The 58,128-nt window shown below is 26.7% G+C and overlaps 1 protein-coding gene across 6 annotated transcripts; it reads right to left on the bottom strand.

Annotated features, from left to right (window-relative positions):
* Window positions 1-9,569: 9,569 nt before the first annotated feature.
* On the bottom strand, window positions 9,570-43,324 carry LOC135923837 (nucleolar pre-ribosomal-associated protein 1-like). Of its 6 annotated transcripts, none has more exons than XM_065458807.1 (18): window positions 43,128-43,324; window positions 43,041-43,081; window positions 34,713-34,875; window positions 34,509-34,642; window positions 34,101-34,430; window positions 32,078-32,174; window positions 31,647-31,933; window positions 30,524-30,678; window positions 29,809-30,022; window positions 29,312-29,650; window positions 27,442-28,447; window positions 26,729-27,188; window positions 24,609-24,889; window positions 15,225-15,441; window positions 14,659-14,824; window positions 14,244-14,488; window positions 12,142-12,324; window positions 9,570-10,065 (listed from the first exon to the last, which is right to left on the bottom strand). In XM_065458807.1, the coding sequence occupies exons 3-18, from the start codon at window positions 34,870-34,872 to the stop codon at window positions 9,669-9,671; spliced, it is 4,671 nt and encodes a 1,556-aa protein (XP_065314879.1). In that variant the 5' UTR covers window positions 34,873-34,875; window positions 43,041-43,081; window positions 43,128-43,324; the 3' UTR covers window positions 9,570-9,668. The 6 variants fall into 6 exon arrangements, with proteins under 6 accessions (XP_065314879.1, XP_065314878.1, XP_065314880.1 ...); XM_065458806.1 differs by having other exon boundaries at window positions 43,131-43,324; XM_065458808.1 differs by lacking the exons at window positions 29,809-30,022; window positions 30,524-30,678 and having other exon boundaries at window positions 43,131-43,324.
* Window positions 43,325-58,128: the final 14,804 nt, after the last annotated feature.

Raw genomic sequence — 58,128 nt, 5'->3', positions numbered from 1 at the left:
CCCGGAAGATCATAAAAAATTTATATTGGATTATGTTATAGGTTGTACAAGGTTAATTAGCTCCTAATACCAAGTGATTAAATTGATTTAATATAAATTAGAATTTTATATCAGTTCAGTTAAATTCTAAAAATGTAATATCATGGTATATTGATTGAGTCATATTTTTTATTTAAATCAGGGAATGCTTATTGGGCTAGACTGCATAATTTTTATTTTAACTCAAAATTAATGTTAATTGTATGCCTTAAAATTTTAAATGTTTTATTTTTATGCCAAAATTAAATGAATGCGAAAGTAACTTTATTTTTAAATAAAAATAACTTTATGTTATTATATTTTGTTATATAATAGGAGTTAATAAATAAAAATATTATATATTTGGTTTAAATAGTAATATGTTTAAATTTTATATTACGCATTCATTAAATTATCTTTATTTTAGTATTCTGATATTTAACTTATTTTACAGCTATTCAAATTTGACTTTTACTTTTCATTTTATTGTTAACCTTTTCTTATTAACTTATATTTATATTATAATTTTTGGTTTTGTAAAAAGATATATATAAGAGATAAAAAAAGTTAATAAACGAGATGAATTATTAATAAAATATTATCTTATCTTTTCATATTTAAAATTAAAATAATTATCTTTAGGAGTTTTTGTTTTGTTTGTGCTGCTTGTTATTTTCATTTTAGTTTATTCCCATAAAATATTTATATAGAACTATAATAATAATGTCCTAATTACTCAGTGGCGCATCCAGGATTTTCTTATAAGGGAGGGGGGGGTGTTTGGAAGAAGGGGGGGGCTTCGCCTTCAAACCTTCCTTATCTGGCCTTCGGCCAGCTTCCGGGTCTTATGTTTTAGCTATTCTATTAAATTATTCATATTTTAATAAAAATTATATTTCTATTTTTAACTATTATTTACTAATTCGTGCTTATGGATATTACAAGCTGTTACATTATAGTCTAATTTTTAACCTTACTTTTACTTTTGTTTTTTGCATTCAAACTTTTTATAATCTAATTTTTTTACTTTTTATTTTGTAACCTTACTTTTTATTTTTTGTAATCTTACTTTTTGTTTTTATATATATTCTAATTTATATTTTAGAAAATGTATATATACCTTAAGAAAAGAAAAAGAAACAGACATAATAAAGTTAATAATAATAAAAGATATTTTTACATACTGGCACGTTTATCATGATTCTTTTCATGGTGCTCCATAATAGGTATAAAAAACTCACCTTATGGAAATTAAATTTTTTTTGGTAAATATGAATTTATTATTTCTATATAAAGGAAGATAATAGAAGGTAAAATCATTGTGATATTTTTTTTATATCATGTTCGCTTTCAAATTAATCAATATTCCCCATGAAATTTCAATTTATGACATTTTATTTGACTTAACCTATAACTTTGACGTGATTATTCTAGAATAAGTGGAATGGAAGATGTTCTGTTTGAATTTATTAACTTAAGAGATATGATTAGTTGCTTTGAATTGTTGAACAGGAAGCATTATATATATAATGATAATGAGTTTATCGAATTAATTTGCATATTTATCAAAATATAAATTGCTAAAATATTAAATGTTATAATTTCTTACATATATGTCTTACTAATAAAAAATGGAAATAAAACAAGAGTTTATACATAAGATTCCTAAGTTAGTGGGACCACTTACTGAAATTTATTTAGACAGAATATTAAATTATTTTTCGACCAGCACATCATCGGACTCTATTAAAATAAATACTTTGCTTAATAATTTATCAGATGAAGTTTTTGACAATATTAAATCAATCTGTACTGATACCGATATTCTAGATCTTAAAATTGTGATTAAAAAGTTAACTTACCTTTTACCTGTGCAAAATAAAAACATTTTAATCAATAAGTTTAATCTGCTTTAACAAAACTCATCAGAGAGTTTTATGCTGTGGTACATAAGAGTATCGAAACTTCATAATAAATGTAATTTTTTGGACGACAGTAGATTAAAAGAAAAATTACGTACTTCTACTTTAAAATAAAATATAAATTCTCTAAAAACATTAACTTGACACTTAACGAGATGATCGAATTAGGGGTGAAACTAGACTGTATTAGCGTTAAGTCTGAGGATAATAATTTAAGCTATATAAATAATGATAAAAAGTTCGATAAAGATAAAAATTTTTACAATAAAAATAGAAACGACAACAATAATTATTTTAGACCTGATAATAATTTTAGAAATAATTTTAGAAATAATTACGATAATAGAAATAGAAATGGGAATTACAATAATAATTTTAGATACAATTACGGTAATAATAATTCGAGATACCACGATAATTATAATAATTATAACTACAACAACTATCGCTATAACAATAATAATCAATCTAATTATAGTAGAAATAATACATGGTATGATAACAATCAAAGAAAACAGATCCAATACAGTGACGGAAATCGTAATAATTACCAGTCTAATTACAACAATTCAAATAATTATAGAGGCAATGACAATAATCAGAGAAAACGACTACAATATAACAATAACTCAAATAATTATAGAGGTAGCGACAACAATAATAGAAAGCAAATACAATACAACAATGATTATAATATGAATATTGAAGAAATTATTGAAGAGAAAGTTGACTTTACAAAGAACAAAGATGATAATTTTAATGTTAACAACTTATCTGGTGACATGCTTAATGACAAAGATAACGCATTTATGACAACCTTAAACTGAACGATATTGTTACATGTATGCAAGTGGATACGGGCTCTAAACACACTATTATACCTCATGGTCTGGCTAAAAAACTTGGTATTAGAGATCTTAAGAAATCCGAGCTGAAACTCACCGCATATGACGGAAATTTAATCAAGATCAGCGGCACTACTCAAGTCAAAGTGACTTATGATGGTATCTCAAAATATCTACAAGCGGTAGTCGTCGAATCAAATAAAAATGCCTTGTTGGGACGTACATGGATCAATGCTTTCAAAAATATTTTAAATAAATTTATAGCTAATGTTGACACTAATTACGAAGATGAAATAAAAAAATTAATTAAAGAGTGTGAATCTAAATTGACTAATGGGCCAATCAACAAAGCAAGTGTCAAGTTACATTTAAGAAGAGATGCCCAACCTTAAATTATACCGCCTAGACGTATTCCTTATTCAAAGATTGATCTTGTTAGCAATGAACTTAAAAAATGGATACAAGATAAAATAATTGACCGCTGTCTACAAAGATGATGGAAGAATTAGGCTTTGTGCTGATTTTAAGGACACTGTAAACCCAGCTCTAAAAGATTTCAGATACCCTTTACCGCGAATAAATGATCTAATAGCTAAACTTTCAGAAGGAAAGAAATTTACGAAGATTGACTTTAAAAATGCTTTCCTACAGATACCAATTGATAAGAGTTGCAGAAATATTTTAACCATATCTACGCACAAGGGATATTACCAATTTACTAGACTTCCTTTTGGGCTTAAGACCTCATCTGCAATTTTTCAACAGATTATGGATCAAATTTTTGGTGACATGGATGATGTCATATTTTATATTGATGATTAAAAACGATGAAGCCCACCTTAACAACATAAAAAAAGTGTTTGATAGAATATCATCGTTTGGGCTAATACCTAACTTTAATAAAAGTGTGTTCTTTAAAAACAAAGTGAGGTTCCTGGGTCATGATATTGACGCTAAGGGGATTCATGCTAATCACGACAAAATTGAAGTAATAATTAATATGCCAGAACCAAAATCAGCTGCTGAATTATCAACATTTCTGGGAATGGCTGTCTACTATAGAAAATATTTGAACAATTTTGCAGAAATTGCCGATCCTCTATATAAGATTGTCAACAAAGAAAAATGGGCTTGGAACCTTGAACACTCTAAAAGTTTTTATGATCTTAAAAAGTTGATTAGTCTTCCACCTGCTTTGTCATATTTTAACCCTGAATTACCTATAGGGATAGCCGCTGACGCATCGAAATATGGTTTAGGTGCTTTACTATTTCATATTGAAAAAGATGGTAAAGAAAAACCTATGGCTTTCGCGTCGAGAACTTTATTAAAATCCGAAATGAACTATACCAATATTGAGCGTGAGGCTCTCGCCATTATGTTCGCTATAAAGAGGTTCCAGGAATATTTAATCGGCACAAAATTTACAATTATTACTGACCATAAGCCTCTAGTTCACATCTTTACCAAGGGTCTTAAGGATAATAGCACCATGTCCTTAAGACTCCAGAAGTGGAATATTACATTAGGAGGATATGATTTTAATATAAAATATAAAGCCGGTAAATATAACGTTGTTCCTGATTGTCTCTCGAGATTACCACAAGAATGTCATGATGAAACTATTGAAAATATTACTATAATAAATGAATATGGGGATTATATTAATTTTAATCAAATTCGAGATGAAACTTTGAAAGATATTGAATTAAAACAAGTTATAAATGATATTAATAACAACAGGCCTATAATCAATAACATTTATAAAAACATTGAATTGGAACTAAGTATAATTAAGGATTGTCTTTACAAAAGCAACAGAATCATAACTCCGTCTTCTATGAGAAAAAATATACTACAGTCATTACATGAAGGTCATTGGGAGCAGGAAAAATAAAATCCTTAGCCAAAGATTACATGTGGTGGCCTGGTATAAATAATGATATAGTAATGGAAGTGAAATGTTGTGACGATTGTAACATATATCACGATAATCCTATAAAGATACAAAAACCATGGGTTTCGGCAACCAAACCGTTTGAAAGGATACATATTGATTATGCGGGTCCGTTCTTCACAAAAAATTGGTTGATAATAGTCGATGCCTACAGCAAATTTCCAATTATTATTCCTGTTAAAAATATTACGACTGATGTGACTTTAAAAGAAATCTTTAAAACTATTTCGCTATATGGAATACCTGAAACTATAGTTACTGATAACGGCACTAAATTTACGAGTAACGATTTTGAAAAATTGTGCAACAATTTTGGTATTAAACATGTGCTCACGTCTGGGTATCACCAGCAATCCAATGGCCAGGTAGAACGCATGGTGAGAACGTTCAAAACACATATGAAAAGGAATATTAAAATTGACCTAGATATTGCACTTGGCAAATTATTTAATTACAGAAAGACGCGTAATGATACTACAGGTGTTACACCTTCTCAGAGAATGTTTAATTGTATTAGAATTAAATGGGACTTATTAAAACCGTTGGAGGAGAAGGAGAATAAGATAAACGTTACTTTACCACGTAATAGAACTTTTAATGTAGGAGATTTTGTTTGGTATAAAGTACAAGGTGATGATAAATGGTGCAAAGGCATGATCACACATAAAGAAAGTGACATGATGTTCCAAATTAAGACTGAGAAAGGTATTTTGAGGAGACATTTAGATCAAATAAGAATTAGAAACTGTTTTAACACAATTATTAACTATGACTCTAAGGATTCTTTTAAGGAGGGAAGTGTGGACAAAAATATAAAAATTACTGATAATAATGATATAACACCTATTTCTAGACCTGTGCGAATTAAACAAAAACCTGTTTATTTAAAAGACTACATAACTTAAAATATTAAATAAATATTAAATTGCATAAAGTAAATTAAATATTAAAACGCTTATAATAAAACGCAAAAAATTAAAACGCTGAAAATATTATATAACAATCTTGTTGATTTATCATTCGTCGTTTATTCTTATATCCAATATCATGAATTATTATTTCTTATTATTCGCAACTTACTGATGATAATAACAATTTTGAAAAATGATAATAATAACAACTGAGTACTACCAAGCAAGCTATGATTAATGTAGACAACTTACGATAAGGATATCAAGCTTGCGATTTAAACAAACCAACGTTCAAAATCGATTTAAACAAACCAACGATTGGGACAAGCCAACGTTATGATGATTTGTGATACAACTTGATTACTAAAACGATAAACTACTTGGACAACAAACTCACTATGACTTCTCAGATGAATTTATGGGAAGGCTTTCTGAAGAGGGAGAATGTTACATTATAGTCTAATTTTTAACCTTACTTTTACTTGTTTTTTTGCATACAAACTTTTTATAATCTAATTTTGTAACTTTACTTTTTATTTTTTTGTAACCTTACTTTTTATTTTTTGTAATCTTACTTTTTGTTTTTATATATATTCTAATTTATATTTTAGAAAATGTATATATACCTTAAGAAAAGAAAAAGAAACAGACATAATAAAGTTAATAATAATAAAAGATATTTTTACATACTGGCACGTTTATCATGATTCTTTTCACAAGCCTATTTTTTATTATTTTAAGTTAGGTATATTATATTTAATAAAGTTTTTTTAATTGTAAAGTTTAAATAAAGTTTAACATTTTTTTTTATAAAATTTGCTTTAAAAACTAGCCTCAGCTTAAATTCTCATACAATATAAATAGAATATAATTTTTTTATTGAAAATACTAATAGTAGTGTGTATAAAATAAAAATATTGACAAGAAAATAATTAAAACAAGTTTTTTTTAACTTCTCATCAAATACAATATTATACAAAATTTTTTATTAAATACTATAATTATAATGTGATTTTTAATTTTAGTGGGAATGTTGCGAATTCATCAAGAGTTTCGTTTGTTGTTGGAACTAAATCTCTGTGGATATTTAACTGAGCTAACCCATTTTAGCCGAGATTCGGAAGTAGTACTTCGTAAATATGTTTTCAACCTTCTCAAGTTGGAAAAAGTCCTTTCATTCGTACATGTTGTAATAGGCAAACATGCAAGAATATAAAACAACTTCAAAATATTAGGAAATTGAGCCAAGGTTTCTTTACACCGATTGAGCGCATAAATAGCATGCTCAGGTAAAATAGCTAAACGCAGTAAATATTTATACCTCAGTTCGAATTCACTGATTAAATTGTATCAATATCCTAGGAACAAAATTTTGCTAAATATTTAATTTTACCAATAGTGGCATTAGAAAACGAAGAAGGATCTTTGGTAATAAAACTTGAAGATTGCCAAAGACTTTTTTTAATCTAAAAACCGTACTTTTATTTGCGATAAAAAAGTATCTAAGAATGGGATTAAAATGGATATTTTATAAAATTCTTCAGTTGAGCCAATATTTATTTTAAATCTCAATAATTGCCTAGGTGCTAGACGAGGTTTAATTAGTATTATATCATAAAATTTAGCCTTCGATTCAACGTCTAGATAAATATTATGTAAATATTCATCTACATTCATTCTTATTGTATCTACCTGTTCATATATATTTTCCTAAAATCAATAACCTGAACCAAATCTAAATTTGGTTTTTGTAAATTTCTACAAAGTAGTGAGCTATAGGAAAATAATTTATTGATGCAACTAGCAGCAATGATAAACTCTGATTGATCAATTGAATTCAATAATGATATCGCTTCTGATACACATTACTCTTTTTCATGCTCAGCCTTATTCAACTTTTGTATTTCTATTTCTTCTGTTTTACAAAATGGAAGTAAAAATGAAAAATATTTAAAAAATTATAGATATTTATTAATAATTAAAATATTATTAAAAATACTTATTATTTCTAACTCACTAATAATTTTGAATTTAATATAATAATAAAATAAATTACCATTTGATTTCAATCTCTTTGACTAAAAAATTTTCCATTTTATTAATGAAAGGAAATTTTAATAAAATTTATTTATAAAAAATAAGTTTTATGTTGGGAAATTGATATTCAAATATTTGTAAAATTTTGATTGGGGGTGGGTAAAATTTTTATTAGCTTAAAATGATATTTATGAAAACAGTCAAATTTGCGATGGGGGGGATCCCCCCCCCATTGGTTACGCGCCTGTATTTACTATACATAAACAACATAAACAATAAATATGGCAATAAATAAATTAAATATTTACCTGAGGCTATTTATTTAAAGACAATAATACGTAGATCCAATGAAAATAAAGAAATGATTTATTTTTTGACTATTAGGGGGTTTACCTTTAAATCTAATTTTTATTTCCTTTATAGTAGCGCTTATTTACAATGCTAATAATTCCACCAGAAAATTATATTTATATTAAAAAATTTTTTGAATTTATAATATTTAAAAAATTTATTTTGTATAATTACAAATTAGATTTTATGCCTATTTTTTTAAAAAAAAAGTTTTTTCTCTTTCTTAAAGGCCCCCATTTGAAATCTCAAGGCCCCACAGGACTTTTTCCAACTAGGCTCACTGGCCAGTCCACCTCTGTACTAATATTAACCTTTTTAATGATATAAATTTTATTTTAAAGATTAATTTCTGATTGGAGGGAAACTTTTTATTTTAAATGTATGATTGTATGTAATATTTTATATATAATTAGGTCGATGTTCTAGAATCGATGTATACCAGAATAGGCCTATAATTCAATTATTAAATAAATTTTTATACCAATATATTTTGCTCTATTTTATTCAAAAATCTAATTTTTAAATCCCAATAAATTTTACCCTCCATTGGATGCCTACCCTCTTAAAAAAATTTGGAAGCAAACTGCTCCTACCCCCCCCCCCCCCCACCTATGTAGACACTGAATCTTTAAATAAAATCCCTCAAAAAGTTGTCCATAATCTTTTGCATAATTATCTTTTTATCAACGATGTTTTCCAATCTCAATAAATTGTTTTCACTCTGATTTTTGCAGATGCTTCATCCTTAGTAATGAAGTGCATTATTTGAATATATTTTTATTTTTGGGTGGTCCTAGATGCCATATGCCATGTGTTAACTGTAAAATAGAACCAATATTACAGAGTATTTTCATTGCTAGAATGTTAGCATGCAATTTTAAGAGTGCATTTAAATTTGGTTTAGTTAGACATAGATAATCATAACATCTATCCACTTAAAAGAAATAATTTTTATAATGCCGAGAGCTCCAGTCATCAAGAAAGGATGTAGTCAAATTTTAATCGCCTAATATTGAATTTTCGTCAGTCTGTGGCCTCATAAGCTGGCCCATAAAATAGTAGTTTTAAAAATCCGGAGAGTCGGGCTTAACATAAAAAATTATGAACCCGGACATAGATATTTTAAAAAATGGGCCCTGGTCAAATTTTTTTAGATAAATTTAAATTCTATCAAATAACCCAGTTGGAAAATCAAATAATGAATTATTATCATTTGCTTCTTAAATTTTCAATATCTCCATAAAATGATTTATAAAATTATTTAAAATAATCAGATTTAAAAGAGCTGAGTCTTAAAATGTTTAATATTAAATCCGGGTTATGTTCGGAATGGAAAATTTTTTCAAATCTATATCTAACATAAGAAATCGATTTCTGCAGTCTCTGATATTTGCTTTGAAAAATAAACCGAATACTATTTAACAAATGCATTGATAAAAATAAAACTTTACGCTCAGGTTAAATATATACAATATAAAATTTTGACAAGCTTTATTCGCTAATAAATTTTTGGAAAAATTTTGGGCATGGTAATGAAATATCTAATATTTGATAAAAACACATCAAATCATGAAGGAAGTAATAAAATTACTCTAATTATTTACAGTGGTATGATTTTCAAATGAATTTAATGATCAACTTGAATTAGTAAATCATAATATTTTTGTAAACATTCGAGGGATATCTCAAAAATTATTTGACGTTCCTGGGAAAAAAATGGAATTTCATCATTTTCGCCTAATTTAAACGAATTCGCAATAACATCTTTGTTCGACAATACCAAAAGGTGGGTAAGGTTTGAAATTAAAGGTTTTAGGTGTTCGTTTATATTACAATTATCATTATCAATCAAGATTTCTGTGTCATTGTCAAATTTAAACCCGTGGTAGGAATTTTGACACATATCCAATATATTTAATAATATATCAGTAATAAATTTGCTCGAATATTTATTCAAAACAGATACATATTTGGCGAATATAGCTAAGTTGATGCTAATCACTAATAAGCGGATATTTAATAATCTTGTAAAAATATAAAAATAAAATATTAAAAGGATAAATAATATGCCAAGAAAAACAATTATAAAATAGCTTGTGACAAATGTTACCTTAATCGATATATAACCAAAGTTATTTAAATATCTAGTTGGGTAAATGTTGTATCTAGATATATTTTAGGCTCTAATATACGAATTTTTGAAACGAGTTTGTTCTGCGGTTAATATATTAAAATATCTAATCCTATTTTTTGTATTAAATTTACTAAATATCAGTCTAATTTTATTTCTTTAAAATTAAAATAAATAATTAATTTCAAAATTATAAATCTTATCTCTGAAGATCAAATAAATATTTTTTTTGAAAATGTTCAAGCAGGATTTATGATAAAATCTTGCCCAAAATTCCATATCTCTTATGTAAAAAATTTTTAATAAGTAAATTTTTTTGTAATTTGCATAAAAAATCTTTTATAATGAAATCACATATTTTTTAAAAGAAATTTGAATTTTGCTGATCTTCAAAGATTTTCGGTCAAATTGTTAAACCCATTTTACAAAATAGATTTATTACTTTTGTAAAATATTATAAATTGTCTTAGATAACTAATATTGATAATATAGAGGAAGAAATAATCAAAGCAAAAAAGTTCAAGAAAAATATCTATTTAGTTTTTTCATTTTATAAAAATATTCTTTCGGTGAACTATGAAGGGTATATCGTCGTCGTAGGGATTTGGCAAATTCAGGGCTATCATTTACCCGATTTTTTGCTATTTTTTATAACTTAATCATTTATCGAATACGTTTCTTAATTATAAAACAGCTGATTTAATCAGAATCGTATTCCATCATGTTCGAACAATTTTATTTTCGTCATAAATTTTGGTATTTTTCAATATATCTAAAAATTAATATAAATTAGAGTAACTTAAAAGTTCAGGCAAACTAGTCTTATATTCGCAATGTATATAACTGCTCTATACATGCTCTCTAGAATACGATCCCGGGAAAACAAAATCTTGTGCGTTATAATATCTAGCTTGCATTAATCTGAGAATACACGTTGAGATAATATTTTATAATACAAATATTAGCAAGTATTTGCGATTCAATAATACATCCTATGAAGAATTATTAGCAATATAACAAAAAATAGTTCAGATTTATAAAAAGTAAAAATCTAAAAATCAGTCAAAAATATATGGCCATAGAAAATATATTTGGAAAAATTCCGATCTCAAATTCCTCATTATTTTTAAGTACATAGTAGGAGAAATGATTAAAATAGTGGCAACAGAAAACAAAACTAGTATCTTTAATAAACTAATTTTAATACTATCGTTTATAAATGATTTTTGTCTTTAGATCTTGGTAATTAAATAATTTTTGTATGACTAGAAAATTTTATAGCCAGATCATATACAACATAAATATAAACTTTTAACATTTTTCCAAAAATCTGGATTATAAATTGAAAGTTACTCTTCAAAGGCTTCGTAAAACAAGAATCGACGTTTGAATATTATATAAAAATCTTAAACCCAACAGATTTATTTAGAGGAAACGGTTTTATAAGATCATTTCATTATCTGATGTCCGAATTTACTGCATAGAAATGTACAATAGGTTAGGTTTATCATCAAAAAAATAAATCAGAGTAGAGCCCTGCAAATAAGGCCGAAGTCGGGTCCGGGTTTAAATTTTATTTAAAAAATCTAACTGGGCTTCAAAATATAAAATGATATTATCGCTTTTTTATTCAAATAAATGATAAAAATTTCTCTGGGATTAGGACAAAGATTAATTATTAAATTGGGCCATGGCTCAGATCTCACAATAAAAATTCGAGCCAAGCAGGGGCTTAATTCCAAGAATTTTGAACTGGGCTCTGAAAAATAAAATCTTAAGTTTTTTTTTCAATCATATATTTAAAAAAGTGTGGCTATTTGCAGACCAAGGTAACGTTTGGCATACAAGCTTGTCAATGCAAAACAGTTTTTAACAGCAGTAATCTAAGAATTATAAATTATTATAATATATATCATATAATCAAAAATATATTCTTTTATAAAATTAGAAAAAAAAGTAATCTTATAACCTGATATTTCGATGTATATGAAATAGTTGGGCCGCTATAACACAATTTTTAAAATAATTTAAGTTAATATCGGATATCTCGAGGTGTCGGAAAAATGGAAAATAATTATCGATTTGTGTGGGAAGAGTTAGTAACTTGTATAATAAGTCTAGCAAGCGTTCACCTTCTATCTTGCTTGCATCGCTAGATTGTAAAATAAATGAACACGTGAAAATCATTATTGACTCTTTGCGCATGGATATTAAATAATTTAATTTTAAAATTTACTTCTCATTAATAAATTTTCTTTTACCTCTTTTATTGCTTATTTAATATAGTATTATTTATATATATAATAAATATTTAATAAATTATCACAAAATTAATAACGGGTAAAGTTTATAAGATATGCAGAGTTGGGCAAAATACTTAAATACATTTCGTTAAGTTACAAAATACTTTCATAAAAATGTATTTCATTATATGCTCATAAGCTACATTTTAAAATCATTTGCAAATTATACAATGCGTTAAGCTAGAAGCTTAAGGCTACATATATAACAATTAGTAAATGATATAATAATTTCCTTATTCCAATATATATATCAATAGAATATTCACATTTAAAAATAATTTTAAAATATAATTTATCCCTTTAATAATGACCTTTTGAAAAAGTTAGATCCAACACCGTCTGTGAGGGGTAGTTAGCAATACCGTTATTAAAAAAAGGTATTTCCACTGCTGGAGAAGAAGATAATATTGTAATATATTCAAAACTATTTCCTTTATTATCGGATATTTATGAAGAATATGAACTCTGAATGATGAATTTCGAATATATTGAAATATTTGAAACTCAATATAATGGGAGTTTTTTTGTTATTTGATTTTGATGATCAACAAAAATAAAGATGTCAATTATTTATTTTGGTAAAAAAAAGAAGAGATTTTGTATTTAATGAGATGGCTTTTTAATTAAGAATTCTTGCTACTTTTAATTTTGTACAAAGATATGGTCATCTCAGTTTATATGGATGGGAAATAGTAGCCAAAAATGCTGCATTATCAGCATTAAGTAAACGTAAGAAATATTTCAGTGAGCCATTTTTAAGTAAAAGTTTTTACCGAACTGTAAATATTATTGAAATTCGGTCGCCATAATATCCTTCTTTCTACTTTTGTAATCTATCTTGTATTGTTTGAGGCGATAATATTTGAATATATTTTTCTATAAAATCAAATTCACCCTTTTTATACCTGCAAGAATTCAGTTTTTCAAAAAGGATGGGAAATTTAGTTTTTTGTTTCAGTATCATACCTATTATAGCTTTATTAGCTAAATAATTCCAAAAATAAAATAAACATGTATACCTTGTGTATCTTGAATTTCATGACTTTATTATAATTAATATATTATTTATAATGCTGATTGAGATCATTTATAATTCTGTTGCTTCCATTTCAATGACAAACAGGAAAAGGTCGTCATATTATTGTCATTTTATACTTTTTCTTAGTTTAACTACTAGGAAAGTAAACATTAGTTTTTATTTTTAAAGTGCTTAGGGTGACATCTCAAAAAAAATTGATATATATAATGTAATTATTATAATATCCACTTTAAAAGCAATGCCAGTCCTAAAGATTTTTGACTAACATAATAATATTTTATCATATAAATTTATACCTTTTTATTTTCATTTGTTTCTGAAGAGTATCCTATAGTCCATCTATTTATAAATGTATTATGTAACAATAGAGCCTTTTCATTCATATAACTCTTGTACATTATAAAATAGAGGCTCTTAAAGCAAATTAACTATATATTTTTTTTCTATTAATAATTTATTTAAAATTATGCAAATTTAAATTAGAAAATAAAATATGAAAAAAAGTGAACAATCTTTTTTTTATAACTATAATAGCTCAAAGCTACCTTTAAAATGCCTTAAAATACATGTGTTAAGCTACAAGCTTAGCTTAATGAAGTAGCTTTTGCAAAATGCATTTTGCTACTAACTCTGAATATCTATATAACTTTTAAAAAATTCCTCATTTTATAAGCTTCAAAATTTCTTAGACTTTTTTTAAAATGTTTTAATGATATATATTTAATGTACAAATCTGCAAATTTGTCCACCATCCAACTAAGAAATGATGCGTTTTTGAGCATAACGGGTTTATCAATCACGATGCATTTGGCCAATATCTTAAACACTATGATATTATGATAGCTATTGTAACTATGCATAGACATTAAAATCGATAAATAACATCTATCGGCACGAAACAATAGCTTTAAATCTTCATTATCTCGTAAACCGGATTCAAGTGTTTGAAGTAAAAATTGTCTCTCATGGTTTCGCTAAAATGTTCAAAATTTATGTATAAAATAAATAAAAAATTAATCATGGTTGTAAATTTGACCTAACTTTATGAGTAAAATGAAAATCATATAAGATCTTCAAAAAACTTTATTTTATAAATTTATAACTCAAATAATTTTTAAAAATCTAATCAAATTTCATTATAAACTTGTGGTAAACAACTATAATATAATTTATCGAATGAAGGTATATCACGAGTAATCAAATAAGGGCTTTGAAGCAAAATCCTCAAAATTGTCTTGAATAATATATGAGCAGGATTGAGCAATATGTTTAAGAATTCCATCCAAAATGAAACTATAAGATGAGGCACCCTAAAATTAAAAAAAATTAAATATAAATAGCATTTTAATTTTAAATTCATATTTTATACCTTTTAAAATGTATCAATATAAGAATAAGAATGCATATTTATAAATCATTTTAATTTCTTGTATCCAAAAGAATTAATAAGTTACGGCTGGGCTAAACAATTCAATTTATATTCTAATTCAAGGTTATTTTAATTCATTATCTTGTTCATTTATAATTTCTGTCAAATTGCTTTTGACGAATCTCGATTAAGATTGATATTTGTTTTTATTTTATTTTTTATATGCCTATCATACTATATAGTAGACCTTACGATGAAATTTTTAGCCGGATCTATTTATTAAAAACATATCTCAATAAATGTTCTTCTTTTATATTATTATTAAACAATGAATTAGTAACCTTTTCTCCCAATTAAGCGTATTTTTTAATAATTTAAGGAAAAACAATATTTGTTCTCTGGGTTTGAACGATGAGTCGTAAGTAAATAGTTGTTGATAAATATTGTCTAAGGTGGAGATGGACAATTTTCTAAAATTCTGATCGTAACTGGTTATACCACATAATACGTAGTTAAGACAGCCCATTGTAATAAATTTGCCGACATTTAGGATATTCCCTGATCGATAGATAAACATAAATAAATAATTAAGACAATAAAAATAATTGTTTCTTAGTTGAAAGGCATCTATAAAATATAATTTAAATAAAATTTCCAGAGTTGTTGTACGCTTTCTTTTTTGGTAGCGATAGCTAATAGCGTGCTATTTTTTTTTCCCAATTATCAATTTTTTTAGCGCGCTACTTCTACTTTTTTAAAATATTATGAATATATCTATAAACATGAAAATTTGAATCTGATATCATAATTAATGATAATTTTTATGGTTTATTATTTAATTTTGAAATTGAAATTTATATTTTCAATTTGTAATATAAACCTTAATCATCTAGTGTAAATTATTTAAAATGTCATTGCAAATGGATATCCAAAGATGTAAGTGAGTCAGACAATGATATTATTAATGAAATGGAAGGTATTCTGGAAGGAAATGTTCTTGATAACAATAATTCACATTTTTCATTTATAAAATTTGAAAAATATTTTCAAATTAATGTAAAACAAAAGGTGGCTACAATTTATTTGTTTAAGATGTAAAAAAAATATATTCCTCAAGTGTAGCTATAATTTCAAAAAACACCTAAAGGTAATTTTCATTTTTAAATTTCTAATATTTATTTTATAAGAATATTCATGCCAATAGTTTTAAGGAGATAGAAAAACATAGTAATAATTCTAGTATAAGGGAGACTTATATAAAAAGATCAATTCAATTCAAGCTAAATTGATTAATAATATTACACATGCCAATACTTCTCGGATACTAGCTGATAATCAATCATATACCATGATGATTAAAACTTATACCCTGGTACAACAATTTTATGTCATTAGACACTAATAAGATAGCAGATAACTTTGAAGTGATGAAAGATGCTCTAATAGCAGAGTTGACATAGATATCCTATATATGTACCACGGCAGATATTTCACATAATAGAAGGCAAAAATTATTTATATTTATAAATTGATCTGATATCAATGTTTTAGCTTATTTGGGAATCACAGGCCATTGGCTAGACCCTAAGACTTTATAAAGAAGAGCTTTAACATTAACCTTCAAAAGTAGTGTTGTTAATTTGCTTGGTTGTAAATTTTACGACCCAATTTGGGGCTCGGGCTTGCTCTGAGCACGAATCTCGAGCACAGACCCGGGGGTTCAGACCCATGGTTTAGACTTGGGGTTCAGATGGTAAACGGAAAATAATTCCCCGGGAAAAAATTACGCGGAAAAAAAATCCCAGGAAAAAATATCCCATGGAAAATAATTCCCCGGAAAAAAAATCCTAGGAAAATAATTACAGGAAAAATTCCCATAGAAAATTATTCCCCGTAAATAAATTCCCCATTTTTTTATTTTAAATTAAATATAGGGGAAAATAAATTACCCGAATAATTTTTTATTAAATTTCAAAAATAATCCTGCCGCTAAGATAAAGAAAATATTTCTAAAAAATTATATTCAGTATTTTATGAAAGTTGAGTTTCTCGATTTGAGGATTTTTTTGAGCCTTATTTCTGTTTTAATTCTAAGCGATATAGGGCAATCTTAAAATATTAGAATTGATAAATCGGTTGGTAGCTTTGATACTAATTTAGTAGATAGCATAAAAAGTATAGATTTGTGACATCTTGGAAATAAAACATGATAGATTTTTATAGAAATAGAAATTTTGGTTATAATTTAAAATTGAAAAAAAGTGAAAACAATTTTTTTCTAGAAAGAGGGAGATTATTTCCATCTAGATTTCAATAGATATTATGAAAACAAATCATTTAACCAATTTATATTTACCATAAGGGGGGGGGGTATTTCCAACCCACACGCCACTAAGGTTAAAAAGATATATATAATTAAATATGAATATTATAACACTATTCTGTTCGGTACGTTTATATCAGTCTAACCCAAACAAAAATAACAAAATGGAAATTTTCTATGTTAATAAAATACTATTGATTTTAAAATTTGTATCTGAATATAGATTTTCAAAAAAGTATTTATCCAAATCAATGATTACAAGGGCTTATTTTAAAATTGGTTGAAGACCTTAATCCAAAGACTACTTCAAAAAATATTCATATTTATTTTTATAAATATTATCATTTTTATATTTAATTCATCTTAAAAAAAACAGTAGGGACTATAATTGAAAAATTTCCAACTCAGGAAATGTTATTACATAATCCTAGTTTGTTCCTTGATATTATTATTATTTATAACGTTGAAACTAAAGTTATGTTCAAATAAATTTATATTTAGGTAGTATATATATTGTTTGTAATTTCGAATCAAACGATTTTCATTTTGTTATTTTAATACATTTTATAAAATTTACTTTTTACCATTTTAAATATTTTTGATAAATTTATTTTTTTATATTTGTTCTTCCGTTAAATAAGCACGCTAAAAATTTTCATGAAGACTATTCCTACAATTATTATAAAACTATTATAAATTTTAAAAGAAACAGTGTACATTAATAATGCTGAAAAATGCCCAGTTATTTTGAAATATTACAGTTGAAAATGATTATTCATTGGAAAATATACCTCATATTCATCTTATAAACCCACACGAATATAAAATTGAACATGAAACTAATTAAACCAAAAATAAAATACAAAAATTAAGAATAATATAAATTTATACCTACTAATATTTTAAATATATTTTTATCTTTTCTCTATTTATATAAAAAAAAAATATAAGATGCCAATTTCAGAAAATTCAAATGAGATTACAATATTAAAATATAATATTTTCTTACAAAATTAAATTACTATGTAAATTATTATTTCTTATTATATTTTAAAATATGTGTCGTAATTTTTAAAGGGATCGGAACTATCCGGGATCATCACGGGGTTTAAAGGGATAACTAAAAAATTAGGGTTTTAAGTTAAGGAATGATAATATGGTATTATCACATTTTGATCGTGATAAAGAGGAATATTATTTTAAAAAGCGTTTTACGTGCGTTTCGTTTTATTTCGTTTTATTTCTTTTTAATTTTATTGTTTATTAATTTTCAATGTTGTTTTTTTTGGCCTTATGAAATAAAATATGTCTAATATAGGGTATCAATCGATAGCTAATCAAAAAAATATATTCAACTGGAGGTCAATCTCTCCCCATTAATGGGCGAGTCTAGGTCTGGGGGGTCAGGAATATTTTTATCAAAACAAAATATCGATATGGGTATAAATAATAGCTAATTTTAATATCTTTTGACAAGTCTTCATTCTTGGTCTTGATGGGTATGACTTGGTCTGGGGTGGATAGAGGGGGAGGAGGGAAAAATAATATTTTTTTGATAATTAAAATATCTTTAGATTGAAATTATTCATTTTTTGTCTTGATAGGTATGACTTGATCTGGAGGGGGGAGGGGTGTAAAAAGTATTTTTTTTTTGATATAGGTATCAAATAAAAGGTATATTTTTTTTATTGTAATAATAATAATAATCCCTCATACCGAGGGGGGGGGGTCAGGAATATTTTTTTCAACACAAAATATCTATAAGGGTATCAAATAAAAGCTAGTTTAAAAATCTCTTGATTGTAATAATTATACTCTAAGTAGGCGAGAAATCTTAGGTGGTCAGCAGTGGCGTAGCTAAGGGAGTGGTTTTCGGGTTTGGGCCCCTCCCAGAGCAAAATTTATTTTTAGATTATACGTTCAAAAGACTTATAAGTGACTTTATATCAAATAAATACCATTAATATTTATATTTTTCTGGTTATGATGTTTGTGGAAGGATATTATATTACTATTGAAATTATTCTGGAAGAATAATCTACTAAATTATAATAACATATTATTGATGCATTTAAAAAATATATTTATTATATAATATCGAAGATATGGTTATGATTTATAAAATAAACCCGGCCGAAAACCGGGCAAAAGGGCCCAATGCCCGTATAAGGGGGATTGGGAAGCGAATCCTCCCAGGCTTTTATATATATGAACCTAAGGAAAATTCATAGCTACGCCATTGGTGGTCAGGAATATTTATATAAACACAAAATATTGATATAGGAATTAAATAAAAGGTATTCAGAAAATGAATACTTTCAATCAAAAGATATTTAAATTAGTTTTAATTTGATACCCTAATCGATATTTTGTGTTGACAAAAATATTCCTGACCCAAGACCTAGTGATTATTATTAAAAAAATATTTTAATTACCTTTTATTTGATACCCATATCAAAAAAAAAATTATTTAAAAAGTGTTGCTAAATCTTGATCCCCCCCAAGACCTAGATTATTTTTTCCATTATTGTTATCAAAATATGACTAATATATTACCAAAGTTCTACAGAATTATTTTAAAACCCAAAAATAGCGAATTCAAAAGCCAAAGACTTCACCGGCAGGCGACATCTTGATGTTTATAAACACAATATCCCGACACTATTACATGTTAAGGATTTGTCCCTGGAACCTATTCAAGAGTTTCGTGAACCTTGGCTTCAGCTGTCTTGTACACGTCATAACTTATCAGGCAAAATCAATTCTTCAATGCCATATCATCACTACCCTTGCTAATATTTTATATGGCAAATCTTACACCGCCATCACGTGGTACGATATAGGTACACTTCAAACGTTCGCTTATTTGGGGTACCAAAGCGTGGCACTTCATTTACCGCTCCGTTTCGGCAAAACTAAGTGTCAAAACCCCTGCCCGAAAAACTTAGATAATTTAGCCTAACTCGCTACCAAAAAGCCCTTGTCAACTTTCAAGTTCTCCAAACTCAACCTCTATAAGATGGCCATTTTCCCCAACTTATGAAACTTTTATTGAATTATCGCCAACAAGTTCTAATAACACTTCCAAGAAAAGCACTGTTTCTAAAGTTCAAGATGTCGTTCTGATACCATGAGCGGAAAGTATTTCTTGCCATACGTTATGAAGGAGATTGGTCCCAGTAAAAACGCGTCGACTCGGTATTCGGGCTAAATTTGATCAATTATCCTCACGCCAATCTCAATTTGACCTGCCCATCGCTCGACTACGATCGCAAAGGCTTCGTGTCTATAGCTGCGGTGCGAAGGACACAGACGATTTAGTTGATTACAAGAGTTTGATTGGAGCCAATTCGTGAGATATTTGGAGCAGATCCCAACGAGCGTGATAGCGCCTCTGGCCAACGCCGGTCACTCATGTTACAACGACCAAAAGGTTAAATGAAACCAAATTCTGTACAACTTTTTATTGGCACTCTACTAATCTTTGGGTGTGTATATAAAAGGGTACTAATCTTTGGGTGTTGTATATAAAAGGGTTAATAGTCAAATAACTCTGTTTTTTCATTCAAATCGATAAATTAGAGTTTGCGAAGTAGAAAATATTATATTTTTTTTTTAAAAAAAAGTATTTTTAGTTTATAATATAAATACATATAACCATGTTTCCCCCTATCAGCGGGCGACTCCAGCATTTTTTATTTTACACGCAGACATCTCACTCCCGCAAAACTACCGCAATTTTTTAATTTCTCCCGCAATTTTTTTTATAGCATTTTAACGTTTTTAATATATAAATAATAATTTTGAAACAGTAATTGAATATTTTTATATTTTTAAAATAAATTTTAAATATTTTTTTCGAAAAACATGTCTAGTTTGTAAATTTCTTTCTATCCTGTTTTATTTTTATCCAATAATAAATCAACATCATTCATTTCATTCATATTTTATTATTTTCAGTGTGTTTGTGTATACATCATAGGGCTTGGCGATTAATTATCACGTTCATGTTAAATTAAATACATAATAAAATAATATTACACTTATCTCAATGTTACTAATAATTATTTTATTTATTAAAGTTCAATCACATTATTAATAATACAGATGCAACTACAGTTACGGGCTATCTATCATCATAATGTGGGTCGAATCTTAATGAGCAATGATATCACAAATGTTTTAGGACCTGAATCTAAGAGGTCATTTCTAGGCGATTTTGAAAGTTTGACATCCATAATTAGCAGATGCATCCAATATGGGAAATATTAAAACTTTTCCCTAGATTCTTCGCTATTTCAACAAGAATAAGGCATTTCAATAAAACTGTTAAAAAAATTTTTCCTCGGATAGTGAAAAATACAACGATATAGCCAACCACATAATGTTAAATATAGCTGATCAGGGTAATGAGTTGCATATCAGCTTTCTGCGCTGATAATGCCTCTGTGAATTTTGGCAAAAATCAAAGTGTATTTACCGAATTGAGGCAGCACAATAATAACTTAATACCAATTGGCTGTATATGTCATATACTACATAATTCTTGCAAGAAGGCAATGAATGTATTATCTATGGATGTCGAAATAATTGTGATAAAATATTATAACGAATTTAGTTCATCAACTGAGTTAATGAATTAAAAGAGTTGGTGGAGTAGTCTGATTTGGAATGGTGTGAGTTGTTGCGACATGTCCCTATCAGATGGTTATCATTATTACCTGCCATCGATAGAATTTTAAAATTTTACGAACCTTTTAAAAAAATACCTAAAATTTTGAAAAAATTTTTCGAGGATGAAAAGGTAGAAGAATATTTAGGAATGGTTTCACATAGAAAATCCACTAGATGCTGTTAATATTCAATTGCAATCAGAATAATATTAATTAATGAAGATTTACAAAATTATGTTGCAGCTGTGTTCATCTTTACAGTTAAAAATTGATAATAAATTTTATGGCGCTATTGCTAAAAATATTATATTAATATGTTTAAATAATACTCTAATTAATGTATTTTTAATTAAGACAATTTTAGAATATTTGCAGTCAAAATTTGATTTTAATAACTCTATTTACAAATTTTTAGATATTATGGTTTTTGTAATTTAATAAATATATTAAAAATACTGATAGATATTGTTGTTTTGTTTGAGGAGATTGCAATTCTCTCTATTTTTTATGATTCGCTAGAATACTTAAAGTTAGATGGTATAAAAGCAGAGGAGAAATGGGTGGTCCGTAATTACGATAAATCCCCATGCTTGGGAAAAATATGCGAGTATGTTCTCTCCTTACCTCATTTTAATACCTCATCGGAGCGCATTTTTAGCCTGATGAGGACTGCCTGGAGAAAGGAGGGAAATTGGATTGCTCTAACAACATTAGAGGCTGAGTTTATGGTTAAACATAGGAATTTTATAAATATCTCAATAACGACGGTAAACGTTTATTTCCATTATTTAAATCTCAAATAAATATAATTAACATTATAACACTATTTAATTTTCCATATTTTTTTTAAATAAAATTTTATTTATCATTCGCAAAAAATAAATATATATTTTTTACATTGTAATTAAAATCGTTTTTTTTTATAAAATTTTATCTTGTTTACATTCTTATTTAAAAAAGATCATTGTTTTTTATATAAAATTAAAATATTTTAATAAATCAAGACAAGATGTTATTTTAATAATAAAGATAGTATTTAAAAATTTTTTGTCTCGTACTATAATTACCTATTTTGAAAAATAGTAACCTATTACCGACTTTGTATTATATAAAGTAATTATTAATAATAAGCGAAAAATATAACCCGCAAAAAATTTTTTTTTGTAATTTTTATATTTCTACCGCAATTTTCATATTTTTCCCGCAAAATACCAAATTTCTCCCGCAATTTAAAAATTTTGACTGGCAACCCTGACATACTATAACCGTACCGATGGCAAAAATGTAATTTAAAAAAATCTATGATTTAATATTTATATACAATTTAAAAAAAATGTATCCTAGTTAATTTTTTTATCAGGGATGAGAGAACCCAAACCCTGAACCCTCGATTTAGCTGAACCCAAATTAAAATTTAGGGTTCACAGGGCCCAAGAAAAAATTCATTTTTTTATTTTAAACTTTCATTTTATTTATTTTAAATTATATGTTAAAAATAATATATAAAAAACATGTAATTATATTTTTTTTATTATGGAATCATTTTTGTTATTCAAGAGTCGGCCATTTTTACAAATTTTTAAAATTTACCCAGCAGCAAAGCAGATTTTAAGTTTTTTTTTGTAAATGATGATTATTGTTGTTTGTGAATTATGAAATTGATAGTAAGAGAAAGAGAAGTACAAAATTACGAATATATTATAATTATGATGATAAATTATTTTTATGGCAAATCTAATTAAATTTTAAAAAGTCATTATTTTTCTGGTCTCCGAACCCTGAACCCGAACTAGGTTTAGAGATTTTTCACTGAACCCAAACCCGGGTTCACATCCCTGTTTTTTATAATACAATTTTATTAATGTGTTTTTTTAATATTCACCACCTTTTTTAAAATTAAACATTTTTTATATAATGAATTTGTCAAATTAATATGTATGAATAAAATCGCGATTTAAAAAAAATTAAAAAATATATGTAAAATCATAAATAATTTTTAGATTTCAAATAAAAAAATCCGTGGCGTAAAATAAAATTTGTCTGGTTTGTTTTTGCCAAGAAATAAACTCGGACATAATATCTAATAAATTTAATTCAAAAAGACCAAACGGTGTCACATTTTAAATAATTAAAATAATGAATTTATTTTACTCGCAGATTGATAATATTAAACAATGTATTTTATTTAATGGTAATGTAATTAAAATAATGGGAGAAAAATAAATTTATAAAAAATCGAAAATATATAAATCTACTAAAAATACTGAAAAATATTTGAAATTTTTAAATAATAAGGTAATGGTATATTATCTATACTGGTAAAATTAATAAAATACTAAGGACTTTGATATTATACTGATAAAATAATTTTAAAAATACTGGCAATTTCAAATAAAATACTGGAGAAAAAACATCTAATATAAAATAATTATGAAGAAGATATTTTATAATTGTGGCCAATTGAAATTTCATTGTCATACTGTTACAATTTGATTACAGTGATATTGATATGATTTTTCAAAACATGTTATTTTACAATAAAATTATATAAAAGGTAAATTTATGTCAAAAAAATAACCAATTTTTTCCAAAATCATTTTAAGGTTTATATTTTAAAAAAATAAAATTTTTAATAAAATTCATTTTATTACTATCCTTCATTGTATAATATACCAATAAATTCGATAATAGACAATATATAATAGTTTTTAAAAATGCACTTGACAAACCTGAAGAGGTAACATGATAAAAGAGGGGCAAAAGATATCTGGGATCGTAAATAGAATGCGAACTGATATCCAGCTCATTTTCAAAAATAATAGATTCGTAAGTTAGAGGAATTTTGGAGGGGAAATTAAGGGTTGAGCATTTTAACCAGTCAGAGCGTAGAATTTCGAATATCTGCTCGTGAATCTCCTTGTGCTCCCACAAGGAATGCGCGTCGGGCTGTTTATTTAAGAGAGATGAAAGTATGATTTTAGCTCCTTTGTGGCTCCAGAGATATGGGGGTCTTGATTTTAATTAAATATTATAATAATTAATATTTGTCGAGATAAACTGATACCATTTTTATTGTCAATGCACCTTAAGGATTTTTTGGCCAAAACCCCAGATACTTATAATAAATAAACAATTTTTATTGAGAAAAAACACAAGATTAGTATAAATGTGCTTGCATAGTGTATATCTTTCCATTCGGGTTTAGGTTCGAATCCAGCTTGTTTCAAAATATTTAAACGTTTAATCAAATATTTAATATAAATATTTTACTATAATAAATAATATAATGTCTTATGAAATTCTTTTGCATGAATTAGCAATCTTATTTTTTCTTTTATTTCACGGATTGTGAAAGGGGCCAGCTAGAAGGATTATAAAAATATTTTTTTCCTATTATGATCAGAGACCTTCATAAGTTTTAATTTTTTGATCAATCCCGGAGCAGGCTCGAAGTCAAAATTTTTTTTAGGCCCGGTCCATAATTAATAGTTTAAAAATTCCCTAGCCCGGCCCAAGCCCATAATAAGTTTCAAAAAAATTTCCCAAGTGTATTTTAGGTTTCCCATACAATATAATATTAGGCGCAGGCCCATGGGCTGCGAACAGACCCATTAAGCCATCTGAATATGAAATGACTGATATAATATAATAAATTAAAAGAATTACTAAGATATATTTCTAAATAACAATTGAAAAAAAATCGTTTAATATTGGGAAAAATTAAAGATATCGGGTAATACCGAATGATACCAGCTGATACCAATAACATCTCTGATTTTTATGATCACTTTATTTTAAAAGATATAGATTTGTTTTCCTCCTAAGAACCTTGGATTAACAAAAAAAGTAATGCCCATAGGTTGAAGTACTTAATTATCTGACTGTCCCTTATTCTTTTCTCTGCTTAATGGTTCAGGCCATGAGTTTCTCGACGCTATTCAGTCTGTTAATCTGCAATTACAACTGAATAAAAACGAGCTTACTCACGCGATTGGTATTCGATTAAATTGTCTTATTACTTAAACCCACATATGTTCAGGTTGCGGTTCTGCAATTTTGGGCAATGGTAGACATAGTCTTCATTGTCGCTCATGTAAAGGTCGAATTGTAAGACATAATCTATGCAATTCTATCATCCTTAGAGTTATTAGATCCGCTCAAATCCCCTCCACTCTTGAACCTTCTGGTCTTTTCAGATCTGATGGGAAACGGCCTGACTAAATTTCGCAAATTCCTTGGAAGCGCGGTCAATTCCTGGTCTGGGACTACTCTTGCATTGATCCACTCGCTCCATCAAATCAAACAGTTAATATACTTGAGAAAAAGGAGTCACTCAAAATAGCGAAATATTCTGAAATCTCTCAAGAATATATTTTCATCTCCATCATTTCCACTACCCTTACTACTTTTGGGAAATATGCCTTATCCTTTTTCAAGAAACTCGGCTCCCACATCCGTCAACTAACCGGTGAACCCCGCGAGGGCTTCTTCTTAAGGCAAAGGCTCGCCATCGCAATACACAAGGCTAATTATATTAGCTTCATAGGCAGTCTCATTCCACAAGATGATCATTCCTAACCTCAATACTTTTTATAACACCGTCACAAACATATTCTCCAATATTTTATTATATATTTCCTTTTTTTTAAAATTATTATACTACTAGATGTATAATCTTTTTAATGTTTTATTAAATGTATTTTATATAAAATTTATATATATTTTTTTTTTCATATAATGTATATTATTATTTTTTTAAATATATTTTATTTTGATATTTTTATTCTAATTATAAAAATTAAAATTATAAATATTTTTCATAAAGTAATCAATTATTTAAAGTAATTACTTAAAAATAACATTTCGAGACTCATTGCTTGGACATAAATTGTAAATTAGGCCCAAAATTTCACTATTATCGAGAGTGAGAACAGGGCTATAAAAACAGATAAGCTGTGCTAACAGATGGGCCCTTGATATGTAAGATTGGTTAGTTAGCATCCTTCCCATTTGTCGCCATTTTATAATTTGAAGAGCTTTTTTAGAACCTCCGATTTCGTCCTTTGAGACTATTATTTTGGTTAATTTATTTTCGATAAAATGTAATATATCTGGTAACCGCACATTTGATGGGGGTAAGTGGCTGATAAGATGAGAAGCTAAAGTGTAGGCCATTTGAAGAGTGTCATGATGGAGCTTGACGGCTGATAAATTGTTTGGGTGTTTTTTCCTAAGAGTTATAGTTTGATCTAATAAGGTGTCGTTAATAATGACGGACTTAATAGATAATTGGTCCGAAACGGTCTCGTCTTGATTTAATAAAAAAAAACAAATAAAGTTTGCATCTTAGAATATCTAAATTTAGCTAGAAGTTTAATTATAATAATTAAAAAAAATATTAAGTGAAAGATGATTTTGTGATACACGAGTATGATATAGTATGTTGTTAAAATGGTTTTATATACATAATAATTAAAAATTGTATATAACCCATTTAAAACACATGCTAATGATATCGTGCATTAAAATCATATCCCAATGAATATTTTCACATTCCAATACTGGGCTTATCAATGCATTCAACATCCATTAAAGCATCCATCAAAAATTTAGCCGGTTTATTGTAGAATCTTCGCAAATTTTGTTGCAAAAAGTTATATTCAAAATTGTCCTTCAAGGGAATTTTTGCCAAAAAATCACCAAGTGATATTTCTGAATTGGCTTCAGGTCTCATTATAGTATCAACACAATAACTAGTCACTGCAGGTACGAGATAATGATCAATGATTTTGTCAACGTCGAAATTCGTTTCATTATTCTTCATCGCCTTTAAAACATATTTCCTTTCTTCTAACTCAGTTTTTTCAGTGTGAAATAAGGCAGTAAAAAAGGTTTCAAGAATCCACAAGGATTTGTAATGAGACATATCTTCAAATGCTTGAGACATAATTTTCTGTGTGTTTAACTTTTTGTTAATATAATCAAAAAATTTAATATTTTTAGTCTTAAAGATTTGATAACATGTTGATAGAATAATCCTTACTAATTCATGAACTGGAGTTTTGATCATATTCTTATGACTTTTACAAGTTGTTAAAGTGTTTTTCTTACTATTTCTAGATTCTAGACTATCGTTTATATTATGATCATTTTCATCGACAGAATTATTAGCATCAAGAAATAGATTAGGAAATTTAAATATGGAATATGATAAAACACCAACAAAGTAATGGCACTTTTCGAGAACTTCTACGGTTATACTTATCCAATCCAACAATAATGTAAGTTCTCCAATCTTAAGATCCTTTTTATCCACACTAATTGGGTTGTAAAAATTGGCTAGAGTGCCTAGCTGTTTAACGCAATAATCCAAAAATTTGACAAAGGTCCGTCTAATAACGCGACTTTTCACTGCGATATCTGCATTGAATAGATAACATAAGGCTCGACTGGCCGAAACAAATATACGCAAAAGTAAAGCTATAAGAGGTGACCAGGTGGATTTCTGAGATAGAGATGGGGTTATGAAGTTGAAGAGATTTAAGAGGATGCTTAGATCTGGGAATATCTGATAATTTTAAGGTTTAAGGTTAAATAATTAAAAATTTATATACAATTCAATAAATGAACATTATTTAACCGAGTTATTAAATTTTAATTGTAATTACTTTAAAAATATATAACAAATTGGTAGTGATAATTAACTTGTTATACATTTTTTTGGAAAAATAAATGTAACTAGTTACAATTGAAAAGATGATGTAACTAGTATATTTCTTGAAATGTAACTACCAAAATAACTAGTTAATTCTTAAAAATGTTAAATATATATCTCTTACATCTTCATATGACGATTTCCCATATTCGAAATTACTTTTAGTTAAATATAAAGCCTCAACTCAACTACATAAAGCGCTTCTGTAAAACTTTTATTTAGTCTAAAGCTTATATTTAGAGTAGGCCTACTTAAAAACGAATCAACTATTCGATTGAATACTCAATTGGTTATATCTTAAGCTATGTTAAAATTATTTTAAATATTTGCATATAACAAAATTTTAGAGAATATTACATAATAGATTTTATTTATTACATAATAGATTTTATTTATTATATAAAAATACTTTAGCATAAATAACATTCCTTTATTTAATGATGTATTTATTTTTATTATTTAAAATAAATTTCTAAATGGAGATATTTTATACAGATCATAATATTAAAAATTTTATTGTATAAAAACTCTATTTTTAAAAAATGTAATTTAACAATTACATAAAATATAAGTGATTCTTATGCATATAATGGTATTTAAAATAAAATTTGATAACACTACAAATTTGGCATTATAACACAAAAAAATAGGCATATGATAATAATTAAAAGGAAAACAAATAAAGATTCGGAATATTGTAACGTATATATAATTAACCTGGCACAATCTCTGAACGTATAAATTTCCCAAAGGCACACTTTCCTCCCTGATATTTTCACCTGTTCCTTCTTCCTTATGTCCCTTCGTTTCGTATTCATCTTTAAACTCACTAAGTTCTAGATTTTCTAAAACTTTCAAAGCCCTAATCAAACTGGAATCTAGAAATGCTAACAAGGGCTTAACCACTAGGGCCTCTGGGTCATGTGATAAAGAGGTAGGAGTTAAAAAGTTAAGCACGTGACATTTTATGATATCTGGTATAGAGTAATCCACAAGGGCTGAAAGTGAATTTTGTGTATATTTATAGGGTTTTGGATCAGGTAGACTGTCGTAGAGCTAATATTTGGTAAATATGTATGAAAATTGTAAGAAAGTCATATGAAATTAATTAATTTTCATTTTTATTAAACATTAAAAGAAAATGTATGGAAATAGAAAAGATTCAATATCATATTCCCTTCAAAAAAATTCATTCATAATGTATAGTAACTAACCAATTGTATAAAGTTGAAACAACGATTCCATCTGAGGTTAATCTTGGGTTCTAAATCTTTCTGTAAATTTTGCAAATATATGGGAAATTGTTCGGGACACGCTCTAATTATTCCAACTATTAGATCGGTAGATCGTTTCAAAATATGAATGTTAGTAAACCAAAAAGGAGGTGGAAAATGTCGTAAAAACAGTGTCATATAATGGTTAGAATTTCTATAAAAGAAAGAAATGCAATATTTTGTAAAGATTAAAATTATTTTAATTTTTTTGTAAAGATAAAATAATTATACAATAAATAATAAGCATTGTTATTGAACTATCTTGTGATATTATCGATCTTTATAGATTGTTTTTTTTAAACTAATTTTAGTTTAAAATCTACTAAAGATCTAAATAGAGCCCTACTAGTTGGTCCGAGACCTAGGCTAAATTTTTTTTAAAATATTTCGAGTCAAACCAGGCTCAGGTATAAAAATTTTAAAAGCGAATCGGGCTCTGGCTTGAAAAATATATACAAAATGGTAAAAAAAATAACTTGTTTTATCAAAGTAAAATGACAACTATAATTTATCAGAATTTGTCGCCAAGTCTGGCTCGGATCTAAAATAAAAATATAAGAGAGACTCGGGCCGAAAATTTGTGCAGGACTGGATTAAAAAATATCAAAATTTAATTTTTATCAACATATAATAATAGTTTTTATATTAATCTTGCCTAGTATAAATATTTGATGAATGTTTTCGCTTAAATATGATTCCATATTTGTGCGAAGTAAGCAAGTCTATCATAAATGAATGAACGCAATCTCGGACATTTTTAGTAAGCTCGGGTTCGATAATCTCCTCAGATTGAACTATCGTTTCTTCATTCTGAAATATTAAAGTTTATTTTAGATTTTAATAATTTATAAAATTCGTAGAATAAGAAGTATACAAAAAAAATTTGATTTTTAATAGTGCTGTCAAGGTTAATTTTGAGATCACAATACATTTTCAAAAACTCCATAAATTTATAATATAATAAAGTAAATAATCTATACCCACAAATCTCTTCAACATAATATTTAATTAAACAAAACAAAATACAATCCTAAATAATTGATATTTATCAAATAATTTTAAATGAAAATATTAATAAAACAATATTATAATATAAATAGTGCAATTAATTTTTTCATAAAATTTGGATCTTTATTTGTAATCAACATTTAAAATAGGTGCTAGTTTTTATCAGAAAATAAGTTTCCTTATACAAAATATAATCTTTATATTGAAGCACTTGATGGAGGTGAGATATTATATAATAAATAATAGTTTTCGATGGATCATCATACAAAGCGTGGTTTGTCTCGAACTCGATTTAGCTATATCATGGTTAGGCAGAGGTAACAGATAGTTATTTTTTAATTAAAATATTTTAGAACATTTTTTTCTTGCCTCATTTAGGGCCGGGGATATTTTAAATAAAGAATGAATTATGGGTACAAAAGTTATGTAGTTTTATCATCTTGGAATCTAATAAATCTCAAAGCTTGTCCAAGATACTTTTGGACCCGATTGAGATGTTATTTTTGGAAAAGTATTTATGTCTTACTCTTCATCCTGATTTTGAGCCGTCTATGTCATCATTAATTGAGATATAGAGTTCAAAATTAAATTTGATAGTTAATTTAAAATTATATGAACTATAAAGGCAAATAATAATTCCTTAAATAACATTAAATAAATTCAATTATGATATAATAAAGATTTTTAGTAGTAATATTATGATAAAAATGTAAACTATTAAAAAGTTTTGTAAAACGAAAAAAAGGTATTTTATAATATCAAAAATTTACCATTTTGGGGTAGCCCTCGTGAGTATAAACAATCTTATCCCAGTCACCGTCTTCTTTCCAGAAATAAAGCATTCCTAGGTGGAGTAAAGTCGAAACGTTAAAAATATTCACTTTGACAGTTTTGCTAACACCGTTAAAATTTTCCTTATTAACATTTTCTTCTAATGTGTCGTTGCCAATTTTGTAAGAATTGAAAGTGATGAGCTTTTGATGTAGGACGGATATGAGCATTATTATATTTTGAGCCGTGTCTTTGTAAAGTTCCGGGAAAAAGGATTGAATAAATCCTATTGATTTAGAAATATGCAAATATAGACCATTTTAAATATCATAGTCAACATTTATTTCATTAATCAATGAAAAATTATAATTTCATATAAATATTAAAACCATTAAAAAAGTTAATAATTTATAAAAATATTTGAATGTACTGTGTTTAGTGGAAATTTCTTTGATGATTTCAAAATCGCCAACCAGATAAAAGGATGCGAAAAACCGTATTAAGCAACTCCTGATTTCTAAATTGGACTAGAGAAAAAATAGAACTAAAATGTTTAAACTAAAAAGTATGAACATCGCCAGAATAAAGACTGGTAAGATACTATATTTGCCAATGATCAGATGATTCTTGTGCAAATAATGATTTTTAACTTATTTGTGATGATTATACCTTAAGTTTTTGTTAAATATTTGTTATCTTTAATAAAACAATAAAATCTGGTAAGTATATTTTTTTAGCATTTCCTTATGTCTATTATCTTCACAATGTTCCATGGACCTTCTTCTTGTTCCAATTCGCCCTGGACCTATTTAAAATCGAATATTGGATAATTTGTATTCGATTTGCATTGTCCATAAATTATATTAATATTTAAATTAAATAATTTTGAACTAAAAGAGTTTTATAAAAATATAGTAAAACTATTCTAATAAATTTCTTTTAATTTTTTTAAATATATATAAATTTCGATAGCTAATAATTTGGACCAAAATATATTTTTAAATATGAATTACGATTTCATTTATATTTCTAGGGTATAAAATATTGATTCAGAATAAGAGATAAACATCCTAAAATGTGCATAAAGATAAAATTCAAAAAATGTGAAAAATCGTTTTTACAATTGCGTAAGGAAAAATAATCAATGATAAAATATATGTAATAATTTTTTATAATATTTAACCTATTTAACATTTCAAAACTAATTATATTAACAATTTCAAACCAATAATTTAATTTAGTATTCGTATTTGTTACTATTCAATTCATTTTAAAATAGGCCTAATTTGTCTATTCTCTTTCTTATTCGTGTTGAAAATGTAAAATTAAAAAAATTAGATGAGTTAGAGCTATAGTTTTCGAGATTAGTTTTTAGAAAAAAAAGATAATAATTATGTAATTTATTGAAAGCAAAGACCTGCTCCAGTTAGGAGTGACCTGGGTCGCAATAAATTAGTAGTGCGTTCAGCCTTGATCTCATTATGTTTAAAATTATATTTATTCTGTTCGCATCAGGTTAAAAAAAAATCCAGCCCACTCTATCCAGAAAATTGTTAATTAGCCAGTTATTACAAATTAAAAAACGTCATTAATTCACCGATTTCATCTAGGGATTATTTTAAAATATATACAATATATGATGGTTTTGTACAATTATTTTTTTCAGGCAGTACGGTCCAGTCCGCGAATCTAATATATATCTTAAACAATTATTCATTTTTAAAATTTTTGTCTGTTTAAGTTTAAAAAATGAGTATGATTTCTCCACCAATGATAAATATCCTTGACCAACTAATTAGACCGAAATATCTAGGGAAATATAATAATTAATATTTTGGTCTTAGGACAGGGCTAATATTTAAACCATGATGCTACGGCCAGGCTTGAGCCATGGGTTAGCCTTTCAGGAATTTAGACATTTAAATATTAACGATAATTTTCTAAAATGTTAAACAATACTTAGCTATTTAATATAACATAAAAGTTAGGGGCATATTTTCATACATAATTATCCCAAAAAATTCCCCCAACAACAATTTTATATGTAAATAACTTGCTTTACCTTTTAATTATCTCCAAATATATTTTAATAAAATATTCTAAAAGTTCTATTGATTAATTCTCAATTGTATTTAACCAGTAATTGCAAGATTGGTTAACATAATTTTTACACGATCGGGTAATTTTTCTTATTTTCCCTGGTTTTGCATATTATATTCAAAGCAAAATTTTGCCTTGCTTGATAAAAGAAAATAATTATTTTTGTGAACATCAAAATTATTTAATCAGTGTTGTCCAAAATATTGATTTAGACCCTTTTATAAATCAAGATTTTAGCCAAAAAATAATCACCTAAGCTTCTAAATTTCGCATTTAGACGGCAGAGGCTTGTACCCCTTTTGACCAAATCGAAAGGCTTATGTAATATTTTCTTCATAAAATAAACTTTTAACTTTTTGATAACTAGCGTATAGCAAATTGTTAAAGTTATTGTTCTGAAAATTTATTTGTATCAGGGCTTCCTTCGCTATAAATTTGTTTTGAGTCACGATTGAAACCAGCAATTTTAAGGCAGAAGATAAATTATCAATTTGAGATGGTGTATGCCCACTATCAGTTTTCAACATTATGTCAAATATGGTTGATTTGTGATTCCTTAACAAATTTTTGGACAAGACATTTCCATAAGACTTAACTCTGTGATAAGCATCTAGGTCTGATTGGTCATTAAATGAAGCTACGTGTAACAATAACTTTTCCATAACTGTGAAGACAAGATAAATCTTTAAAAAATAAAATATTTATTTCTAATTGAGTGGAAAATGAATGAAATCTATTTTAAATAATTTTTTATATAAAACTTCTCTCTTTTTTCTATGTTTAGCATCAAGTAACAAATTAAGCAAATAAGACTCATTTCTAGTCTCTAATATATAATCTTGAGCAAATTGAGATATATCAAATTTTTGTGAATATAGAATCATTTTTTCCAGTCCTATACATATAAAAATTGAAAATATATATATTGATATTAAAATAACAATATTCCTACAATTATTAATAACCTTGAAAAGTAAGTTGAGGATCTTTAAGATAATAATTAAAAAGTTCAACATTGAAGGTGGCATCTATTTCTTTGATATCATCATCTTTATGAATTTGTTCATCTAAATCAGAATATTTAACCCTTTTTGAAGAACGTATCCCTAGCTTCTTTGTTGTCATAACCTATAATAATATTAAAAATCTATATGTTAATTAAATATTATTTTTTTTAAAAAAATACATGTTACAGGTCAAACTAAACACAAATTATTGGAACAGGGGGGTGGGGGCAGTGGCCCCTATAACGGGAGGGGGTCTGAAGCAACTGCTTCAGTAAATTTGAGTGGGGGTACTTTTTTTAAAATTTAAATTTTCTTTATTATTTAATTCTTTTACTGTTTTGTTACATCCATCATGATTAAGTGATTTCTGGTTTATAAATGTAATAATAAGACCGCCCCCCCCCAACTTAATATTTAATTTAATATATATTGACGAAACTTTTTCTACTTATTTTTTTAAGCATAATATGAATAGATAGTAGTATTCATATTTATATTTAAATATCTTATCTTCCCTCCCTCCCTTTTCTTAAAAATCAAATGATCCCATCAATATTGTTGGAAAAAGAATTGACAAATTTATAATTGATAAAAATCTAGAATTAGGAGCTCTTCAACCTACACATTATTTATTCCCCTAAGATAATAATAATAAAAACAGATCCTTTAATGAAAGCTTTTATGAAAAAACTAATATTGACAATAGCAAAATTGCTAGAAATTGGATTACTTATCGTATTAAAATGAATAAAGTTTTTACTTAACATGTCTCTTATTTGGAGGTCCACACACAAATTCAAAATGGACATGTGAAGGTCTAGATAAATGGCAGAATATTAATAGTGATATTATTCTGCATGAATCTTTAACCGTTCTATCATAAGAATTATAATAAGATGTTTAGATTATTTAATATCTCGTAACCAAGCTTTCTGGGGGAATAGGCAACAAGAATACAATATGATGGCCCTTATTAAGCTTATTGCAGATTCTGAACCTGTAGTAAAAATGTATACAACAAAATGAAGAAAGAAAAAGGGATAAAAACGAAATTATATTCAAATCTATTAGCATTTAATAACATAAATATTCTCATTGAAACCATGAAAAATATGGTTATAAAAAAAATTCTGATACGCTGAAGCCTGTTGAAAGTCTGATTGACATATATTGTACGGGAAATACCACAGATCTCGATATTAAGCATAATAAAATATCCAAAATTGGCTCGATGAATTTACCCCTTGAATTTCTAGTTGGGCAAAGTTATGATGACGCCTCAAACATGCGTGGAAGAATCCATGGTGTGCAGGTCTTGACTAGAGCAGAGGCGCCAAAGGCAGCTTTTATTTGGTGTTATTGTCATCGATTAAATTTAATTATTGTTCAATTATGCCAATCAATTAAAGAACTTCGAAATGTTCTAGGAATACTAGATGAGATTTATATCTATTTTAATGGTGTAAAAAGATATGAGGTACTCAAAAAATGTCAGTGTAATGATCTGAAAAAATCGCAACAATTTCTACGCATCTAATCTACCACTCGGAAATAGTACCTAATTTATTTAGATTTAAAATGTTTTTTCATTTAGAAGCTGGATATCGTCATATAAAGCTATTGTATATTTTTTTCTACTTTATGATGCCTTGAGAGCAGTTTTAACAAATTTAAAGGATTCTGAAGATCCTGCCACTTCCACTATGGCTAGTGCTATAGTCTTTAGAATAGAAAAATTTGATTTTATCTTATCACTTTGTGTTTTGAATAAATATTGTTGATAACAAGTTTGGCTTGTACAAAATTGCAAACCATTTTGAAGGATATAGGGTTTGCAATAAATCAAATTCAATTAGCAAATGATTGCTTAATTAATTTGAGAAGTATATTATAAATTATTGTCTTAATTATTTTTTAATTTAATAGATAATAACACTGAATTTTTGGATCTTTTTTCAAAGGCACAAGATTTTACGAAGGAGAGAAATATCTACCTTTTGATTTTGAAAGTTCTAGACTTCAAACATTACAATCCAAAAAGCAGAGGTATATATACTTTCATCATTTAATATAGAAATTTTTTTAGCTTTAAAATAGGTGTGTTTTATGCTGCATTTCCTACAACCTGTACTGCCGAAAGTGTCAGTAAAATTAAATTAATTAAAACAAGACTTCGTAGTACCATGAAAGATTCATTTCTCAAGCATTTAACCATATTATCAATGGAAAAAAATTTATTTAAACAATCATAAAATAATTATCATTTTTTCGAGGGGGGGGGGAATACTTTTTTTTGGGGGGGGGGGGTTATTCTGCTTAATTCACTCAGAAAGTGTAGGAGCCACTGGGTGGGGGTGCAAACTTTTTAAAAAATGGTCTAAAAAATCAAAAAATTTTACCTATCTTATACTAGAAGAAAATAAAGAGTCAGTTTTCTGTTTTAATTGATTTAAATCAACACAAGATATAATATATATAGTAGCATTATTTTAAATATTTTAGAATAAAATATAAAAATTACATAATGTAAAAAATGATTTAGAGTCTTAGCAAAATTAAAGCGAATTTTAAAAATCGTTGCATTTTCTTTTTTATAGAAGAATGATTTAAACAAGGGGCGTAAAATTTTTTTACAAAGAGAGAAATAAAAAATATATTAGACTCCCCTCCTATAGTTAGGTCACTGTATTATCACATGTCTAATTAATAATGCTAAATATATTTCGAGCTTCAAGTAAAAAAATTGCAGCCTGATATTATAACACTTAGAAATTTACTATCTAAAACAAGGAAAACAAGTGAAAAATGTCCGGGTTGTATTTATTTATTTTTCACCTAAATTTTAAACCATTTGACGATTTTAAATTTGATTTAACCAGAAATGTGTTCGAAAATGTTTAGAGTACTCGCATTTTGGATTTCAGAGAATTTTGATAAGAACTTTTGAACTAGTCTCAATTTATACTTTCACTCATATTTGTCCGTATCTTGGCATTTTTAATAAGATACTTATCTTTATATTACCGGCCCGGATTTCTTTAAAAAATATTTCTCGGCCCAGCCTAGGTTTTATATTTTCAGGCCCGCCCAGGATTTTTCAAAAATATATTCTATTTATTTTTAATTTTTATAGCTAATAATGACGATTTAAGATATTCTGTTTTAAAATATAAGGCATGGTCCGTATTTTTTTTAAAAAAAATCTTAAGACCAACCTAGGTATTTAATTTTTTTTTTTTAATATTTAACAAATTAAAATACAGCCCAGTCCAGGCCTGCAGATCTCTGATTTTAATCAATATATAAATTTATATAAGATGAAAAAAAAACTAAAATTTTACCATTCATAGTAATAAGCAATCATATATTCACTAAAACAAATTTCCGCTCCAATATTTCAGGTGAACTTATATTATCAAAAACTATTACTAATTTATAAACTTCAAATTGAGTTAATACAAATAGTATACTCCACTCATGAGACTAGTGTTTTTAAACGGCTCGATTTAGCAGATTTTAAATTAAGATTTCTGCAAAAATAATATTATGCAAGCTTCCTAATTTCATTAATAGATTACCAAGCCTTTCCGTAATCTATGAGAAGAGAAAAATATCAAGGCTTGCGTTCATTTTTTGGCTAAACTAATTTGGCTAAAAATTGGTTTAGCCGAGCTGTTTAACAACACTAAATGATATAATATGTAAAGCAAATCAATTATATTATATATAATAAATTTAAATATTATATTTTTTTGAGGAATCATTATCCATATGCACGTAATAATCTATATACATATACTATAAAAAAGATAAGACAAAAGGTCAGTAAATATTGTAGATAAAATAAAATATTTTAATAAGGCTGGTTAATCGATCCTTTTAAAAGGATCGAATCCCGATCATGATCTTTTCAAAAAAAGGATAGAAATATAGGATGGAATTTTTTAAAAAGGGATCATGATAATTTTCAAATTGCAGTAGAAATTTGGTATTTTGCAGGTGAAATATAAAAATTGCGGTAGAAATATAAAAATTGCGGTAGAGATATAAAAATTTCTAAAAAAAGTTCTTATAATTACTTTATATAAATATTAAAAAAGTCGGTAACGTTTTATAATTTCAAAATAAGTAACATTTTTCAAAATAACTTCTTCATGGCGGTATAATTCACCTACAATTGATGACGTGGTTATGATATTTACAAATGTAAATAGAGATCCTCCCTTTAAACGAAATATAAAAGTGTATCCTAGATCTAATGGGAATAATTTCGTAATCCTTAACGCGTTAAGTCTTAATTTAAATTCACTATTTCCTTATGGAGATCCTTGTTGGGATTCTAATATGATTGCTGAAGGGTTTGAAAATTCTGAACGTTCAAAAATATTTAAGTTACAATTTAAAATTGCCCATTTCGCGGTTAGGCAAAATCTTTTTAACTTTCTTCTTAATGCTGGGAGACTAACTCACAATATATTGTAAAGACGGGACATCATACTTTTCTCCCTTGAATCAGAAATTAAGCATATCTTATAAGGTGTGATCCACAAATTTATCTTTTTTCCGAAATTTATTATTATAAAATATATTAATGAAGTATATATTTAATACCGTCAACCCCGTCATTTTTGATGGGTTATCAGCTAGTCTATTTATAATCAAAACGAGCATTTAGTAATAAAAAAATTTCTAAATTATTATATTCAAATATCCACGTTCTTTTAATAAGAACACTTTTAGCTTTACTAAACAAGTGCTTCGCAAGAGCGCTTAATGGCAAAGGTTTTATATTCAATAAATTTTATTTTAATTTACATAAGTATTACAATAATTAATCGAATCATTATTTGAATAAAAAAATTTATTAAGAAAAAACGCATTTTGTGAAGAATTTTCTAATGAAAGTACTAATTTCATCTATGCAATCATTTGAATTAGCATCTGCATATGGTTCCTACAGGTTTTCCAAATGGGTAATTAACATTTCTTTTACAACAGAGCATCCACATTAATAGATACGATCAATATAACTTTAAACGAAATTGGAATCTCTCCTATTAAGAAAAAAAAACTGCAAAAAATTATCCAAAAGCAAAAATATCAAAAGCGATTTCAGATATAATAATTAACAATCCAAAATCGGATACAAAAGACAATAATGATATACTCAATAATATGAAATTACAATATCCTAATTTATATAAAAATAAAAAATATCTATTGCTGACCATGCCTCCTAATTGGAGCGCAAATAAAATAAAACGGAAATTCAACGCTACATGTCATATGGCATATAATTCCAAAATCATTTTAGAATAAAAGTGGATTCTTTCAACAAATCGAAAGCCTGCAAAATATCTCAATCAAAAAAGAGTGGATAATGTTTAAAATTTTTTTTGCAGTGATGAAGTTAATAGAAGGGTATTACCAGAAAAAAAAGATTGCAGATCTATCATTGAAAAGGAGGAACGAGTGAACGCTCAAAAAAGGTTATTTAAAAGAAATATATAATCATTTTAAGGAGAGTAATTCGAACATAACAATTGGATTTTCGAAATTTGCTAGCTTAAGACAAAAAAATTGTATATTAACAGGGGTTAGCGGAACACATACGTGTATGCGTTTGTAGCATATACCAGAATATTAATCTTATGATTTTAGAATGTGAATTAGCAACTTTGATTAAAAATGGTGAGGATATATTAACAACTCATAGAGATGTTATAAGCAGAATGATTTGCAATCCCTCGTTACCCATCTATTATTTTTGATGACTGCAACGAGTTTACTGGCTCGGGACTTTTAAAAGAACTCATCGAAAATTATTTTAAAAAAGTGATATAGCACTTGTTACGTTTAAACAGTGAGCTACGGGATAAAAAACTCTGGAGACTATTTCTCAATCTTTAGACGAATTTATTTTTTCGATAAAATGAATATCCTCATACGCCATTTATTTATTTGTGAAGAACAAAATTCATCACAATAACCTCAAAAATAGTTTAGAAAATAATCACTATCTAATTATTTGTAACTTTTCGAAAAATTATTCCTTTATTGTCCAAAACGTAGTTCAGGGTTATCATTGGACAACTTCGCAAATTACGTTGCACCCATTTTCAATTTATAGGAGATCAAATAAACAACCTAAGTTTTGTGGTAATATCGGAATCCTTAGTTCATAAGACTATTTCATTTATTCCAACCGCATTTGATTCATTTTTTTAAAAAAATTCGACACCACCAAAAAAAATTCACTACTCTGATGGTTCAACAACACAATATAAAAATAGGAAAAACTTGATCAATGTTTGTTACAATGAAATCGATTTTGGTGTTCAGGCAGAATGACATTTTTTCCTACGGCACATGATAAAAGTGCCTGCGACGGCATAGGCGGCACAGTAAAAAAGTTAGTTGCCAAGGCAAGCTTACAAAGACCTTATATTAATCAAATAAATACACCTTAACAATTTTATAAATATGCGAAAGAGCATATAAAAGGTATAAATTTTTCTTATACCACCATATCAGAGCCTGAGGAAGAAGAGATAAGGCTAAGTGAGAGATTTAGCAAATCTATCTCAATTCCTGGGACACAAAAAACTCACGCAGTGTTTCCGATTGGTTTAACTAAGCTCAACACTAAAATATATTCTAATTCGCAGACATTTATTGTTGAGAATATAGTATATCCATGTGAGGATCTTTTGATTGAGGATCTGTTAATAGATGCGATTAGAGGATATGTAACCTGTGTGTATGAAAACGATTGGTGGTTAGGATTTGTATAAGAAGTGAATGTAATTTGAGATGAAATAAAAATTAATTTTCTTCACCCTAAAATGACCAGCAAATTTTTTGTTTATCCAGCAGCATATGATACCCTCATACCAAAATTTAATATTTAAACAATAATTAGCCCATCAACGGTTATGTACATATAATTTAAACAAAATTATCGTGGCGTCAAAAAAACTAAGATAATATCAATCTTTCATGAATTTTAATTCATCTATTATATTTACAAGATTATAATAAAATAATTTTAAGAAAATTAAAATTTTTTACAAGAAAAAAATGATTATGAGCGCAGCTAAATAATCTCATTTCATGATTTTAATGCTGAAAATCTTATTTTTATTTTTAAAAATGGGAAAAAGTTTTAAAAAATAATAATCTTAGCAAAACGCGTTATATTATAAAGAAGCGCCATCTATTTTTGAAAAAAATAGTTATTTTTTAATTTTTTAAATCGTAATAACTAAAAACCTATGGCTGTCCCAAGTTTAAATTTTTTTATGAATAGATATATTAGTGAATAAGAAAATATTAAACTTAAAAAAAATTGGAAAGCGAAACACCTAGAGTTTTAATGTTTAGAATTTATAATGTAAATAAAAACCGCAACAATATTATTTAAAAAAAATTAAGGCCAGTTACAAAATAACATATCATTTTTATTTTTAGCATCATTATTTTTTAACTTATCTCAAATTTTAAAAAATTGTATTTTTTAAAAAATGGTCATTTTTGGCACTTTTGACCATGAGTACTAGGAGGCTAAAATTTTAGATTTGATGCTTTTTAATGATATCCTCTTAGTATGCAAAATTTTATCAAAATTAAAAAGGTTGGTCCAGAGAGTTATCGATTTGGTATGTAATTACCCAACTCTGTATTAGATAATATAAAAACTTTTATGATTTGCTACAAAATATTTATATTTATATAAATAAAAATAAACATTAGAAATTGAAAAAGTAATTTAGCAATTCTCTGTTAATAATATTCATCAAAATTTGCTTATTTTTATCTACCAATAATATTTAATGGCAGTTTAAAATAACATTGCTACTTGAACATTGTAATCATAATTTTCACTGAAAGCACCAAATAAATGAATAAATGGATACTCCATCATCTCAAAAGAGAATACCAGTTTGGTAAATTCTTGACCACTATTTGAGAGTAATTTATTATTCTGTTAGGGCCAATTTAATTGTAGAGGATTGTGGTACCTCTGTAAAAATTAATAGTTTATTGAGAAGGCAGAAATAGATATAGTGGCAATTAGTTTAAACAAATATTGGCAAGAAGTTCTTTTTAAAAATATTATAAATTACATGAGTAAATATACTATCAACAATTTGGAGAGGAAATAAATTATTATATATAATTGATGAGTGAGTGTTAATTACTAAAATAAATAAACAGAGGGAAATAGCAATCATGTTATCTAAATATAATAAATTATAAATAAATTGTGATATTATATAGCTATACTTTAATGTGTTTAAAGTTCGAGCGATTGATGAATGATAATTCTAGTGAAAGATATTGAGATGCAAATTAAAGTATATAAATACAAACTACTTGTAAGAGAATGATTTCCAAATATGAAGCTGGTATTATTAATATATTGTTTATTTTAAATTTTAATATAATAAATGTGTTATATGTATAATATTGCAAAGCTATTTTGTATAGTTGATTTTATTTTAGTCTATGGCTGTTAACGAATATATATTAAAACTGTGTGAAATTCATGTGAAATTATGTGATTTAAATATCCAACCGCACCCAATGAGGCAATACCATGTCATAAATATGTGAAATATTATCTGTCACCCGCTACATGTTTTTGACGGATTTACAACATGTATATCAAAAGATATGTTAGAATGTCAGCTATAATATGTTTTCGCTTGAATAAAATAGCATGTGGAATGGTAGAAGATTTGTGAGCGTAAGAAAGTTCTTGTGCCAATAACTTAAAGATCTAAACAGTGCTAAAAATAAAAGGCATACTCATATATCCTCATATATCAATTAATATAGTTTAAAGCAGCGTCTACATGAGTGGGGGTGGGAGGTGTTAGGGGGTAGGAACCATTTGCTTCTTCCTATTATTTGAAGAAGGTAGGTGTAATAAATTGTATTTATTATCTAAATGTAATAAATATATACAGTCAAAACCGCTTAAGTGCAAATACTTTCGAATAAATGCGCCATTTCCTTAAAATCTACAATGGTATAATGTTAAAATATATTTTTAAATGTTAATGAGTTCATTGCGAAAAATCGGTTAATTGCTAAAAATTTTAAGTCCTGTTTATATGTCAACAACGTCTTTTATCGGATAAGTGCGAAGCGACGATTTTTAAATTGGAGATTAGGGCTAAATATTTAAAAAATTATTATTGAATTACAATTGGTATCATAGGCGTAGCCAGGATTTTCCTAAATGGGGGATGGGATTTAAACGTCCACCCCAAAATAGGCGGGCCTTCGGCAGGGATACCTTAATCTATATATAGTAAAATATTTTAATAAAAAATAAGCCTGGAACAAATATGAAATATATTTTTATTAGTTTATATATAATATAATAAATTATTTGTATATAGATTAATATAAAAGCATGGCATTAATTTATTCCAAACAAGTATAAGAAATTTATTTATAAAAAGTAAGTAGTCATATAGTTGATATTCCTCTATTATATGGAATTGGTCACAAAATACTAGGTAAAATTCCCCTTTTACAGACATATTTGACGTTAGAGAATATATCAAAGTTAATATTTTAACAAATTTTACTAATCAATGCTCTTGATAATAAATATAGCAACAATTTGCATTCAATTATTAACGCCATCTATTAAAAGCTGATTGATATTAAAAATTAATCTTTATATTATTCATACAATGTCTTTAAAAGATATTTTATGTTTTCTATAAAATATATAATTCGTTATATTGGTAAAAATTATTTGATTGTCATATGATAATTGATAAAATTAGGTATACTGTAAATCTACGACATATAATATTCCACTGTTTGTATTGTATTTTAATTTTTTTATTTAATTTATGATTTAATTTTATCAATAGTTTTATTATTATATTTTACTTTTATTGGGATAAATTGATTAAAATTACTCACTTTATAAAAAATTATATTTTATATATTATATTATTTAGTAATTTTATGGATCTATTAGAATAATTATAATACATTTCACTTTTGTCTTAAGACTTATCTTTGGCTTATATTCCATTTCTTTAAAAACATTTTTGGTTTACTTTTTTTTATATATAAATGATTTTTTCCAAAATTGTATAAATTATGATGAATAATTTTAGTTTAAAAAAATATCAACTTTTACATTCTTTCTTTCAAATTATTGTTTAAGATATATGCATACATTTTTGGGAGTCAGGGAGTGGGGAAAGGACTAAGGGGGTTATCTTTTATTAGCTTAAAATGATATTCGCAAAAAGTCATAAATTTCTGAGGGGGGGGTGGGGGGGGGGGAATTTCCCCATGCCCCCCCCTGGCTACGCCTATGATTGGTATGGTAATTAATTATATTTTAAGCTTAAATTGTTATATTTTTTGAATAAATTTAAAACATTGACACTTAAACAAAAGCAGAAGTTATTGATAAATTAGATATATCTAGGAAGCCTTTTCCTAATAAAATTTGCTTGGGGGTAGGTCACAAGTACAATTATAAAAATGTTTTATTCAAGCCAATTTCCTTGGCAAAACAATGCCATTTGATTCAAATCAGAGGATGAAGTATGTGAATCTGGTGATGAAGAAGAGGATGATAGATTCCATGTTTCTATCTTATGCCTTACATGATGATAATGCAAGTTGCCATGGCATATTAGATGATCAGGATATTTGTAATCAAATTAAATTAGAATTGGAAGGTTTATTGTCTTTTATAAATTATAGAATTTACCTTATTTTTTAGAAGGGTATGATAGTGCAAAAAGTGATAACATGAATGATGTTATAGAAGAGATACCTGAACCTGATTATTTACTTAATAAAGGTCAAGAATTAATAATCAAAATATCATCGGTAAATTATAATTATTTTTCTTGGCTATTTATATATTTTTTGATAGCCATTAAAAATCATAATTATTTGCAAATTAAGATAATAATTTTTCGAAGAAATAAACACATAAAATAAAAATCCATAATTTAAATTAATTTTATTCCATAAACTATAAAAAAATGTAAAATTTATTTTGCATATAACAAGTATAAGTACAACTATCTTTTAACTAAATTTATTTGCATAATACAACATCTCCCCCCTTTAATTCTCCCTTAACTCCATCGTGTTCGCCGATGCTACCATTTCCTCCCTGGTACACTCGAATTACTATTTGTGGTCAACTCCATACTTGGACAAAACCGTAGTTTGTGTTCACCCCCGCACGCTCAGCATTCCACTCTCCTTCTTGTGCCATACGGTGCTGTTCTGCGACCCCCTCTTGAGCCAATCCCCGTATCTTTGTCTCGCCTCGTTTCTTGCTGCTTCTACCCATCTGTTCGATTCTTCCGAACCATCTATGTCTCTTATTTCTATCCTTATTATTTTGTTACCAACTCTAATATACGAGGCCATCTAAATAAAATACTTTATAAACATATATATATATTCTTCTAACTCCTATTTCTCTATACTACATTTTAATTTCTTCTTAACTCTTTATAAAATATAAATCTCATAATTAAGTCTATCATCCCTTTTATTTCCTACAACGTATGATTCTCCTACTATGTCTATCATCAATTTGTTCCTTTCTAAATTATGATTCTCCTACTATGTCTATCATCAATTTATTCTTTTCTAAATTATGATTCTCCTACTATGTCTATCATCAATTTATTCCTTTCTAAATTATGATTCTCCTACTATGTCTATCATCAATTTATTCTTTTCTAAATTATGATTCTCCTACTGTGTCTATCATCAATTTATTCCTTTTTAAATTATGATTATCTTAATTATGACTCATCAGCAAATCTGATTCTCATAATTATGTCTTTCATCAATTTATTACTTCTAATTCTTCGTATATTTCTCATTTCTCTCTAAGGCCCTAAGCTTCTACACCTTACTTGCTTCAGGTGCCTTGTAAAAGTTCCTTCTTGTCCTTCAATCTTTACTTCTACTTTTTTCTTTCCTATATTTTTGCTTATTACACCCTTCCCCCATTTAATAGGCCCATCAAACAACAATACCCAAACCAAACTTCCTACTGGAAATCTTTCAATCTCTACTTGTTTTTCCCTTATCACTTTTTCCTTTAAAAAATCTAATTCTGATCTCGTCTTTCTTCCTAAAAATATTTCAGCTGGTGACTTTCCTTTTGCTGTTTCCGTACTGTTGGATGCTAACAATGATAACCACCATTGGCCTTCTCCATATTTTTCCTTTTTTAACCAACTCTTTACTAACGCTACCATTCGCTCAGCTTGTCCATTGCTTCTTGGGTAATAAGGTGGTGATAATAAATGTCTAATATTCCACCTATCACAAAATTTATCAAATGCTCTACCTTTAAAAGCTTGACCTCCATCTGATACTATCGTCTTCATTAATCCATATTTGCCTACAAAATCCTTTATCTTGTCTAAAGCTACCCTTGTTGATAAACCTGAAACTTGTTGACAATCTATCCATTTTGAACCTGCATCTACCATGATAAAATATCTTTTCTTCTCATATTCTAAAAAATCTACATGTATTCTTTCGCATGGAATGTCTGTCTTTGGCCATTTATCTTCCTTATTCTTTGCTGGAACATTAGCCCACATGTTACAGGTTTCACAGCTCCTCGCTAACTCTTCTATTTCCTTATTCATCTTAGGCCACCACATATATTCTCTTGCTTTATTCTTCATTCTTTCTATGCCTTAATGACCTGAATGTATTGCATTTAAGGTTTCCTTTCTTAATTTATTCGGTATCACTAATCTATATCCTCTCAATAAACAATTGTTTTCTATATTTAATTCACTCTTAATTTTTTAAACGCTTTATCTTCATTTTTCCATTCTATATCTCCTTTTAAACAAGCTATAATTCTTATTAATTCTTCATCTTGCTGGGATATCTTTTCTACTCTTTCAAATGTTATAGGATTTTCTTTTGTATCTATTCTCACAGCTCTTATAATATTACCATTTACATTTTCTTCTTCTTCTATATATTCTAAACTATTGATTACTGGCTCTTTGTCTTCAATATCTTTATTAAACAATCTTGATAAAATGTCCGGTAAGCAATTTTGTTTACCTTCTCTGAATTTTATCTCAAAATCGAAATTACCCACTAAAATTAGCCATTTTTGCAGCCTAGGTGAAATCATAAGTTCCTTATTCTCTTTCTTAAATAAATCTACCAACGGCTTATGGTCCGTATACAATAAAAACCTTTTTCCTATCAGATATTCCTTACATTTCGTAAGCCCGAATTTCACTGCTAGAGCCTCTCTTTCTATCGTTGAGTAATTTTTCTCAGTGCTATTAAATCGTCTCGATAAAAATAAAATAGGGTTCTCCACATTATCTATCATCTGCAACAAAACTCCTCCTATACCTTCATTAGATGCATCAACCCATAGGCGTAGCCAGGGGGGGGCAAGGGGAAATTCCCCCCCCCTTCAGAAATTTATCACTTTTTGTAAATATCATTTATAGCTAATAAAAAATATCCCCCTTAGTCCTCTCCCCACTCCCTGACCCTCATATATGTATGCATATATCTTAAATAATAATTTAAAAGAAAGAATGTAAAAGTTGATATTTTTTTATAAAACTATTCATCATAATTTATAGATTTTTGAGAAAATAAATTTATAAATATATAAAATGAACCAAAAATGTTTTTTAATAAATGGAATATAGGCCAAGGATAAGTCTTAAGACAGAAGTGAAATGTATTATAATTATTAATAATAGATCTATAAAATTACTAAATAATATAATATATCAAATAATTTTTTATAAAGTGAGTAATTTTAATTTATTTATCTCAATAAAAGTAAAATATAATTATAAAACTATTGATAAAATTAAATCATAAATTAAAAAAATATTAAAGCACAATATAAACAGTGGAATATTATATGTCGTCGATTTACAATATATCTAATTATCAAATGACAATCAAGTATTTTTACCAATATAGCGAATTATATATTTTACAGAAAACTATAAAATATTGATAAGGACATCAGAAAATATCTTTTAAAGACATTGTGGGATGAATAATATGAAGATTAAATTTATATATACTTAAATAAAATAGATGGCGTTAAATAATTGTATGCATATTGTTGCTATATTTAATATTAAGAGCATTGATTAGTAAATTTTGTCAGATTATTAACTGTAATATATTCTCTAACTGTCAAATATGTCTGTAAAATTGGAATTTTACCTAGTATTTTATAACTAATTCTATATAATAGGGTAAAATCAACTATATGTCTACTTACTTATAAATAAATTTCTTATAATTGTTTGGAATAAATTATTACCATGCTTTTATATTAAGGTATATACAATACAAGTAATTTATTATATTTTTATTTTATATAAATAAAAATATATTTCATATTTGTTCCAGGCTTATTTTTTTTATTAAAATTTGTAAAAATATTTTATGACTATATATAGGTTAAAGTAACCCGGCCGAAGGCCGGGAAAAGCGGGCCGAAGGCCCGCTTAAAAGGGGGTCTGGGGGCAAAGCCCCCAGTACTTTTTTGATTTCCCCCTCCTTATGAAAATCCTGGCTACGCCTATGCATCAACAGCTAATATAATATCCAATTTCTCATTAAAACAATTTAAAATCGGTTTCTCTACCATCTTAATCTTCAATGTTTCGAAACTTTTCTCCTGTGTTTCTCCCCATTCAAACTTTTTATTTTTCTTTAATAAATCATACAACGGTGAGGCGATTTCTGCAAAATCTTTAACAAACCGATGATAATAATTCGTTGCTCCTAAAAACGCCTGTACTTCAGTTTTATTATTTGGGGCTCTCATACTCATTATCTTATCTATATTCTTTACAATTGGAGTAATTTCATTTCCATTTATAATATGTCCTAAATATTTTATTTTTCTTGCTCCAAAAACACTCTTCTTCATATTAGCTTTTAAACTATTTTCTAATATAATATTTAACACTTTAATTAACCTAGCATTGTGCTCTTCTTCTGTTCTACCAGATATCAAAACATCGTCTAAATAATACATTATTCCCTTTATTCCCTGAAATAACTCCGCCATTGTTCTTTGAAATATTGGAGCCGATACTTTCAAACCAAATGGTAAACGACAAAAAGCAAATAATCCTCTATGCGTTGTGATCGTTAATATCTTACTTGTTCTCTCACTCACCTTTATTTGCAAGTAAGCATTCGAAAAATCTATCTTTGAAAAAATTGTTGCTCCTCTTAAATTAGCCAGCAATTGTTCTATTCTAGGTAATGGATATCTTTCGTTTATTACCCACGGGTTAAATGATACTCTATAGTCTATACACAGTCTTAAACTGTTGTCTGGTTTTCTTATGGGAACTAATGGTGTTGCCCATACACTATGCACTATTGGTTTTACATTTCCTTCTTTTAACCATTTGTCTAATTCCTTATTTATATCTTCTATCCACGAAAACGGCAATCTTCTTGTGCTGCAATATTTAGGTCGATAACCTTGTTCTAATCGTATATCTACTTCAAAATCTCTAAGAGTCCCTAATTCTTCTTTAAAAACCTCCAAGTACTGATCCAAAATCATACTTATTTCATGGCTATATTTATTTTCGATAATCTCTTCCCGTTCTACTGTCTTCTTAATTATCTGTTTGTTGCTTTCGACTGGTGTTACCTCTAAAGAATTTATATCTCTTGACATCTTATTCTCTTTGACTCTATATTTAATCAAAAATTCTGGTGTTCGATTTCTAAGTTTATCGAGAACTAATTCTTGTTTATCCTCTATAATAGGTAACTTAAATCTATCGAAATCACTCCTTATTATTTCACTATTATCAATAAATTCTGTTGTTCGATTTCTAAGTTTATCGAGAACTAATTCTTGTTTATCCTCTATAATAGGTAACTTTAATCTATCGAAATCTATCATTTCACTATTTTCATCATTACTTACAGGGATAGTATCGAAAAATTTCCACCAATTATAAACTGGACCTAACTATCTTATATCATACCATCCTAAAATCGGTTCAATCTTCAACGTAGTTATCCACAAATTTATACTTTTATTAACTCCTGGTAACCATACCCTATAATACCCTAAAATTTTCACTATGCTACCATCCAATTGTTTGGCTCTTATCTTTTTTGTAACAAATTCTTTCTCTGGCCAAAATCTCATAAAATCCTTTATACTTATCAAACTAATTTCTGCTCCTGTATCTAATAAAAAACAAATTTCTGCTTCATCCATGTTTATCTTTACTCTAGGGCATCTATTTTTCATTAAAAAATTCTCTAATTCCATCTTTAGTACGTCTACACTAGTTGCCTTTTTAATTCTATATATTTCAAAATCTCTACTTTTTATTTTTATATCACTTCTATTAATATCGCTTGAATTATAATTATCAACGTTAAAACACTTTTTATCATCGCAAAATTTATCGTTCTTATTACAATAATTATTCTTACTTGCACTAGCATTATCAACATTATCCAAATTATCATTATTAAAATTAAAATACTTATTTTTACTACAATTATTAACATTAAAAAAATTATTATAATTATCTAATCTATCATTAAAATTAAAATGCTTAATTTTACCTGAACTAAAATTAGAAAAACTATTATTACCAAATTCATTATTAAAATTAAAATATTTATTCTTATTTTCTACTAAATTATCAACATTAAAAAAATTATTAAATTCATTATCAAAATATTTCTTTCTTAGTCATTTGTTACATTTTTCTTGAGTGTGTCCATCCTGGCCACAAATATTACATCTCACAATTATATTGTTTAATCTACATCTTTTAGCTAAATGGCCATTCCTGCCACATCTCGCTCATTTCAAATCTTTTGTTAAATCACAATCACGCGACATATGGCCTGGCTGACCACAGCTATAGCAACTTATCTGTCTGTAATTATCCGTTCGTATGAAGTTGTTTATGTTTCTTTTCTTATCTTCCTCTCTTAATATATTCTTAATATTTTCTAACTCTTTAATCTCTATCTTAACGTAAGTCGTATTTCTTCCTATAATTAAACCTAACGTGAAACTTAAAATTAGCAACAAAAATATAATTATACTTATATTTTCAAGTATTAAACTTAATAAATTTATTTGCGTAATATACATTAAAGTGTACTCAATAACCACTTGATTAAAATAATTTTAACTAATCTTAAACAATTAAATAAATATAAACATATGAATAAAACCAATACCAAGATCCAAAATTTATATAACATCAATAAGAGAACCGAAATTATCAAAAATTTATATATATATTTTTTATTATTTTTTTTTACCTTGTTCCAATGTATAATTAGACTGACTTTTGATCTTCTAAAGCCTGGATCAATCCCGGGTTTCGGCACCACTGTACCAATATGGGATTGATATTTATATTGCTGAGGCTAGTGGGAGAGACTGAATATCTATGGAACTAATAATAAATAAATAAATATATAATTATTAATAATTTCTAATACTAATTCACTACTTTTACTCTTTATTCAACTTCTATCAAATCCAAAATAATAATCAAAATATCGTCTGTAAATTCTTTTATAAAATTAATAATCAAAATATCGTCTGTAAATTCTTTTATTAAATTAATAATCAAAATATCATCGGTAAATTATAATTATTTTTCTTGGCTATTTATATATTTTTTGATAGCCATTAAAAATCATAAGTATTTGCATATTAAGATAATAATTTTTCGAAGAAATAAACACATAAAATAAAAATCCATCATTTAAATTAATTTTATTCCATAAACTATAAAAAAATGTAAAATTTATTTTGCATATAACAAATATAAGTACAACTATCTTTTAACTAAATTTGCATAATACAACAGTAACGGCCCCCAAAATGTCGCATGGACTCTCACCTTGTGCGGTTTCAAAAAATGTCACTCAGCCTTTATCCCAATATCATTTTCATGATTGTAGAGATTAATGAAATCTTTTATTTTTATATTGGCTACTGCTTCTTCAAAAAATAATAAATTTTAGCCACTCTATTAAATCTTTCCTTCAAGAATACGATCAATTTTTAAAATAAATAAAATGCACATGCGTTTCTTTTGATATAACCACTTTTAAAATGAATTTTAAAAAGTTTCGAATTAATGATTATCGAAGCTATAAACAAATGAGGAATTAAATTGTTTAATTATTCAATGAAAATATTGGGATATAACCGAATACTTCGGCCTTTATGGCTTCCGTATTCCTAAGGCTTTATTTAAATCAAATTTTCGATATAACTAATATTTTGAGAAAATAACAATAATAACTATAATCGTAATAATATAAGGTATTTATGTAAATAGTAAGGTAAAGCCTTAGGATGGGAAAATATTGGGATATAACCGAATACTTCGGCCTTTATGGCTTCCGTATTCCTATTTACATAAATACCTTATATTATTACGATTATAGTCATTATTGTTATTTTCTCAAAATATTAGTTATATCGAAAATTTGATTAAAATAAAGCCTTAGGAATACGGAAGCCATAAAGGCCGAAGTAGGGGAGACCGGGGTAAAGCGATTGACGGGGTAACAATGTTAACGCGAATAACTTTTTAACCATTGAGTATAAAGACCTTAAATTTGGTGTGAAGATGTATTTTTATATCTAATTTCTTACCTATGTTCATCTTTTAAGAAACTTACCTGGTTTTATATATTTTGTCAAAAAACTGTTTTTTACCCAAAAAATATAAAAATCATTCTCTAGTATATTTTGCTTTTAGTAAAATTTACATATCCTCAGGATTCAAAATTTGGCACACATGTTCCTTAATGTATTAGCTATAAAATAAAATTTATCTGACATCTTTAGCTATATTAGAAGTCACGCAATAACGATATTTATAATATATGTCACCTAGGGGTAAAGCTGTTATGGGTAAAACGGTTAAAATATAAAATTATTCACATTAATTTTTCATTAATTCATTTATTATAATTTTTATTGTATCAATCAAATAATGAGAAATTATAAAAGAAAAACCATATACAGAGATGTAAATATAATAAATGAAGCCATAAAATATAAAATAACAAATAATACTTCATTAAATTTGTCTGCTAAAAAATTTAACATACCTTATACAACGTTGAGAAGGAGATGTAAAATTGGTATTAAAAGTTCAGATCATCATAAACAAATATTTACAAATGAAGAAGAATCTAGATTGTGTGACTACATATTAGAAGCAGGTAGGTCATTTATGGGATTAACGCTTAAACAAGTAATTAAATTATATTGTTTGTATTATATTGTATTTCATAATTTTAATAACTCAATTTAAATATCAATATTAATTTGGTAACTTTAATAAAAATGCTCAATTGAAATTATATTGTATTTCATAATTTTAATAATGCTCAATCTAAATATCAATATTAATTTGGTAACTTTAATAAAAATGCTCAATTGAAATTATATTTTATTTCATAATTTTAATAATGCTCAATCTAAATATTATTAATTTGGTAACTTTAATAAAAATGCTCAATTGAAATTATATTGTATTTCATAATTTTAATAATGCTCAATCTAAAAATCATGTGGGGCAACAATTTCAGATTTATGATATTCCAGGAGTGTTAAAAAAATGAAATACCAAGGGCAGTGACATCAAATAATATATTAAATGGATTCTTAGCATGTGACATATTTCCTTTAAACCCAAATATATTTACAGAACAAGATTATATCTGCTGTAATAATTCAAATGCTAACTCAAATATTGAATTTGAAAATAATGATGAAAATATTACAGTGACTCAAAATAATGATAGTGATTTATCTATATTATTGAACGAAAATGTTCCAGATGATATTGATGAACCTTATCATGATATGTTACCATCATGCTCAAAAAATTATAATAAAGTATTCAATCCTTCATCTATAATACCTATTCCAAAATTATTCAATATTTCATCGGATAAAATATCTAAAAAAAAGAATTCAGAAATATTAACATCTACACCTTATAAAAAAAAATTATTAATTCAGAGAAAAAAAAAGATATCAAAAAATAATTGTTTATGTGTTATTTGTAATAAAAACTATAAAAATAGTCGCGAGGGCGATGAATGGCTAAAATGTACAATGTGCCTTGAATGGGCACATTCTAAATGTGCTAATTATGATAATTATTTTACATGTCCTTATTGTTATTACAAGTTACCTTAAATATAATAAAAATGCTCTTTACTCTCAATTATATAACTTAACAACCCAAAATAATTCTTTCTAATAATATTAAATAAATACCATTGACCATTAACGACGATCCATATTTAACATAATTATCTTTATTTCCAATAAAACCACAACAATCTAACATAAAATATGTAGAAAAATATAACATAATATAATTATCCAATTCATCATTTCTCAAAGGTCCACAGCTGACATCCAAAGGTCCACAGCTGACATCTAATCCAATATCTCTTAATCTCCAACTACGGGTTTTTCCGAACAATGAAACACACCCCGTGATCCCTATCTCCTCTTCTTCCCCCAAGGAAAACTTAATTTCCCTGTCAGAAAATAACTGACATTTGATGTATTATATTAAATTTATTTCTTCTTTTTTTCAACAGTTACAACAATTGTATCGATTAGTTTTTAAATAAAAATCATAAATAAATCTTAAATTTGTAATATTTGTTAAGTAAAACAATAAATATGTGTCAAATATTATTTTAACCACTTTACCCTAGTGCTTATCCATTTTACCCTGTACCCAGGGTAAAATGGCGAAAATGAGTAGTTTTACATAACTAATCATAGCTCCTAAAATATTATAGGTAGAGGGCTACACTTTTTTTTATCTTGTAGAAGAGAGATGGGGCTACACATTGATCTATAATTTGTTGTGTTTGACTTTTGTTTAAAATTTTTATGGTAAATATGCAAAATGCCTATCGTTTTACCCCGGTCTCCCCTATTCGGTTATATCCCAATATTTTCATAAGAGGGAAAATATTGAGGAATTTAGCTTATAAACAAATGAGGAATTAAATTGTTTAATTATCCAATTAAATAATCTACAAATTAGTCAGCGGATTTTGTCAGTCTTTCGAGGGTAGTTCGATCAACTGCTATCCATTGTTTGAATGTTTTATAATCTATAGGATTCTCGTCAAATAATATATTAAGCCTTTTAATTTTGAATATATGGGGAAAATTTATTGTTAAATTTCAATTTTGGTAGATTAAAGTTTTAAACAGCTCATTATCCCAGCCACCTCTCAAAATATTTTTATAAAGATAAAAAAAAAGTAAGGGCCTATCTTTTAGACATATTTAAATTAACATTATTTCATAATTATTCATTAAATTAAAATATGATGATATTAGTGTTAAATTTGTTCAATTTTAGCCATATAAAAAGTGATAACTCCTAAACCCATGTTCATCCCAGTCTAGGATTTTGTACAAATATAAAGCAGTGTGATATCTATCTACAGGGAAAAAATCTTGAAAAAAAATACCTTTTTTTCCTATGGCCATTTCCGGTTTTACACATCCAGTTATCGATATTAATAAAATGTCCATCATATTTATTTTTATGACATTTTAAACTTTTATTAAGCTACAAAATAAAATTTAAATTACTTTTTTAACTTAATTATTTCTCGAGATATTTGAAAATAAATGAGGTGCATTTTGACAAAAATGTACCATTTTTTCGCGCTTTAAACGGTCATATTTTAGCGGGTAAACAGAGTTGGAAGGTAAAATTTCATTTTTTTCTTAATTATAGTATATACTACCAGTTAGGCCTATTCAAAAACGAATTCGAATAGAATAGTGCATTATTCAAACGAATCGAATAATTTACTATTTAAATTCGTACGAATAATAAAATCTACTATTTGTATTCGATTCGAATTATTCGAATATTTCGAATAATTCGAATTAATTTTTTTAATAAAATAAATCATACTCAAATATATTGACAGATTTTTTTATTACAAATTTGATTTTAAACAGAAAAAATTATAATAATATGTAATCAATAATCTGATAATAAATAATATATAATCAAGTTATAAACAAAATTAAAATGTATATTATTAATTTATTTTATAATTTAAGCCAATTTTTAAGGCAAAGAGTTTTTCTTTTATTTTCTTCCTTATATGACATGCGGTTTTTGACAATAAATTAGTTCCAACTGAGAAAAGCCTTTCACAAGCAGTTGATGTTCCTTGTATAGATAGATAATCCCTTGCCATTTTCGAGAGCATGGGGATCCGATATGCATTTGCCTTCCACCACATACGAATCATTCTAATAATGTTTCTTAGTTTTAGAATTGAAGTATCTAAAATTTTTAAAATTTCTTTGGATATTAAATTAATTACATGGGCAAAGCATCGGATATGCCCTATTTTTATTAATGGATATTTTAAAGAAAATGTATCAATAAATGTTTTATTATTAGTTGCATTATCTAAAAGTTATATAAAAAATTTTATTCTCTAAATTATAAATTTTAATTATTTTAACAAAGACTTTAAATATATTTTCACCTAAATGTGTTTCATTTATTGGACTGACATCCAAAATTATGTTATTTATTTTAAAATTATCATCAATAAAATGGGCTGTTAACCTAAAAAAAGGAACCTGTGTTGCTAGTCCAAATGTCAGATGAAAAATTAAACTGACTTTTATTTTTATATATTTTTCCTTTACCACCTGTTCTTTATCTGCAAATATATTATACATGTGCAATTTAAAAGTATTGGAGCATAATGATTTTACAGAACAATCAAGATCACTTATAAAATTTTTAAAATCATTTGAATTTATAATTTTAAAAGGTATATTATTATTTATCAATAATTTTAATAAATTATCCTTAAAATTAATTATTGAAGAATTTGGTGTAGACTTTAAAAAAATGTCAATTTTATTATTTTTTTTACTAAGGTGTGAAATAACAAAAAATGATTTAAAGATTATATAGTAAATTTTTACATAAAAAGTTTTTTAAAGACGTTGGCCGCCTAAGCAGGAAAAATCCTGGAGAACCTCGGAAAGGCTTTTACTTAAGGCAGAGGATCGCAATACCTATTCTTAAGACTAATTATGTTTGTTTTATCAATTCGATCTCTCCCGATGATTAGGAGAGGATTTTGAATAATTGTGCTGCTTTTGCTTTTATTTATTTTGTATTCTACATTATTATATTATTTATGCTCAATATTGTCTTTTTTGTTATTATGATTAATTTTTTTTTTCTTATTCATTTAACTTCTTTCTTTCATATTT

Source organism: Gordionus sp. m RMFG-2023, chromosome 2 (genome assembly GCF_954871325.1).
Source record: "Gordionus sp. m RMFG-2023 chromosome 2, tfGorSpeb1-WG-v2, whole genome shotgun sequence".
Classification (NCBI taxonomy): Eukaryota; Metazoa; Nematomorpha; class Gordioida; order Chordodea; family Parachordodidae; genus Gordionus; species Gordionus sp. m RMFG-2023.
This window is presented reverse-complemented; position numbering and strand designations above follow the sequence as displayed.

What these genes read in the sequence shown, in the direction of transcription:
- LOC135923837 (XM_065458807.1), bottom strand. Translation starts at nt 34,872, where the DNA reads ATGACAACAAAGAAGCTAGGGATACGTTCTTCAAAAAGGGTTAAATAT. An exon ending in ACGAGGGCTACCCCAAAATG is followed by an intron (nt 30,679 to 31,646) that starts GTAAATTTTTGA and finishes TTAATATTTCAG; the next exon opens with AATGAAGAAACGATAGTTCA. An exon ending in GTTTCAACTTTATACAATTG is followed by an intron (nt 29,651 to 29,808) that starts GTTAGTTACTAT and finishes ACCAAATATTAG; the next exon opens with CTCTACGACAGTCTACCTGA.